Here is a 69,509-nt window from a genome sequence, read left to right on the forward strand (position 1 = left end):
AGAAGGACTGTGGCGAGGCTGAGGGCCCCGCCTGCGTGTGCCCTCCCGTGTACCCTCCTGTGTGCCCATGGAATATACCTCGGTTCCCCTGAGATCGACCACCAACTCAACAAAGCCCCAGGCTGGCTTCTAAGCAGACTCAGTTAAAAGAAACGGGGCCAATCGTCTGCAGGGTAGGGGGACCCCTGATCTTACAGAGGGGTGTGGGCCCAGCCCTAAGGGGAAGAATGGACACAGCACTGTTCGGGTGATGGTGCCCGGGAGTCCTTGGTGTGGAGAGAATCCTTGGCCCGGCTTCCTCCGGAAAAACAGCGCTTGCTGCCCGCTGTCTGCCCCATTCCTTCCCAGTCACCCATCAAGCGTCAGGCCATGGGCTGGATCAGGAGCAGGCCAGGGAAAGGGCCTGCTGTGGTTTATCTTCAAAAAGCGCAGGATCCGAGCGGGGCAGGGGTGGGGTGGGGCGGCTGGGGGCACACAGAGGCCTAAAGTACCGAGCCCAGGGGCAGGGGGTGCCAACCAAGGACCAGGCCGCTCCTTCCAGCCTCAGAGAGGGCGGGTGGGGGCTCCTCACTTGGGACAGCAGTGCAGATCCAGCAGGGCCTGGAGGCCAGGCAGGGCTCTGATACGGAGGCAGAGTAGGGTTTGCAGGCCGTAGGACCAGGAGGGGACGGATGGGCAGGGCAGGAGGGCGGCCGCTGGAGATGAGAGCCCTGGACGTGGCTTGCAGCTGCCCTGTGGGAGCACTTTCCCATAACAGGGGAACATGCTGGTGAGCTGGGACAGCCGGACAGCAGGAAGAGGACAGGAGGGAGGTGGAGTGGATTCACGCCTGAGTGAGAGATTCCCCAGGTCCCTGGCTGCGCTGTTGTGCCCATGAGGTTCGTTCTCAGGCTGAACTCGCTTGGTGTTCAGCTCTGGGTCCCACCTTGAGAGGAGGTGGCCTCCTCCGTGGTGTGAAATGAGGTGATGCTTGTGAGGGGGCTTCGTGAACACCGTGTGTGGAAGAAAGCAGGTGTCTTCCATGCGGTGCCTGAACCCTCCTGACTGAACCTCACGTAGGGAAGCTGGGCCGCAGGGGGGTGGCACAGTCGCAGTGGACTCCAAGTGGCCTTCACAAGCCCAAGCTAATAAGTCACTAGAGCGTATCGCCTCTTCCTCCTGACGTGGGGAGAGGGGGGCGGAGAGGCCAGGAGAAGTCGGGTCACGGAACGAGGCTCCAGCTGAAGCCAGGCCTCCTGACACTGCAGAGGAGGCAGAGGTGGGCGGGAGGGCAGAGAGGAGGTGCCAGGTGCCAGGGATCCAGAGGAAGCAGAGAAAGGAGAGGATGCCAGAGACCCGGCTTTGAATGTGCCACTGGCTCCTGGCTGGTGGCACCTGTTTTGGAGCACTCTGGTCAGTGTGGAGGCCACTGATTGAAGACCTCAAAGACTTGATGCTCTCTGTGGCACTTTGTCCCTGTGAGGTGGCAGGACAGCGGGGAGGACGCTGTCAGAGAAGCCGTGTCTTTGTTGAGGTGACGAGAGTGTGCTCACAGAGATGGAGAGTGTGGACTAAGGACTGGGTTCAAGTCCTGACACTGCCACTTGCTGGTTCCCAGACCTGGGCCGATTCCAGGTACGAGAGCTTTCTTGTACCTGTTTCCTCATCTGTAACATGGCGATAGTAGTAAGGCCTGTGGAGCAGGTGCCTTGCCAGGATTAAATGAGTCAAGGCATGAGAAGTGCTCAGGCGGCGCCTGCCGGGGCCGATGTCGTGTGGGCATTTGCTATGATTCCCTCACTCTGGCTCGGTGCTCGCTTCTTCTGGCAAAAGCCCTTGGGTGGCTCCCAGGTGGCATCTTCTGAAATGCAGTGCTGCATCCCAGTGACCACCATTGCGGGGACTTGCCTGGACCCTGGGCCCCGGCCCCTCTGTTTCTTTCTCATCTGCTCATCCCGCCGCCCTCTGTCGCAGAGCGATAAAGTCCCCTAATCCTAGAGAGAGACACAAAGTGTCCAAGAGACCACGGGTTCAAATCTTTGTTCGTGACAGCCCTAGACCTTGTCCTAGTCTAGGCCTTTGTGTTCCTAGTCCTGCTATGGAGACTGTGCCCTCAGAGACACTTGGCGTCAGAGGGGTGGTGGGGGCTTTGCAGGTCTAAACTGGGGGAGGCGGGGAGTCCTCCTGGGCAGCCAGCAGAGGTTCATGAGGTGTGACATCAAATGTCCTCACGTTAGTTTTGTAAAATACAGCAGCATGCTGGTGGGTGGGAAGCAGGGGGGGCCCCCCCGTCAGAGAATTCTTTCTTTGTCTTGGGGAGGAAGAAGCGGTTCCATCCAGTCAGAGGAGTTGTGGGGTCTTGGGGTAGAAGGGAGGGGCTGACGTGGGCTGAAGGAAGGGGGAGGGGCCAAGAGAAGAGGAAGCCAGCGGCAGTGGGGACGGGGTGAGGGGATTACTTCTCATCATCGCGACTCGGTTGGAGGAAGATGAAGATGGGCACTGGCCTAAGCCGTCGAGATGGATTTGCCTCTCCAACTGCACTGCTTCTGGGAGCCCCGGCAAGGCTCTTCTTGCCAAGGGCCCTCTCTGGTGTCTCTTGGAGCTCTGGCTCGGGGCTGGGGAGCCCCTCGGGGTCAGTACTCTCCGGGGCTCCTCTGAGATCGCAGGTCTGGGGTGGGGCCTGGGAACCTGCATCTTTAACAAGCTTGCTGGGCATTTCTGCTGCCTGGGGTCCACAGAACGCATTGGAGGAGCTGGTTCCGGGAGGCCCAGAGGCAAGCAGACCATTTCATGGAGGGCAGCGGGCAGCTCTGGGAAGGAACGGTGGGTCTCTATTCAACGTGGCCCTGATGACCTGACATATGTTGCACACCTGCTGTGTTTCATGCCCCGTGCCAGGCACCCCAGGGGCCGCAGGGCCACTCTCTCCTCAAGGAGCTTAGACGTAAGCCAGGAGATGGCACAGGACGGGATCCCTCAGACGGGACCCAGAATGGGATAAGTTCAGCCCGAGAGGGAGAGAAGAAGGCGGCCTCGGCCTCCAAGACAGGGCGCCGGGGGGTCAGGCTGAGACCTCTGGACAGAGGCTTGGGGAAGCTCCGACCTGCCCAAGGTCACACAGCTAGTCAGCAGCAAGATTATCCTTCAAACTCACTCCAGTGATCACGGAGGGTGTGGCCTGATGAAAAGTGATAGGACCTCCTCCTTGAATCAGGTCTGAGGAGTGTCCTTGACTTCTATTAGGGAGGAGATGGGCAGCGCTGAAGAGAGGAAGAGATTTTGGGGACACTATTATAAAGCCCGTCTACTGGGGTGTGTCTACTGCTGGAATGTCAAAGGTGGAGGATTTGACAGTATTACTAGAATTCTTTGACTCTCTCTCACCTGGTATAGATGAGTGCCCCACAGACCTTTGCCAAAAGACTTTCCTAACGGCATCTGGAAAGAGGTCCCTGTCCTGTTGTTTATTGGTGGCGAAGAGGGCAGGCCACCTGGGGCAAGTGGGGCCTGGTGGTGGCCTGTGCCTCTCAGGCAGATAGCAGCTTTCAGGTCTGTCCCTGAACCTGACGTCCACTTGTCCTCATGGGCTCACTGGGGTCTCTAGAAAACCAATGCCTGGCGCTTCTCCTGGGAGGAATGGACACCGCGGAGGCAGAGAGGGTGAGAGGGGGCGGCGTGGCTCCTCCCTCCTCCCCGAGGCCCCACACAGCTGGGGTTTGGTGGGTGTCTTGGGAGGGGGTGACAAGGTTTGCTCTCTGCCTCTTGCTCAACTTCCTGGCACACCTTGACCAGTCAGTGCCTGATTAGGATTGAGGGCAACGCACACCATGTTCTTACCATTTTGGGGACCTACAGTTTCACTGGGGACCACTGTGGTGATCCAGGCAGGAGTTTGGGGGTGCTCTCCCCACAGCAGCCAGAGGAATAAGCACTTCCTCAGTCTGGGTTGAAGGCCAAGAAATGGCCTCATCATCAGAAGATTCGGCTTTGTGGTTTGGTCTCGGCTGCTAACCTGAAGGGGAACCTGGGGCGGGTCATTGGACCTCGTGGGCTTAGTTTCTTTAAGTGAAAACATTTGACCACAGCGTGGTGATCCTACAGGGAAGTGTGAGCCCATTTTCCTTTTCCCAGAGAGAGTAGCCCACATGGAGATGTGCTCTGGGAGCCGGTTGGGAGGGGCTCTGGATACTGGCTTGGGTACAGATGGGAAGACAGGTGTCTTCCCAGAATCTCACCTTCTGACCAGGGGTCTAAAGAGAAAAAAGAAAAGGAGGAAAAGAATTTGCAGGTTTTATTCCTGACACCAATCCTGGGTGAGTGACCGCAGACACCAGCTTATGTCCCACACTCCCTGCCCAGGTCTGGCTTGGCGCCTTGGTGGGGAGCAGGCTGAGGAGATACTGGCAGTTCGGCAGGACCAGGCGTGGGGAGGGGCGGTGGGGTCATGAGCATAGACAGGAATATTGTCTAACTTTCCGTCCACCTCCCATTGTCCTTCTCAGATCTATCCTGAATGCCATTGCCAGGTTCATTTTAAAACACTCTCCCTATATAGACCCAAACCCTTCCAATTCTTTGCAAAAACAACCTGTTCTGGTCTATGATGCCTGACTTTGAAATTTTAAAACACTCTTTTCTAATTGGTCTGTCATTTTTCTGTCCTGTAATCCATAAAAGTCCCTTCCTGTGTATGAATCTCTCCAATTAAGCTGGGAGCCTGTCGATTCATTTCCTTGTTCAGTGTTAACAAAGACGTATGGAGTCGGCACTGGGGCTGGCAGTGTGTTGTGCGAACCCTTTCCTGTCCTCCAGGAGGGCCTCGTCTGAGGGGTTGAGAGATATGCAGGCAGAGAACCATCAGGCGGCATGACCAGTGCTAGCCCTGCTGGGCGGGCGCAGGGGGAGGAGGGGGAGGGATGCCGGGGGTTCGTGCACCTCCGGGGCGGTGGGGGGGGGGCGGGGGTGTCAGTGCCCAGCCACTGCAGGAAGGCAGGGGACTAACTGGGCTGCAGAGGCAGGCGAGCTCGGTCTTGGTGGGGAGAAGCCTCATCCTCCAGGGCGGGTCTGCCCTCTTGAGAAGCCCAGCTGCCTGAGGAGCGGGAGCGCCTGGAGGCACTTTTCATGGGTGACAGGCAGCAGTAGGGGTGGGGTGGTGCAGATTCCATTAGACAGATGGGGAAAACTGAGGCCCGGACAAAGGATATGCTGAGAAATGGCTTCTGGAAATGAGCGGGGCCCTGATCGGGCCCTGGGTGTATCTGGAGGTGAAATCTACCTTCTGGTGACTGCATCAGGTTACCTCCTCCTCTGTTCCTGAAAAAAGTGAGGGTCACAGCCTGTTAGGTGGGTATGAGTCCAGACCAGGCCTGGGCATGGGACAGGGCAACTGGACCCGGACAGCACACCTTGCAATTCTGTCAGTGCTGTCTCCATCCTACCGCTAAAGCTGGATTGTGATTTAGAAAGGTGACTTTAATGGAAAGTACCCTATGACTCTCCAGCTTTGTGTAATATTAAGAATAGCAATAAAATATATGAGTCTGAGCTTTTAAAACTACCATTAGAGGGGAGGTTCTGGGCAATGAAATTGAACAATGTTATGTGCATGTACGAATATATCACAAAGAGCCCCAGCGTTTGGTGTAATTATAATGTATCAATAAAAGGAAGAAAAGAAAAAGAAAACCTGCCCTCTAGAAGTGCAAACTGAGGTCTGTTGGAAACTCCCCGAGGAACAAGCTGGGAAATGTTCTCAAATGACCCCCAAATAGAAGACCCGAGAATTCCAAAAGGGATACCTTAGTACCTGCTGTCGTCTGATTCAACTTTGGAAAATACATTCTGAAAGCCAGGTGGTCAGTGGCTGGAGCAGGGATCTGAAATTGCTTGATCTGAAAGAGACAAAAAAATTGAGGGTGGTGTATGACTTGTGAGGATTTCAAGTGCCTTCAAGGCGTGAATGAACAGAACTTCTAAAATTCCTGGGGAAGGGTGCTAGCCCACCCAATAGTTTAGTTTCTTGATGACTATAATTATGTGTCCATAATGCTTGTTATAGGCAAGAAGAAAGGCCCCTGGGCCTGGAGTACATGATACCTTAGGTCTGTGTGCAGCCTTGGACTTGTCTTTAATAGCACAGGCCCTGGACACGCTGTGGATTGCTGACATCAGCTTCGGATGATTTTGCCCAGGATGTTCCTCTGATGCTGTGTCAATGAGAAGGGAAGCTTATCCCAGGGAGGCCATCTAAAAGCTGTCACTGAGCCCATGCTGTGGGGGCAGAAAAACAGAAAGTAAACGATGGATTTGAAGTTAGAGAACCCGGCTGGGCCACTGCAATTGTCAGGAGCTCAGTCCTCAGTTTCCTCATTTGTAAAATAAGACATTTGTAAAGCAACAGCTGCTTTGTGGTCATTTTATAATGAAATGCAAACACCCCCGGTGTGGTACTGGGATTTGGTGTGTGGCAGGGTAAAGATCAAGACTCAGAAGAAACACTGGATAGGGGCAGCCAGTTAATGAGCCCAACTAGGGGACGTCCCTGGGCCTCCTCGGGATTGACAAGAGTTGTGTGTGCCTCGTGCCAGGACGGGAGCTTTTGGTGGAGGTGATCTTGATTTGTACCTCTTGACACCAAGTGTATTAAACATTTTCTTTCTACCATGAGACTAGTTCTCCTTTCTTTTTGAAGTTGGTCCCTCTGTGCTCCTGCATGCTTCTGGTGGAAACTTTGTCACTGCTCTGAGTGTGTAGCCCTTTAGTCTCTCTCCCTGTCATCCTAGGGGTAGGGTGAGGGTGTCCCCCTTCTGGGTGTCACAGTCATTTGCAGGACATGTCAGCCTATGGGTGCTCTTAGGAGACGGGTCCAACCAGCAAGGAGGCGGCGGGGAGTCCCGCCTGGGAGGCAAACCACCCTGAGCTCCCAGGGTGCGCACACGGTCGGTCGCTGTGTCTGCTCCGGCCCTTCCTTGGAATCCCAGTCATTGCCCTCTGCACATGGAGGCTCCCGCCCCGGGCTCTGCAGGGCTCTGCGGTGAGTCAAGGAATGTCCGCACAGACAGTCTCCTGCTTCATCATTTCTGGGTCTCTGATTATCTTGTTGATTAAGACTCATCTCTTCACTTAGTTCAGCCTCGTCTCCTCCTTCAAAAAAAAAAAAAAACAAGACAGAAAACAACCTCCTCCTGCCCCAAACATGAATGGTCAAAGTCAAGAAATGCTTACAAAACGTCTTTTTCATGTTCAGCCCTTAACCTAACAATTCCTCGCCAGCCACGAAGCTTTCCCCCTGAACAGAGCCGTGTCTCATGCTCTTACCAACTTCTGCCTCTTGTGGATTGCTTCTAGATGTGTCCACGCACCCGCAAACACACCTCTGGCTTAACAGAGTTGGTTTATCGACTCATTGCAACAAAAGAGACTCGTGCCTCATGGGAACTGGGAGTCCTGGGAACTGTGTTAAGAAGGACTTTTTAGAGGATTTGGGCTGATGTAAGTGATCTGGGGGACTCCAAGATGTGTGGCTCTGCTCTGGATTGGATGCTGTCAGGAAGAGGCATTCATTCTATGAATGGCGTCTTGGGCCATTTTATCCAGAAGGCGGGAGGAATGAGCGAGGCTGCCACTATAATTGGCAAAGAAGCAGCTGTCACTTGTGTCATCCACAACAGAAGAATGTCAGGTCATTTATCTGATGGCTTGGAGAACACCAGAGGCCAGCTGAGGGGACCTGGTTGGGGCTGCTTCTCTTTCCCCCACTGCTCCCTTTTGGCCAAGGGCAAAGCCATCCTGCCACACAGGAACCTACATATGTGACCCTTCTCCACTGCCAGCGTGCTGCCCACGAAGAGGTTGTTCAGAGAATGCAGTCTGCTGGGACGAGAGTTCGTCTCCCCCGCCCTGGGTGGCAGTGTTTTCACCCGCGGGGACCAGGCCTGCACCTTGCTGGAGGCCAACTGCCACTGGGAGGCAGAGGCCAGGAGCAAAGCTTTTGGTGGCTCTTATAAAAGACCTTGAGGACAGCCTGGCTTATCAACTCCAGGCACAACTGGTCTTTAGAGTCCCAGGTGGCCTTCTTGTGCCTACTTAGAGACAGCTCCAGGTGCGCCCGCAGTGTTCACACGCGTGCAATGAGAAGGGTTTGCACAAAGTCCCCTTGGCTGGGTGAGAGGACATCCGGGCCATGGGATCATGCGAATAAAGGGCTGTGACTGCGGCTTGGGCCATTAAATGTAAACTGGTTGGTTTGGCTTCCTCAGTCAGAAACTGTAATTGGTGGCATCTAAGAGGGTCAGGGCTGAAGGGTCCCTTCTGTGGGAATTGTAGTGTGCATAATACACCCAAAGAGCAAGGTAGTTGTCCCCTGAGCAGTTCTTAGGTCGCCTGTGCTCATCTCTTTTTGGAAGTTTCTGGACATTCTCTGGGGGCATCCTGACCCTTCAGAGGGTGGTGATTGGGAACATCTGAAAGTCTCTAAAACCCTTCCTACAAACCAAGGACAAGTCAGTAGGTGTGTGTAAGCACATGTCCCCGCACAAGAAGGGGACGTGTGAGCCCAGTGTCCCAGGGGGCTCAGACTGTGTTGGGAATATCATTTCATTCCAACAGCATGAGTCAGTTCCGCCCCCCAAAGTGGGGCGCTCTCCCGAGGGGCATTTAAACAGTTCCTGTCGAGCAAGATGGAGTGTGTCTGGAGGCAACCAGCGGACTACGGTTCCCACTTGCCATGGGCCAAGTTTCGCTGCTGAGGTCACAAAGGACCTAAACAGGAACATCTTCCTGAAAAGAGGTCAAAGTCCAATTTTTAAAACCTGATAAGTTGGGATTCATTATAGGTGGGAAAAGTACACATCAGAAGCCTTCTAGAAGGAAAGCGACCTTCTACAATACTTAAAGGAACAGTTATTAAGCGTGTGTGGCCAGTCACATGCCACCAGGTTTAGTTATGGAGTGAGACAAAGCGCTGGAGGATTATTTCTTCGATGGGGCAGAAGTCTTCAGGGGGTCAAAATGGTGGATTAAGATAAGAGAGGTTGTGTTGAGAAATCCTTTAATTCATAGAAAGGGTCACAGTACAATGACAGAGAAGATTAATGGTAAAGAGGATGAGGAAAGGAGCCGAGGAACCCTAATCAATCTCGGTCTTCCCTGCAGTTGGCTTCTCCCTGAGAGCTCATGAGAAGCCCCAGTTTGAGGCTGTACCCCGGAATGGCTGTCCCGGGGTGGGTGGCGTCTGTCTAGAGCAACACCATGGTGCCCTCTTGCTGGGTTAGTTGTTAGCAGTGCTTGATAAGGGCTTGTGGGACTCCAGTCTGTTTTTGCCCAGCTATCAGACCCCGGAGCGCCTGCCCTCTGGGGGCAGGGGGGCCGCCAGCGCACCTCACACAGGCTGGGAGACCGGTGCTTCAGACATGGACCTGGTTCTCGGTCCAGGGCCTGAATGGCTCGGAAACGTCCATCTCCCCCCAACACACCTGTGGTTGAACAAAGTGGGGTTTCTGGGTTCTTTGTTGGGAAAGAGAATACCCATGTTGGGGACCGTGGGCCACCTGGACATGCCTTTCCTTTCTCATACATCTGCCTTGACCTAGGAGGACAGAGGCTATGTCTGATGTCCCTCCTTGTGACCAGTGTCACCCCTGGCACAGGGCTGGGGCCTCAGCAGTTGCCCTGTAAATCATCAGCTAGGGGAGGCCTGTCGCCTGGCAGAACCCAGGAATCAGGAATGGTCACCCCTTTCTCTCGAGGCCAAAGGGTATGAAGGGAAGGATGGAGCTAGAGTCCTCCGTGGAGGGGGCTTCAGGGGGGACAGACCTGGGAGCAGAGCCAAAGTGGGGTCCTCCTTGTGGAGGTTTGCAAAAATGCCAAGTCGAATTCTTTCTTCAGGACTGAACTGGGACCATGGTGACTGTGTGTGGAAGTCACTCAGAGAAGAAAGTGGACTCAGAGTGGCCTCCCTTTGGGGGAACTGAAGACATAAGACTGAGAATAATCACAATGGGCTCTGGCCTATTTTTCTTGGTCTCAGTACCCATCTTTCCTTCCTGGCCACCCAGAAGTGAAATGATGGTGACAAGGTAGGAACAAGAGGAGAGTGGCCAAGCCCTGGTCAGGATGAGCCAGGAGGGTGAAGGTCGGGACGAGGACAGGGGAGTGGGAGAAATGGGCCAGGGACCGGGGGGCTGATCCTTTATGATGTGGGAGGCCAAACCTGAGGGACACAGTCCCCTGGACTGAGCTGACCGCCCTCCCCGAGCCCTGGAAGCGCCCCCATGCTCGAGGGCTCTATTCTTTCCCAGGCCAGCCGCTCTTTCCTCTCCAACTTCTCTCTCTCTCTAAATCCATCTTCATTAGTAACTATAAATGTCAGAATCAGAGCCGTTAGAAGGCTGTTCCTAGATAAATAATGCTTTTCATATTTAATTTACGAGTAGTTCTGCAGCCTCTTTGGGGTGTGCTGGGTTAATTAAGAGCTGAATTAGATGGAACTGTGTCTCCCCAAGGAGAGTCAATTAAACCTTTTTCTGATTTTAAAAAAGAAGAAGAGAAAAGAGGGAGAGGGGCTTTGTGGGGACACCATCCCTTCATCCTGACCTTGAACTAGGGCTGGTTGGAGAGGAGCTTAGGACCCTCTAGTTCAGTCTTTCCTTCCTTTTCGGTTTGGAACCTCCTCCAGTCCCCGAGCCCCGTGGTCCCCATGGTCCACAGCCGGGCATTGGCTGTGGTCCACTGGCTTTTCTGGTTGGCTCTCCCCTGGAGCCAGAGAACTGGCCCGGACCTGGGCCAGCTGCCTTACGAGGATGTTAGGAGTTAAATGTCCCAGCCCCAGGCCAGGACAGTGGCTCTGAAATTCCACCCCCATTCCCAGCTTTCACCCTGAGTAGATGAGGGTTTCTTAGTATGTGAGTCCTGAGCACCTTGTGGGCACTGGATGACCCCTCTTCTAGTGGAAGAGCTTTTTCCTGCCCCCTGCCCTCCCCTGGGAAGGCTGTGGCAGCTGCTGCTGTGGTGGCTGGTGTGGGGGGAAGGCCCCTCCCTGTGGGGTTGCATGTCCCCCCTCCCCGTACCACACACCAGCGATCAGACAGCAGAGCTCTGTGGATTGGCCCACCCTCCTGCGCACATAGCATCCGAGATGCCCGAGGGGACCCGAGGGATAGGGCCCAGGTCCTGGAGGGTTGGTCCAGAGATGCGGCTGGAACCCTAGGCCACCACCACGCTCGAACGTGCACGTGTGCCCACACTCGTGCTCACACACCCCTTTCATGGGCTCCTGGATTCACACATGTTCTTGTGAATCACGCACCTCAGATCCGACAGCCCTCATGTGTTCCGAGGCCTGTGGTGACAGATGTGCTTCCTGGGTCACAAACTGACTCTGTTCTCTTGTTCACACAAACCCGTGCAGACAGGACTCTCCCGCACGCCTGGAGACCCTGTTACGTATGTGATTGTCACAGACTCTGCACACTTCCAGAGTAATAGGTACTGTCAGCACCCCCTGTCCCCAGACAAATCACCAAGTGCCAGACGCTCCCAGACTGTCTCCTGGCCTCCCTGGTACACGCTCACCCTCCTGGCAGGAGCCTCGGGTTGCGAGACAGCCTCTCTGCTGAGCATGGCTGTGCAGACACACGTGCCCACACTGCGCAGGGCTCAAGTTCACGTCCAGACGGCCCTGGCGCTGTGCAGAAAGGACGAGGCGTCTTCTCAGGGCTGTCAGCCTCCCGAGCAGTCGATTGTAGACTTTGCAGCAAATGAAAAATGAACTTCACTGTGAAAATCAAGAGAAGCCATGTGGAGAGGCCAGAGAAGGTGGCATTATGTGCAGGGCCGTGAGGCGTCCTCCACTCACAGGACTCTCAAGAGGATGCTGTTTGCTCCCTCATCTATCACAGTGGGCTTTGGGCATCCTGCACTTTCCAGCCCTGCTCCCTTCGAAGGTCCTGCAGCAAACGAGGGTGACCTGTGTCCCACATCCCTTGGCCTTTGCCGATCTCCATCCTCAGCACAGGCGCAGGGACTCTGGGTGGGGCTGGGGGCGTCTTGACCTTGTGAACTGATCTGGTTTCTGAATTTTGGCTCGCCTCCAGCTTCAAGGCCAGGTTCATACTTTTGGACAGACTTGGCTTCTGCAGCTGACCTCCAGGGCTCTCCAGGGGCTCAGTTTTGTCCTTCCCCTTCAACACCTGGAGGTATTGACACTTTGGGGACATGCGCTACCCAGAGCAGAGTTGGGACCTTCAGTTCCGACTTTGGGGCTGACAGGGCCCCTCAGAGGTCATTTCCGCAAGGCTCTCGTGTGCAGAGGAAGGGGGGGCTGACCAAGGCTGCACTGGGGGTCAGGGGCAGGTGGGACGAGGGGCATGTGGGACGAGGGGCAGGTGGGACCAGGCCCAGGGTCCCTGGCCATGGCCAGCTTGGCCCCTTGTCCCTCTACTCCAGGCCCAGCTCTCCTCGTCTCTGCTCTTCTTCCATTGCCTCATCTTTGTCTTGCTTGAAACCACAGATGGGCTCTTCGAGGCGCTGGAGGGGCGTGTGACATGGAATGGGACAGTTCCCAGGAGAGGCCGCTCCTGAGACTCTTGCCTTTGTGTAACTATGGGTTTTAAAGGAGACCCCTATGTTTCCTTTGATCCTTGCAGAGCCCTGGGAGATGGCAGGGTGGGCAGTGGAGGCTCTGTTGTCCAGATGAGGAGGCCAGTTGACTCCTGAAAGAGAGGAAGAACTAGACCTTCAGCCTTTTGCCTGACTTTCAGAGGGAAGCCCCTTTCTTCTGTCCCACTTGATCATTGAATTCCATATGAGGTTAATGCTACACTTGGAAACTAGATTATTTTGGGTTAATCTGCGTTATACAAAGCATGTTCTGTAAAATTGAGGTCCTGAGAAATCCGTTGTGATAAAAGTGTTCCTTGGTCAAATAAGATTGGGAAGTGCTGCCTGCTATCCCTCTCTCTTGAAGCTTCATCATGCATATTAGCTCATTAAAGGCTCTGAGAAGTCCTGCTCAGTTCTGCTTTTCCTAAACTTATTTGACCACAGAACCCTTTGTTCCTGGGAATACTGTTCTGTGGATACCCGATGCCAGACACCGAGCTAGTTTAGTTTCTGTGTTAATCTGGATTTTTCCCTCTCAGGTTTGGGTGGGGTCTGCTGCCATGTCCCCTCGTGGGCCGCTCTCCTCTCTCCTTTAGGCATCCCTAGTTTCCTTCCCCACCTCTCAAGGTCCGGGAGACCCTGTAGGAGTCTCCTCTGGAACAAGAGCAGGGAGGGCTTTTGGCAGCCGGACGGAGGCTCCTGGCAGCGCTCTGTAGGCTCAGTGGGCCAGGAGGCCGGTGGAGGTCAGACCAAGCGATCCTGGAGCGTGGAGGCGGGGAGCAGGGGAGGAGCTGCCTGGGTCCAGCCCGCCGGCCTTGGGTGGCCGTCCAGGGGCCTCTGTTCTCACTCACTGCTGTCCTGTTCCCCACACAGCTGCCTGGCCTCCCTGCGGGCACCCACCGCGTCAGCCCACTATTATCCATCACTCTCTCTAGAGCCGTCCCCTGTGCCTTAGGGGTCGTCCGCCTCCTCTCCCGGAGGAGCTCATCACCGTCACTGTGGCCTGGATTTCTCCCTGTCACGTCTTGCCTGGCCCTTGGGCCGCGGTGCTGAGAAGTCAGGCTCTCCCATGCCCCCCCTCCTTCGGCGCTCACCGGCCACCCCTCCAGGGAGGCGCCCTGCGGCTCTTCAGGCTTAGTTCAGTGCTGGATCTCTGAGGTGCCTGACCCCGGCAGCTATCAGAGGAGGTGGCCTGTGCCCTGCCCCTGCGAGGTGCTCTCAGGACCACTGATACCCTCTGCCCTCCAAGAGCAGGCGGGGACGGCTCTTCCATTCTTTGGAGACAAACAGCACCTGCCATAGCCCCTTGTGGATTCGTCAGCATCTACAGTCCCCCACCCTGGTTCAAAGGCTTCTTTAAGGAAATGTCTGCCGGGGTCCTTCCTGGGCGTCTAAAGTTGGTTTTTAGGAGGCAGGATCCCTTTCCTCTGATGACTCTGGCGGTCCCTCTGCCTTCTGTGTTGTCCGTGCACAACGGCCCGTCTTCCAGGACCTGGGTCTTGACCTTCACTGGACGGTGGATGTGAAATCAGACCGTTTGTCCTGAGAAAAGCCACTTTTGTCTGTCAGGTTATTAAGCCTCCTACAAGGGAGACGAGCCCCTTCCTCATAGGGAACCAGTGAGGGCAAATGCGGGGACAGACACGGAGGTGCTTTATGAACTTTAATAGGATAAATGCAGCTTGTGACCCCCCACCCGAGAATGGAGGAGCCCACCTTCCAGGAGTCCCTGTGAATGTAAGGATGTACTCACGCATCTCAGGCGTTCAGCAAAGAGAACTTTGCCTCACTCCTGCATGATCTGCTTCTCACTTGAGATCAGTTTCTAGAATGCACGGCCCATGCCACCGCAGCCTCTGGCCAAGGCAGCCTGGAGCTTCTGCGCCCTCCTCGCCTAAGAGTGCCCCAAGCCACACCCAGCTTCTGCCTCCCCGCACCAGGGGCCTGCCACATAGCCCACGACCTACATGCCTGACCCTGACCGTGACCTCCATAGTGGAGGACTGTGACCCCCGGCTGAATCCCACCTGCGTGTTGAATGAATGAATGGTCCATCTGGAAACGCCAGCTTGCTTTGTGCCTGGACACAGGACCCTTCCTAAACTGTCACCCCAGGGACTCCCGGTACAAGCGGGGGCTCTTCTTGGGGCCGCCATTTGGGAACCTGAGGGATGGTAGGCAACTGGCTTTCACATGGGCTTTCCAGCCACCCATACCACCAGGTCCCCCGGGGCCCTGTCGAGGACCCTGCTGCCTCCTTGGGATCCTGTCTCAGTGCTTAGGGGCCTGCACAGGGCAGCCAGCCTCCGCTGAGGTGGGCTGGGGTTTGGCCTGGGTGCAAGGGGGACCCGTGGGTGAGCTGGGTGAGAGGCCCACGGTGCCCGGGGGTGGAGCTGGGTCTGGCGTTGGCTCCAGATCTCTTCCTTCTGCCTGAAAGGTAGGGGTGAAGGGCCCTGGCAGCTGGGCCCAGGCTGGGTGGGGTTCTCTCATCCTATCACGGGTGGGAGGGGGGCTGGTGGTGGCCAGAGCTCAGGTTCTGGGTACCTTTCTCTGGGTCAGTTGGAGCAGCCCATCGGCAGGTCGCGTTGGCCTTGCTTTGTCTGATCACTTTCATGGTTCAGTTGGTGGCTGTTTTAGTGGCTGCTAGCTGTGAACCTGGCCTTGAATTAGGCTCTGGGCTCTCAGAGATGAATGAACTGAGGCCGGGGTCCCAAGGAGCTCCTGGTCGAGTGGGAGAGGCTCAGAATGGCACCGGGTGGCCGCGTTCCCAGGGCCGGGGCACCCAGGCATGGCAGCGCTGCCGGGGGAATGAGGCGTCGGAGCTGAGTAGCTTCCCCCTGGCAGATGGCGGGGGGCAGAGCTGGCCAGACGGGAGCCTGGCCCGGGTGCCCCTGGGAGGGCAGTGGGCAGCTTGACCAAGGGGCTGTGGCAGCTCAGGTCATCTGAGAGTCAGGACAGGGGCCAGGCCCCCATGAAAAGCCAGAGTGCTCAGGCAGTTTCAACAGGCTGCTGGGGCGCGGCGGGCCTCACAGATGGTGTGCTGAGACCCCGGGGCTACTGAGCGTGTCGAATGGGGCTCGGGCTGGGTTTGGCTTCCTAGGGGATCCTGGGCTCACTAAGAGCCCTTGAAGTCACCGTGCTGTCCCATGGTATGGGGAGGGGAGCAGATGAGGGCCAGGAGACAACCCTCCCTGCCTACGGAGAAGACCCTTAGAGCCCACCCCTGCCCACTGCAGGCCAGGCCAGGAGCAAAGGGGCCAGAGGATGGCAGAGGGAGTGGCAAGGCTGGCGCTGGCTCTGAGGGTCCTGGTTCCACCAGAGGGTCGGGACCGACAGCCTGCTCTGCATGCCCAGGTGTTTGCCCAGGTGTTTGCCCAGGTGTTTGCCCAGGTGTTTGCCCAGGTGTTTGCCCAGGTGTTTGCCTAGGTGTTCATTTATTTTTTCTCCCTCCCCATAAGACAACTCTGAAACAAGGGCCTTTGCCCATGGTGCCCTGGGTGACTTTGTGTCCTGCCTGGCTCTGATGGGCACTCTTAATTCCTTTCCAGTCCTCTTGTGTGCCCACCTGACGGCCCTCTGCTTGGTGCTGATAGGCCGCTTCTAATGCTCATCTGCTGCCTGCAGCTCTCCTGGGGGCTGGCCCTCTCCCTCTCTGCCCCCTCTACTCTGCACTTCGGGCTCCAAAGGCATCGCCAAGCAAAAGCTGGCATCCTCTTCCATGAGCCCAGATTTGTTGTCGTTGTGTGTGTGTGTGTGTGTGTGTGTGTGTTTTGCAAGTCTGAGCAGATGTATCAGTGGGTGAGAGGGCATCCAACATTGGCCAGGAGGCAGAGGCAGCTGGCAGAGGGGCCCTTTTGAAGTCGCCTCGGAGCCATGATACTAGCATTGCTCCCGAGAGCTGAGGTTTATTGAGGATCTACTGTGCTTGTCACCCTGTTAGATGCTTTATTGAGAACACTTACTTCCGTTACTCCTCTCAACAACCCAGTGAGGTATGTATGTGTGACTGCTGTCCCCATTTAAGATGGAGGCTCAGAAAGTAGGTGAGAAGAGCCAGCTGTTTCTATCTTGTTAGGGGATCTTCCCTAAATCCGGGCCTCCAGCCAGGACTGTGGGAACCAGACCTGGTGAGGAGGAGCCTGGCCCGGGAAGAGAGGGTCTCAGGACAAAGCGGCTTCTTCAGCAGGCCCGTGGCGCCACGGTCCCAGGCCCCGTCCGAAGGCTGGTCTTGTTAGAGGTGGTGCCAGCCCTGCTTCGCTCATGAAACTGGGTAGAGGAGGGTGGGGCACGAGGCTGCCGTTTCCCTGTTTCCGGGTGGCTGACTTAGGTCCCCGACTCCTGTGGTCGAGCAGGTGTCTGCACTGCAAAAGTGCCCTAGGGTCTCTTTTTCAGTGCCCCAGGGACCCAACTTTCTCTCTCTCTGCCCCAGGCCTGGGGCCCTTATCCCTCTCTCCACCCCCACACTCTGGCCAGCAGCCCCTGCTTGGCCATTCCCCATTTCTATGGCCTGAGCAGGAGGGCGGGGGCTGGGCACCTGGTACCCGGGTGTGTCTCTGTGGTTCCCACAGGTGGGCCAGCCCCCGCTGGTTGCTTGAGAGCTTGCCTCTCTCCCTTAGAGAGACCCTCCAGGACAGGCGTCTCTAGGCCTGCTTAGGAGAGTCTGCCAGGGGGAGTGGACCCAGTCTGGAGAGGGGCAGCTAGAACTCAGCCCAGCAAAGACTTTCTGTAGTGTCCAGATGAGCTGGTGGCACTAAGCCTGGGTCTCCCCTGCTTGGGGTCATAGTCCCCGCTCTACTCTCAGGCTCTGGGGGTGCTTAGGCCCAGGGCGAGCTTCGTAGAGGTGAGGCGCCTAATCACGCTTGATGAGAGGATGAATCCTAACAGGGACCTTTTGGTGACAGCATTTCTGGTGCAGATTTGGACAGGGGTGGGTGGGCATGGATGGGAGACGGGAGGGTGTAAGGCCTGGGGAGACTGTATTGCCCCAGAGAAGGGCCTACCCTCAGTTTGTGTGTTCAAGGAAAGATGCTGTGTGATGGGAAGGTTCTCAGCTACCCGGAGGCAGCTGACCTGGCCAGGTGAGCCAGGGAAGTGGGGAGGTACCTGCACCAGCCTGCCCTGGACCCTGCCCAGCCCTTGCTGACGGCCCCTCAGAGCTTTTGGGGTGCTATTCATCACCCACCTCCCTGCCTCTTCTGTGGTGGCAGGGCCTGGGCCACAGGCCTGGGATGTGTGGGGACCCTCCTTTCCAGGGGTCCTGGTATTTAGTTAGCCTCAGTTGCAGCCCTGTCCCTGTTGGGCCTGGTACCTTACTTTCCAGCCTGTGTGCACCCCGTGTCCCTCTTGGCACACTGGCATTGAGACGACAGGATGCGCTGTGCTGTCATGGCTCCTCACCTGCCCACCTCAGGCTTCTGCATGGATCTGGTCCTTGGTGTTGGCTGAGGGAGGCCTGCAGGGCCAGCAACTCTGCCTTCGTGAGCAAGGGTGGCCGGAACTTCCGCACGCCTTCAGAGGTACTGACCAGCCCTGAAGAGCCCCGGCCTGGCCAGCCCCACAGCTCCACAGATAGGAAGATGGAGCTTGGGGCTTCAGTGACATGTCCAAAGCCACCTGGTGTCCAGGTCAGGGAGGCCCACGTCCTCCAGCCTTGGGCTGCAATGTGCTGTGGCAGGTCCTGGCTGCAGGAGTGGGAAGTCGCGGGGTCCAGTGTGATAAGGCAGGTGATGGGAAGAGCTGCCGCTGCAGAGCCGACGCCTGTCCCTCAGCCTCCAGTGCCCGCCCCGTCTCGGCCGTCTTCCTTGCGGTAACTCGTGGACACCTGGGACGGGCTCCCAACCCATGAGCTGTTCTGCCTCTCAGCCCTGAGGCCTGAAACTGGATTTCTGAGCCATTTGGCCTCCTGGGGCCCTCCACGCCTCCTCCCTGGCGACCCTGATGCTGGAGAACCCAGGAGGGACCTGGCCCCCCGGCCAGGGCAGGGCCTGCCCCTCTGCCATCCCTCCCAGGAGGCTGTGTGGCACTTGGGGAGCTGTTAAACAGCTCTGCTCAGCTCAGGCTCCACAGGGCTGGCCTGGCACATTGTCCTCGTCACTGAAGAATCTCTATATTTTAATAAATAAAGCTCTGGCTGATGCTCCTTCTCCTGTGGTTTCTTTTTAAGACGGGCCTACACTGCTGTGGGTTCAGGGTTTAGGGTCCTTACGGTCATTCTGACAGCTGGCGGGGGGTGGGGGTCACTGTTTTCTTTCCATAGATGAGAAGATGGTGGAAGGAGATGCGCTGCCTGCCTGAAGCCCGAAGGCCAGGACATGGTGGCCTGAGATTTGAACCCAGGACTGTAAGCCCTGCAGGCTCGGCTGGTGCTCCCCAGGCTCATGTGGTCTCCTCTGAGTGCCTCCTCCCCTCTCCTTGGCTTTTCTGCCTGAAGAGCAGGTGGCCCTCTATAAGCCTCTAGGACCCTGGGATCTTCTTCGGGCCTAGACTTAAGCTGGGTTTATCTGCAGACACCTTGGAGGAGTATAGGGGGCAGACAGGTCAGGGTAGGGGCCACTGGGCAGGGTGGGGGCCTGGGGGGACCTCACAGAGCTCGAGGACCAGAGTGAGTTGTCCGCCGTCCTCCAGGACCGGCTCCATTCGGGTGCCCCCTGGCGTGCTGGGCTCTGAGGTCTGCGGCTTCTCTGCACCTCCAACCTGGGCCCAGCCCCTGCCCTCGGGCCACGTGGAGCCCAGCCATCCACTCTGCCCAGCTGGCAGCCACAGCAGATGCAGCCGGGCTGGGTTTGGGGCAGGGAGACAGGTTGGAAGAGCCGAGAGAGCCCGTTGCTGTGGAATGAAATGCGCCAGGCAGTTGGCATGATGGCTGGGAATCAGCACCCAGGCATTTGTGTCGTTGGTTTTAATTTCACTTAATTTTTGAATAAGGAATATGCTCCCGTGGGTTAAGGGAAGGCTGTATCTCTGGCCATGTGGCTCCTTTCCCTAGAGGCACCCTGATTTCCTGCTCCTCTCTGGAGATGATCTAGACACACAGGCAGACATGTAGAGATAGTATTTTAAAATATGTGTTTGCATACTATCTGCAGAACCAAGCTTTACACATTGCTCTTTTTCATTTAACAGATCTTGGAGACTTGTATTAGGACACCAAGATTGTCCTCATTTTTAAAATAAGGCTGGGTAGCATGCCATTCTGTGGCTGATGCATCATTTATATTTTTACTGAAACATAATTGAGAGCAAAATGTACAGCTCTTCAGTGGGCACACGGTGACCATCTGCCTATGGACACTCCATGTGATCACCACACACGTAGGAAGAGCTCCCCCCGCCTCAGAGACCCGCCCAGGCAACACCCCGGGAGGAAGCTCCCGTGACTGACTTCCACTGCCTACCTCGGTTCCTCATCTTTAAAATGGGAGCTCTGTAGAAACTGGCCTGTCACAGGCCTTGGCGAGGACAACGCACGAGCCCAGGACGGTGCCCGGCACACGGTAAGTACTCAGCAAAGATGTCAGTGTTCTTATAAACCAATCCCCGGTTGCCTCTGCTGGTCTCTTCCGTCAGCGCCAGTTTCTCTCTCATGAGTGGACAGGCGAGCACACGCTGCCTAGCCACAGAGACAGCCCCAGAGGGTCACTGTGTAAAGGCCAGACTGCTGAGTGAATGGCCCCATTGTCCCTGGGCTGAGTTCCCAGAGGCGGCAGGTGTGGTGTTGACCAGGCTGGGCTGTTTGGTGGGAGGTGACCATGGGCCCCTGACCAAGAGCTTGTCACACTTGGCAGTGACCCGCATTCCCTCTCCTTCCTCAGAGGGAAGAGGGGAAAGAGCCCCAGTTCAGCCCTGGGGCTGGGCAGGCGGAGCCCAGAGACACCTGTCCCCCTCCACACTGGCCCCTGGGTCCTAATGTCGGGGTCTGGGGCTGCCTGTGGAGGTGCTCCTGAGCTGGCACCTCACAGTCGAGAGGCTGGGCAGACCAGGTAGGACCTGGTGAGAGAAGGGACATGGACACTGGGCCCCTGCTTGGCCCTTCTCTCTCCTCAGCTGAGGTGCCATGGAACTCCCAGAGGCTGGCCTGCCCTCAGGCTACTCGGACTCCAGGCCCCTCCCAGGAGGCAGGTCCTGGTGGCAGACCGTGGTTGGGCGCCGCACCTCTGTGCGCTGCAGTCCGGGTCCAGCCGGCCTGCCCAGCTCTCTGGGATTCCTCAGAGGGCCCCGGGCAGCCCTGAATCTCTCTCCTGACCTTCCGGCCTCTGGTGCCTGCCTGTGGGCCAGCTCTGCCGGCTCCTGCCCTCCTCTCATCCCCTTGCTTGCAAGGGATGCGCCAGAGGGGTGTCCAGCCTTCTCAGCACCAGCCAGGGTCATGCAAAGTGTGGCCTGGGGCCGCAGGAGGCTGCAGGTGAGAGGTGAGGGAGCAGGAGGAGGGCGGGGTGGGTGGGGGTGGGGTATCAGACAAGAATCACGCTTTCCCAGGGCTTGAAGTATTTTTCTGTCACAGTTCAGAGGCCAGGCTGGAGTTTGTGGCTGTTTCGGGCCGCCCATGTCCCAGAGTCTGGGCCGGCGTCTGGTGGCCTTTTAGAGTCCCAGGGCATGCCATGGAGTTGCTCCCTGGGTCCAGACACTGTCCCTCCCACTCCATCCCTGCCAGTTTGGGCACCTGCCCACAGGGCTTGGGGCAGGGACAGTCTCAGGCATCTCCCTGTCCCTTGCCAGGTTCGGAGCTGGACCCTGGGCCTGCTCTGTGTGACCTGGTCCAGGACTGAGGCTCTGTGGGCAGCCGTAGCGGAGGGAGCCCAGGCTGCCAGCGCCCGTCTCCCAGGGCCGCCTCCTGCCATGGAAACCGGCTGCGGAGGCCTGGGAATCACCCGGGGGGGAATTTTAATTGCAGCCCACGAGCCTGTTCTGTTGTCCGCCCCCAACGCCCATCCAGCGCCTGGGAGATGCCGCTCTATCGCATTTTTATCTCAGATGCAGGGACTTGGGCCTGGTTTGCTCCAGGCCAGTCTGTGGCCTCAGGACTTGTAATGTGGGGAGGGGGGTGGGATCCTGCTCAAGCTGGACCCCCACTCTGCCTCCATGCAGGGAGGTGCTGGGAGGCCCGGAAGCACCAGGTCTGGGAGAGCGCACCCAGATGTCCCAGCCTGGGCCTCCGAGTTCTCAGGCCACAGGGCAGAGTGTGGCAAGGCCGCCCGCTGCTGGCCCTCCTTCCTCCGGGGAGGTGCGAACAGGCTCCTTCCTCAGGAGGAAGTGGACATCTGGCCTTCCCTGACCTCTCTTTCCTCCTGGGAACTTTGGGACTTGGCTGAGACTCACCTTGGCAAGATCCGGCTGGACCATGTGAGGGCAGAGGAAGAAGGTGGGGCCTGGAGAAGGGGACCCTCCTCCCTCCCCAGGAGGACCATTCCTGCTTTCCCACCTACCCGGCCCAGAGAGGTCAAGAGCCCTGGAGAGCCTGGGCCAGCCTGGGCAGCAGACACGGTGGGAGGGCCAGCAGCCTCCCACACCGTGGGAGGGTCTTGGCTACTTCGTCGCCCTTTACCCCCATCCACAGGGGTTGCTGGCACTCTACTTCGTACAGGGATTTTGTTCTGTGACCCAGGTAGGGAACCTGCTGCTGGGGTGGCTAGAAGGAGAGACAGGGTAAAGGGACTGACGCCTCCTCCCCGGCTGGCCCGGCCGTGGCTTGGACTTGGAGCCAGAGGTTAGAGGCGGCAGCTGCCAGCAGGACAAGCTGTTTGCAGTCTCTGGAGAATGCGTCACAGCATCTCCCCTGGTGTGTTGGGAAGACACCGCTCCCTCTGCTGCTGGCTGGGGGCCCTTCAAGTAGCTTCCTCTGCAATTTCTAGAGCGGGGGCAGAGAACATGACAGATGGCGGTGGTGACTGCAGGTGATGGGCTGTCTGGGAGCAGCACCATGTCCCTCCGAGGGATGCACAGAAGCCCTGTGGGTGGAGGAGTGAGGTAGCTTTTCAAGGGGCCTTGGCTGGAGGACCTGGAGGGGGAGGAAGCGGGCGGCGTGTCCATGTGGCCTTCTGAAACCATGAGCTGGCAAGGCCTGGCCATCTCTGGCTCAGAGAACGAGAGGGAAAATGGGCTGAGATGTTTCTGAGGACGCCTCAGTTCCCTCAAATACTTGTTTTATTTCAACCACAAAGAGATTCGTGTCCCTTAATTCATCCAGAATAAGAACCCATCTGGAACGGGGCACAGTTGGGGGGCAGGGGTGTGTAGAGACCTTCTGCTCAGGAAGCTGGGTACCAGCTGAAGGCTCAGCTTACCTCCTGTGAGGTCCTGGGTAAGTCACTTCGTCTCTCTGGGCCTCAGTGTCCTTATCCCTTTTATTTTGTGGTTCCGGGGATTGAACTCAGCGGCACTCTACCACTGAGCTACATCTCCAGATCTTTTAGGAATTATATTTTGAGACAGGGTCTCACTACATTTCCCAGGCTTGTGATCCTCCTGCCTCAGACTCAGCAGTAGCTGGGATTATTCATACCTGGGAGGAGAAAGATCTCCTGAGCCTAGTTGCCCATGCCCAGACTTTTCTTTTGCTACCAGGGAATAAACTCAGGGGTGCTCTGCCACTGAGCTGCATCCTCAGCCCTTTTTATTTTGGGACAAGTATTTGCTAAGTCACTGAGGCTGGCCTTGGACTTGTGATTCTTCTGCCTTACCCTCTAGCATTGCTGGGATTACAGGAAGCACCGCTGCACCCGGTTCTGCCCAGGCTCTTGCCTGGAACTTTCTCTGCAGGTACTGGGGGCTCTTGGGCCTGAAGTCCAGCCACAGCCAGGAGCTGTTGTGAGCCTTGTCAGCATCCCCCGTGAGACACGGGACATTGAGGATCGCGGAAGCAGATCTTAAATCAAAGCCTGAGCCATCAATCTCCAAGAACAGACTGAAATAACAAGGTGGGTGGCACAGACCGCCACCACACAGACAGCCGAAAGATATTAAAAAGTCAGGCTCTCAGGCCCCCAAATCCCTTAACAAATTTCCAAGTACCTGGGGGATCTGCATGCTGGGGGTGAAGAAGGATGTCTCAGTTTAGAGATTCCCAGCAGGGCCCGGGGACTCTATTTCGTCTGGGCAGCTGTTCCTTCCAGTAGGCGCCCCACTTGGGTCAGGATACTGGAAAGTGGCTGGAGGGGAGTGGCCAGGCACGTGGAGCCAGCCAGCTGGGGTACGCCATGGCCTACCAGTTCTGCAAACCTGGGAAAGCTGCTTAGCCCCTCAGGCTCTCGGTTTCTTCATCTGTTAAGTGGGAACGGCAATACCCACTACATAGGGTTGTTTTGAAGGTTAAACAAAATAACCCACTCAATGAGAGCAGCACAGGGCGTGGCACATGGAGAGACCTTAGCCTTTACTATTAATCTTCCCCTACACCCCTAATACCGCCCCTGCCGGTTACTCTCCCAGCTCCCTGTTCTTTCCCATTATGTCCCATCCACCCCTCCAGCTGCAGTTCACGCCCTCCTCCTTCAGGAAGCTCTTCCTGAGTGGCCCCTTCCTCCGACTTCCAAGGTTAGGTGTTTTTGTATTCAATCACATTTTCAGTGACTGTTCTCTGCTGCTTCACTGAGTGGGGCCCACACTCCCAGAGCACAAGGACTTTGCTTCTGTTTTCTCTCCCCTCACCTCCCTCTACAGCACCTGCCCTAGTGTGGTACACCCAGTAGGTGCTTAAAAAACGTGTATGCTTATCATGTGGGAGATCCCAGGAAACTGGAACAGAATCCCAGTGTTCCTGAGACTGGATCTTTTGTCTATTTTTAGAGTTTCAATGTTCTTTAAAAAAAAAGGGTCCCCAATTCCAGTCCATCTTTACATTGCAGCCACTCGGATCTTTTCATGTCAGCCAGATGCACGTTTCCCTCCTCTCCACCCGAAATACACCAGAATTTGAAAAATGAGGCGCTGGATCTGAGAGTGCGAGATAGAGAAAGCTCTCTAAACCCTGACTATTCTTGTCAGGCTGAAAACTTGGGGAGGGATTAGCGCTGGGTGAAAGGGAGGTTCTTACAGCTGAGCCTGGGGCTGTTACGGCCAGGATTTCTATGGAAGGACTGACATCAAGAGCTGCTTCTGGAAGGTCAGCACTCTGGTTAGGCATCAGGAACACTGCCACTCCAGGAGGGGGGGGTGGTTGGTAGGGGGCAGCTGATCTGTTCACCTTGAAGTCAGGATGAGGGCTGGCCCCGCTGCCCTGGCTGCAGTGGCTGGACGCAGGCAGGCCGAGCCCAGCTGCACTGCTGCAGTCAGACACGTGGGGAGGGGCTATTAGCCGCTCCACGGGACTAGGCTGCCTGGTTCCCTGGCACTGGTGGGGGGAGGAGTTCATAATCATGAGTTTGCGATTGTGGCCAAGTTAACAGTTTATTGGTGTGGTGGGACACCCCGGGCAAGGACCTTCATGCCATCTGGTACTGATGCATTGAGTCCCTGGTCCTCCAGAGAAGCACAGACGTCATGAGTCCCTATTGGTGAGCAAGTGATGTTTGTTCCTAGATACGCCAACGAGTCAATAGCAATGTTGTGCAATTATTAAGCACTCAATGTGCTAGACATTGTGCTGGGCGCTTTACATCCATTTTACCATCTGGTGTTCATGGTAGCCCCATGAGGTGAGAACCATCTTCTGATTGAGGAAACCGAGGCACGAAAGACCATCTCACTCACAAAAAGTCCCATGGCAGACTCCTCCAGCCTGGGAGGGAGCGGTGCTAGGCTGCTGTGGTGGGCCTGTGAGACCCGGGGGAGACTACCTCACATCCCTGGTTTTCAGCCTTCCCTGCACAGGAGTGACAGTCCATAGCTGGAAATAGGATTCAGGGAGAGTTCTGAGATGATGGAGGTGGAAATTGTTCTCTGCCTCACAGGATGGTCTCTTGGTTAGCACTGAGGAGCCTCAGAGGTTCAGCCAGCCAAGCCACTTGCCCATTCTTCAGATGGGGAAACAGGCCCAGGGGGTGGCCAGCCTGGGACTGTTGACAGACATGTGGCTGAGCTGCGATTCGATTCCCTGCCTGCCTCCCCAGCCCCTGATGATGAGATGTTTCTCTGCCTGTTTACATTGCTTCTCCTCCACTCCCAGAGGTCGGGTGTCTGTTTGTCTTGTCACTCGCCAGTCCTTGATGCCCGTGTGGGCCCAACCTGCAGGCGATGCTCAGACAATATTTGTGCAGAGGAGGAGGGACCACAGAGCTCGGCTGCCACTGGTCTCCCTCACATGGGGCAGCAGTGGCTCCAGGAGAGCTCGCAGTAGACTGGTAGGCAGGGGACCCACAGAAGTGGAAGACACCTGCCAGCAAATGTCCCACTCTGCCACCCACCTCTTGACCCTGCCAAACGGAACAGATGGAGCCAGGGAAGGACAGATGATGGAAAAGGGGTTGTGCCACTGAAAGGTGGTTGGTTGCGGTTCTGGGTTCTGGAGTGTCTGTGTTGGCCAGGGACTCGGGAGAGGACCTAGGGGCCCTGGGCGGGGTTGGGCTCCAGTCGGACTTTGGGGCTGGGGACGCTCAGGCAGCAGGCTTTGTCGGAGTAGAAATGAGCACCCTCCTGGGTGGGGTGGTAGGGGGAGAACGGGGCAGAGGTGCCAGGGCAGCAGCCCGCGCTGCCCGCCGTTCTCGAAGCTCTGGGGGTGGGGTGGGCGTGGCTGCCCGGCCCGCGGGTGGGGGTTGGCCCGGCTGCCGAGGGTGTCCCGAGCGCTCGGCTGGAGGGGGCGGGCGCGCCGAAGGGGTGGGGACGAGAAGGGGCGGGCGGCTCCGGGGGCGGGCGGCTCTGGGGGTGGAGCCGGGACCGCAGCGCCCGCCGATCGCCCGGCGCTGAAGCCGCCGCCGCCGCCGCCGCCGCTGCCGCGGCTGCTCTGGGCTCGGGAACGCGAGGCAGCCAGGCGCTCGGGGAGACTCCGGCGCCTGCGGCTGCTGCTCTCCTCCGGCGCCCGCGGCTGCGGCGCTCGGGGTCCGGGCCCCGGCCCTGCGCCCTCGGCCCCCTGCCCGGCTCGCGGCCCCGCGCCTAGCCCGGGAGAACGCCCTGCGCCTCTCGAGCCGCCCTGGGCTCGCGCCCCCGGGCCATGAAGAGGGGCCCGTGAGGGGCGCGCGGAGGCGGAGGAAGAGGAGGGAGGAGGGAGGCCGAGGAGGAGGGCGCTGGAGGCGGAGGATGCCGCCGCCGCCGCCGCCGCCACCCGCGGGCCCCCGGCGAGCCTGACTCCGGAGCGGAGGATGGAGCCGGCGCTGGGCGCTGCAGCGGCTCTCGGCGCGCCCCCGACCAGGTATCGGCAGGGCCCCGCGGCCCCGGGGCGGGCGGGAGCGCACAGTCCGCCGCAGCAGCCAGGAGAGGCGCGGGCGCGGTGGGAGACGCCCCTCGGCTAGGGGACAGTCGCTACCGGCGGTGCGCGGAGGGGGTGGCGCGGGACGGCAGCGTGTTGGGAGCAGGAAGGGGCTTCCGGGGCTGGTGGCGGGTGAGCGGTGAGCGCCGAGATCACCCCAGCCCTCCTCGGCCACATCTGGGGAGGACAGCAAACTTGAGACTCGGGCGGGCCCCCGAGGCGTCCGGATCCCTCCTGCTGCACTCGGGGGCTGCTCCAGGCTCAGGGTCCCACACTCTGCCCTCCTCGCGGCTGCCCGGACTCCTCGAGACCCTGAGGTCCCCACGTCTGCTGTAACTTTCCAAACCAGAGCTGCACCCGGAGGCAGGGGCTGCCTCCAGCTTCCTGTTCCTAGCCTTGGCCCTGCGCCCTGCACCCGCAGCCCACCACCGTGCTGTGTGCGATGCGATGGGCCCTTTATGGGGCCCTAGCCGCGCGGTGGTGCAGAGTCCCAATAGCCCTCCCGCTCTTCCCTGGGTAGGGCTTTTCTCTGGGTAGGGGCCGGTGAGCTGCTCCTCCCAGGCTCCAGGGACTTGGTGCTTGCCTTCACAGTGCAGAGCTGCGCTGGCCAAGATGCCAGGGGTGAAAAGGCCAAGCTACCTGAAGAGGCTGAGACCCTAGAGTCCTTCTAAGGTGGCACCTTGGCCTGACTCCAGATGCCACAGTGTGCCTGCTCCAGGCCTGCCCTTTCTCAAGATAAGGTTCCTCAGCTCTGGCGCTGATTTCTTTGGATGGACCTAAAAACTGCTTCTAAGCAGGAGGCTCCTAGGAGGGCTGCCTCTGGGGTCTGGGTTCCACGTGGGCTTGGGCCACTGACAGGGAGGTAGAGGCCTGGGCAGAGGAGGTGGCTGCCCAGTGAAGAGCAGAAATTCTGCCCAGCATCTTTTGGAGGGCTGTTGGGAGCAGGGGCAGAGGGGACCTAGGATTCCTGACTGGGAGCAGAGCTGCTTTAGCAAGCCAAGGGCCAGTAGGCAGGTGGGCCGAGTACCAGGTAGCTGTCTTCAGGGGCTCCTTAACCTCTCTGGGGGTGCTGGGTGGCTCAGGCAAGACCTCACCTGGGCAGGCAGTGCCCCTGCTCCAGCCTCAGCACCACGTCACACACAGGGATCAGGATGACCCTGTTTCTCTCTCAAAGTGCTTTCACCGTCATGACTCACTCGCTGGATTCACCAGGGAGGTATCAAGCTTCTAGCCAGGTCTGTTCTCCTCCCTCCTGGGTCTTCAGGGAGCTGCTGGGGAAAGGAGGAGGCGGGCTTGCCCTTGGGGCTGAGACCCTGCAGGCCTGGAGCCTGGAGCTGCAAACTTTCACTGCCTGCCTGGTCTTTGGTGGGCGAGGGCCAAGGCCAGGCCACAGTGACCGGGAGGGGAGGGGACCGGTGTGTGCAAGTGTGAGGAAGCCTTTGCTGATTGTCCTCCCAGCCCTGCCGGGGCTTTGAAATCACTGTCCCCTTCCCCCTTCACTCAACACCCAGCCTCCTCATCTCCAAGCAGAGATGCTAGGGGAGGATCCCAGCTCCATTGCCCTCTTTCTGCAATACTTGGGATGCTCCGAACTGGCGCTTCCTTGGCATCCAGGGGAAGTCACGCTCCTCTCCACCCTGGCCCCCCAGCCTTCTCTGACACAGAAGGCATCTAGGTCCCTCTTGGACCCCTTTCCCCACAGCACCCTAGCTCCAGAGGAAGCGTGGTGCTGAGGGGCTCATTAGGCGTGTGTGTCAGCCTGCACCAGAAGAGGGGCACATCTGGGTTCCACTGAGTGCAGGGGTGCTCAGGTGCCAAGCGATCCGTGAGGACCTGTGTGTGCCCCCCAGGTCCCTCTTGCCCCTGACCTGTCCACCCCCCCACTGTGGGTCTCCCTTTACTTTCCCAACTCCACTCTGCATTGGTAGGGAGGGAGTGTTTGATATTCATAATCTGGTTCAGAGAAGGTCCCGAAGCCCTGAGTCACTGTATGGTTTCCATGGAAACAGACTTGTTCGGAGGACTCGCTGTAGCGCGGCAGTGGTTGGGGGAGAAGGGAAACATATAGTAAAACCAGGCTCCACAAGTGTGGTGGCAGTTGGACCAGCTCCCTTCTGTGGGCAAGACCAGGGTGGGTTGGCCTCCCTAGAGGAGGGGCTGCCTGTCCCCACCCACGCCCCAGGGCCCCCTCCAGAGCCGCCCAGCCGACAGGCTGCTGCTCCTCCTGTGAGCCTTCTGCCAAGCCTGATGGCTACTCTCTGTGCCTCAGTGTCCTCCTCTCTAAGGGGGACTGTACGAGCCCTAGCTCTGGGGTGGTGAAGGTCAGATGCATTAAGAAGTGGAACCCACCCAGGACAGTACCTAGTGGAGGCCATTGTTATTGTAGGTCCGGGGATCACTTCCCGGATCCTTCCCGTGTCCCGGCGGTGATCATGTCATCCCCTGGGCTGTGGAGACCCGCCCTGAGAGCCAGTCACCCCTTTCTCCCCACACAGCAGTGCCTAGGGCTGGCGCGGTGCTCGGTGGCCCTGGATCTTGTTCAGACCCCACCTGTCCAGGAAGGAGCCTTGTGGGAACCAACTCTCCAGGTCCAGATGGACAGGTGCTTTCTACTTGAGCCCCTGGGGGAGGAGGGTGGTGTCCCCTGGTGTTGGGGCAGAAGGAAAGGGACAAAAGAGGCCCAGACAGAGACTGGGCCCTCTCTGACACAGCAAGGGGGCTGGGTGGGGCAGACCACCTTCTCGCGCTCTTTCCAGGCTGGTTCATCTAGCTGGAGGAGCATCCCCTTCCTGATGGTCACCCAAAGAGGAACCAGGGACTCCCCAGCAAGGCCTGAGGGTTGGATCTCTATTTCTCACATGCTACCACCATGCTCTGTGGTCGGGCAGGTGCCGGCTGCAGCGGTGGGGCAGGGAGGTTTTCCCCAGCAGCATGAGGGGCCCAGCCAGTCTCTCCCCAGTCCCCATCTCTCAGGCAGCCCCCCGTTGGCCTGCAGACTCCACCTCCTGCACTGTGGGCTTCAGCTCCAAGCTCCAGCTCGCTCCATCCCCACCCAGCTGTCAGGGAGGCAGAGCACCCTGGGCATCAGCTGGCCCTGGCCCTTCCTCTGTGAACCAGAGGAGACACTGAGATTCCTGGTTGTTGCCTGTTTGGGCAGATCTAAGCTAGCTGCGGCCTCTCCCAGCTCCACACTGGCCCTGGGTGGCCCCTCTCTCTTCCTGGGCTCTCCGAGTGGCTCCGGCTGCCACCCAGCACCCCCCTGCCAGCCCTCAGCTTCCTGCCCAGGTTCTGCCCCCAGGTCTCTCTGGACCGCTTTGCTGTCCTCACTGGTGTCCACGACACCTTCCAATTTAATATCCTCTGCAAATTTCATTAACGGACTGTTTACTCCCCTCTCAGGATCATTAATGAAGATGTTAGATAAGATGTGATCCAGCGCTCGCTCAGCGCCCTGCCCCCACTCCCGGACTCGCCTTCCAGCCCCCTCCCCCGGGACCCGCTTCCCCACCCAGGACCCTCGGGACCCACCCCCTCCTTCTTTCAGGACCCATGACGAGTGCTTAAGGCCAGATCTGTTTGAATTAATTTGGTGGGATTACTCGAGGCGCTGTATCAAATGCTTTGCTAAAAATCAAGATATATTACCCTGCCTGCATTTCCCTCATCTACCAGTCTTGTAATTCTATCAAGAAAGCTATCAAGTTTGTCAGGCATGATTTGTTCTTTATAAATCCCCACGGTGCCGCGTGGGGCACAGGGTTCCCGAGTTTTCTAAATGTTTAGAGATCCCTTCTTTGTGTTTGCTTCTTGATTAGAGCTGGGAGCCCGTGGGCTGGGAGCAGGGGAAGGCTGTGTCCTTTGCGGGAATGGGGCGGGCGGCCGTTCCGGTCCCTTCTCTGGAGCCCGTGGTGTGGAGTTTTTAGGAGCGCTCCCTCAGTCCTGCAGGCACCAGGCGCCCCCGGCTGGGCCCCGGGGAAGGCTGGTGTGTGGGGGTCTCTGATGCTTCCTCCAAGGATTCTGCGAGGGAGAGGAAATGACAGCGTCCGCTGCACTGCCGTTCTGAGTGGTTGCTGCGCCCCGTCACTTTGCTGCGAGCTTTCTGTGCTCCATCTCCTGTGAGTCCTGGGAGCCGGGGTGGCCAGCTCAGGGGCTCAGGGGCTCCGGGTCTGGTGCCCGCTCCGTCTGCTGCACCCCTAGCCTTTCCCACTCGGGGTCAGGAGAGCCGAGTGGGTGTTCTGAGCGTCTCAGGAGGTGAGTGAGGACCTCAGGGTGGCATCCCCGTTCCTGGGTTCTGCTCTCGCCCCTGGCCCGTCTGAGCTGTCACTTAACCCTCCTATGCAGGCGCTGCAGCCAGAGGACCCGAGGCTTCAGGCTTCGAGGGTCCACGGAGGGGAGGTGTGACAGTCCTTCGCAGGTGCCAGGCTCTGGGATAGCGGCTGCCAGTTTATATTACTATGGGTGTCCCCATTGATGTCGGCAGAGGTGATCACCCTGCTGGCCTCAAGCCTGATGGGTGGAGCCTTGTCACCCAGGAGACAGAGGGGCCACAGGATGAGCCTGCCGGCAGCCTGGTGCAGGCATGTCCTGGGGACCAGCCTGGGCTGGTGGCAGGGTCGGGACCGAGGGAGCAGGGAGCCAGTGCTCCGATCCAGACTGCGTCGGGCTGGTGGTCATAAGACATGCGCCCGCGCCCTCTTGGCTGGGGAGCTGGCCTTCCTGGCCTCCCTGGCGGAGAGTCTTTGAACCTCTCTCTCCTGCCTGGCCAGAGCCTGAGGCCTGAGTGGGGAGCAGGGTGTGTCTGGGCGGCTGCTCCTCGGCGGCTGCGCCTCTGACCACGTTTGTTTGTGAGAGTCCCGAGCTTCAGCTGGGCAGTGGCGAGATGGCACAGACCCATCCACGTGCCAGGGAGGGCCACCAGCTGACCCCCAGGGACATGGTCCTTGGAGACGGCAGCAGCTGTTGGGTGAGCTGGCTCTGGGTTGGGGGGGAGTGCCCAGGTCGAGAGGGCACCAGTGTGTCCTGGGGCCTTGGTGGCTCCCTTGGTCTTGGCTGTCCCTGCCCTCTCCTCTAGCATCCCAGGGTCGGGGGACACTCTCGCTCTCAGGCAAGTCCTCGGGCTGAGGTGGAAGCAGGGCCCTGCTCCTGCGGGGACAGGCTCAGGCTCCTCCTCGGGGGAGCTGGTCATGGCACCTGGCAGGCGGTGAGCAGCCCTCAGTGGGAGCCAGGCCTGGGGACATCTCTGGGTGTTGGCACTGTAGCTCCCCTAGCCCCTCAGGCTCAGGTGGGTTCCTGTGTCCCAGCCTCCCCACCCCCAGCCCTCACCCCGCCGGGCCAGGTGAGCCTCCTGCAGGTGAGTGGACTCCGGGGATGCGGGACAGATGGCCCCTTCCCTGGCGGCCGGCCGCAGCTGGCTCTGGCTCCTGTGGATGTTTTCCCGTCCCCGAGGCTGGGCGGCCGGGCAGCCCTGGTGTCCAGGGGGTGGGGCCTCGGTACTATTCCGACTCTGGCTGTGGCTGCTGGGTGGGTGGCAGTGGGGGGGACAGGAAACCAGGGCCTTTCCGCTGGCCCAGTGTTGGGGCAGAGCCCCACCTACCACAGGCCGGCCTGGGACGGGGACTGGCCTCTGACTCATCCCTCCCCAGGAGCTGGGCACACACTGGGGCCTTGTCCTGGGGCTCGGAGGTCAGTCACTCTCCCCCCCTGCTGGGAAAACCCTTCTCCAGGTCGGCCTTGGGACCCTGGTGCCCAGCCGGCCCGTGGCGGAAGGGCAGGACAGTGAGGTGCCCTCTGTTCCAGGGCCAGTGGGCGAGGTCTCTGCAGGCAGGACAGCCACACACGCGGGGCCGCCCCGGCCGTGGTGCATCTTTTGCCCTCTGCTCTCACGATTCCGGGCCAGTGCTGCCCATCATGGGGCATCAGCCCCCAAGACTTCCCCTCACCACGGCCCCCGCTTCACGGCCCTGCGCCCAGCGTCGTGTGGGTCTCACAGCGGGACAACGGAGTCCTGCAGAGGTTCCGGTCCCAGCTGAAGTCTAGCTAGAAAGCCACAGCAGCGAGACCTGGCCCCACTCTCAAGCAGGCTTGCGATGCCCAGGGGTGTCCCCAAGGACATCACCTGTGGACATGGGAGTGGCCCGCCCTGGGGACACAGAGCTCACAGCGCTCTGCTAATGGTGTAGAGTGGAAGACCCGCGGCTCTGTGGGCCAGCGTGCTGGGGACGGGTTGTGGGGCCCCCGGTAGGCCTGCTGAGGACTGGACGCGGCACAGAGAAGGCCCCTCACAGCGCTGCAGCTGAGGTGGGCGTGGCTCCAGGGATCAGCACTGGAGGCCCAGTACCCCGGGCAACAGGGGCCGAGGCCGGGCTCCGTTGGATTCCCTCTAGAAGGTCATGCGGGCTGAAGTACATGTTGGCATAGTGCCCACATTGAGGGTGCCCGAGGACTCAGTCCCATCAAACTTACCCTTGGGTTTTATTAGGTAGGCGATCTTGAGGCTGTGCCTCCTGGTGGTATATAGCTCTCTGGAGACCGACCATGAGCGGAATCAGGCTGGATTCAGTATGAGTCGGGAATAGCCAGATGTTTCTTGACACATGCTTTAATCTTTATCTCACGGATCTAGCAAACATGTAAATGAGGCATTTCCCTTTTCCCATCAACTGCCAGGAAGCTCTGGCCCCTATATGTAGCCCACAAGTCATTTGGTCCTTCCTTCCTTCCTTCCTTCCTTCCTTCCTTCCTTCCTTCCTTCCTTCCTTCCTTCCTTCCCTTCCTTCCCTTCCTTCCCTTCCTTCTTTCTTTTCTTCTTTTCTTTCTTGCAGTGCTAGGGATGGAACTCAGGGTCTCAAGTGCTCTACCACTGAGCTCCGTCCCCAGCTGCTGTCACTTGGCTCTTTGTATGCTGCCCTTATTCCAGGTTCTTTCAGACTTTCAACACCCTTGTTTATCTCCCGTGCCTCATTTTGTCACCTCATTTTCCTCTGGGAGGAGAAAACCTTGCTGTTCTATGTGTTTTTAGCCCTAACTAAACAAACATCGACCTCGGAGCCGCACTGCTGGCTACTGCAGGCCTGGGATTGAGCGCTGCCCCTCCCTCCGGCTCCCCCTGCCTGGTTCCTGGCACCCCAGAGCCTCGGGAATCCCTCCACCCAGCTCCTGAGTCTGGGCAGAAGGGGGCGGGTAGCTTCTTTCCTCTCTGCTCCCCCCTGGATTTGGTGACATGTTTTGGGGAGGAGCTGGGAAGGGTGTCATGTCCAGGGAAGCCTCAGCTGCCCCCACAGCCCTCGGGCCCCCTGGAGTCCTGCTCTAACCCAGGAGACTCCAGCCACTGCTGTCCCTGGTCCCCCCATCCCCCACCCCCAGAGGGAGAGCCCAATGCTAGGGACAGGTGGTGGCCTCAACCAGGTGCCTTGGAAATGGGGGAGGGGAGGACAACTGGCAGTACCCTGGGCAGGAGAGCAGGCACCAGGAGGTGGTGCCAGGGCTAGGTTTTAGTGTCCCACCCTGTCACCAGTCTCTTCTTCAGCTCTTGCATTGGGTGACTTCACTTTGTCCCCAAGGTTAATACGTTGAGCCAAAAGCTTGGTGTGAATGTGCCCCCTTCCATCGTCTGACTGTCCCTCCCTCCGGGGCACCTACCGTTCAGTGTTTGGGCCTAGGTACAAGTGTCCCCCACCCAGCCCCCGAAGGTCCGAGCTGGTGGTGGGTCCTGCACCGTGTCTTCTGGCCAGAGCTTTCCTGACCCTACGCTGGGCCATGTCCTCACGTCACCTAAGCCCATCTGTGGGGCCTGCTTGCTACAGTCAGTTGAAGAGAAGACCCCAGGGCAGCGGCTGGCTCTGAGGAAGGAGCCAGGCCTCTGGGAAGGGCGAGCCCCGGGTCTGGGCTGCAGGAGGCCCGGGGAACTTCCAGTAGGGTGCAAAACTGTGGGTGCAGATGGTGTTTCCTGGGATGAGGGATCGCATTTTTAAGGGGCCAGTGGCCCAGGGAAGGTGGGGAGCAGTGCTTTGGTGCCCGGAGCGGGAAGGGAGGCCACAGGTCTGTCGAGGGCTCTGGTTCTTGGGGACAGATCAGGCTGAGGGAGTGGGGACAGACGCAGCTCGGGGTTCTTCTGGGAGGTGACTGGACTCTTCCCCTGCTGACGGGCGATCCCTGTCTGCTGTGATGGTGGCCCTGCCTGGCCCTGGGAATGCAGTGGGGGCCTTCTGAGCTGACAGAAGCCCACGGTCAGGGCCGGGAGTCCTCTGGTCACTGGGCTTCTGGAAAAACCCAGGCACAGAGGGGCCAGGGAGCCAAGGTCACTCAGCAGCCAGGGAAAGGCAGAGGCTGTGTGATGCTCCTGCGGGTGACATTGAGTTCAGTGTCCCTTCCCTGCGGGGGTGGTGGGGGATGAGGTAGCGCGGCCTGTCCAGGCTTGCCTCTGGGAGTGCATCTGAGGAAGAGGGGCTGCATCGGGCAGGGACATGCCTCGGTCACACCTCTCCGCCTCCTGCAACATCACCTCCCCTGGTGGCACCTCACCTCAGGCTGCAGCCAGCCCCCAGGAAGGCAGGCCACAGCAGGGCCCCAGTTAAAGTGCAGGGCTAGGAGGCTGCACTTCGGGACTTGGCCACTAGAGGGCAGCAGGAAGGCCACTGCGGGACTCTGCATAGTTCCTGGCAGGGAGGGGGTCTGGAAAGGAGGGTTGGTGTAGAGGTCGGTCTCACTGTCAGTCCCTGTGGGCTGCAGGGTGATTCCCCAAGAAGCAGATGTTAGTGAGGATACTTTTAACGGCTTCATTGGGTGTAACCCTACGCCAGGCACAGCACTAACTCATTGGTCCCACAACAGCCTTCTCATAAGTATCTCCATTTTGCAGGTGAGAAAACAGAGGCACAGAGAGGTTAAGGAATCTATCCACATTCCCACAGCTGGTAAGTGCCTGAGCTGGGACATGGAGCTGGTCCCAGAACCCAGCTCCCAACCACGAACCATTACATTTGAATGTCCGACACTGACGAAATTCTTTAAGTCGTTCAATTCTTCTGATTGGTTGGAAGGTGGTCACACCTTCTCTATAGATGGGGACACTGAGGCTCACGGCAGCTGGTGAATCGCCCACATGTCCAGACCCACTGAGGGGCAGACCTAGGCCGACCTGGCTCCTGGCGAGCCCTGAGCTCCCGATTAGCCTTGTGATGTGCAGTCCTCCCCTCCCCCTGCCCCCCCCTTGGAATTCGGCTGACTTTGAAGTCTGAGCTTTCTCCTGGGCGTGGGGGTCACCCCCTCCTTTGCCTTAACAAAAGGAACAGATTCTGGGCTCCTCTGCCTAGGCTTTGGCCAGCTGGAGCCCATGCCAGAGGCTGCTGGAGCCCAGGAAGGAGCCCTGAGCTCACAATGTGGCCTGGAGGACGAGAGCGTTGAGGGCTCTTTCAGTGGCCAATGCTCCCTTGGGAACCACAGGACCTGGCCCCGGGTCCCCTGGTTTCCAGGGCAGATGCCTGCAGCATACCAAGGAGGCTTGGCCAGCACGGGGCTGGCTCTGCCAGGCTGGCAGGGGAGCCGGGCACTTCCAGGAGGGCCTGGCTCCCCACCTTCCATTCCCATGCCCTGGCTTTGCCCTCCCTGGGAGGCTGGGCATGGCCTGTGACTGGGACACTCCCCTCCGGTGCCCAGCACTGGCCTTCAGCTCTCTGGTGGGGTGTGGAGATGTGGGGCAAGATGGCGAGATGCTGCTCTGGGAAGACCCTCTGGGATACGTTCTGTCTTTGGCACTGGAACCCTAGGTTTGCGGAAGAGTCTCAAAGGGGGTGAAGTATGGGGGGCATCAGGGAGTGGATCCAGGGGTGGATTTGAACGTGGACTTCAGAGCATGGCCTGCCCCTTCCGAGGTGTGAACTTGGGGAAGTTATTTCACCCTGAGGGGCCGCAGCTTCCTTCTCTATAAAGTGGGTTGTGCTGGGGTCAGCCTGGCCTGTGGGGAGAGTGCAGCTTGGGAGGGCCGTCACGGATGCCCACAAGTGCTGGCCCTGCCTGGTGCCGTCTCCCCTGTCCTCCCTGGAACGGTGCCTGGCCGCCCTGGAGAGCTGGCAGATGTCTGTGGAACGGCTCTGCCGCTGAAGAGCGGGCCCTCAGTGACCCAGGACTCAGTGACCCAGCACTCAGTGACCCAGCCGCCCGCGCTCCTGCTGGTGCCCCTCCCTGCCTGTCGCATCGTGTCTGGGGTTACTTGGGCCGAGGACCCCCGGGCCTGGCACCTCAGCGGGCCCACTGCCATCTCAGCCCAGGCTCTGCCCCCTCCAAGGCAACCGACTGCTGTGGCTCCTCTTCTTTCTTGGGACACAAAGCCGGTGGTGGAGAGCCCAGCGCACTGGCCTAAGCCTGACCCGAGGGACTCAGGCCTCTGCTATTGCTTAATGGCTGAGATGGCTTTTCCTTAGTCTTTGAGACTTAATTTCTCCATCCGAACAATGGGAACAGGGACCCTCCCCTCCCAGGGGGTTTGTGAGGAATCACCGGGATCAGAAGGTGGACGTGCTTGGCAGCTCTGGGAAATGAGCATGCGCTTGCCCTGCTCCCAAAGGAGTCTCGCCGAACAGCAGGGTGTGGCTGGGGGGATATTTGCACTGAGTCCACCCGTCACCGTGGACAGATGAAGGACAGTCAGACAGTAATGGAAAGAATGTGCTCAGAGCCTCGCAGTCAATCTGCTCCCCCTTCTAGAGCCCAGCCCCTCTCGTGCCAGTCCACAAATGGGCTGGGGACATTAATCAAATGCGTGTTTGAAGGCCAAGTGTGTTTAAGCTGGAGGAACAGGAAGTCAAGCCTCCCAAGAGGGACAAGGGGGGGTGTGCTGGGAGACCTCCGGGCGTGAGCTCGCACCTGTTCTGTGGGCTGACACTGCACCTGCCGGGCACAGGGCCTCGCGCTTCCCAGGTGCTCCATAGATGCTAACTGAGGGATCCCCGGGTTTTGGTGTTCTCACTCGGACTTGGGTCAGGGTCCGGAACGCCGCCTAGTCCAGTTCTGCTTTGAGTTTCAGAGGCTGCTCCTCTCCGTGTGGTGGAAGATCACCCCTTCCTGGCGTCCCCCAGAGCTGCCATTTGATGCAGAGGCCTGAGGCGAACCCCTGCCCGCACCCCTCCCTGCCAAATTCCAGGAGCCAGTTGAATTTCAAAAGGTCAGACTTGTCTGTTGATTTCAAGCCCAGAACCAATCCGGGGTGTGCTGGGGCTCAGTCCGTGAGGCCGACAGCTCACCAGCACCCTGTCCCCCAGGGCCCTGGTGTGAGCAGAGGGTAGTGGGTGGGTGAGGTAGGTGAAGGGGTGGGGTGCCGGGGTCCGGACCCCAGGATTAGATGGCACTGGTTGGCTGAGACCCTGGTATCAATGATAAATATAGGGGAAAAGCAGGGCCTTTATTGCCTGACTGGGGGCAGACTGTGGGACATAAGGCACAGGAGAGGGGGACACTGGGAGCCCAACCCCATCCTCAGAATGCCTGCCCTCTCTCTTTCTGTAGTCCGCTGGCCACAGGACTGGTGCGCAGGCTTGGACCTCTGACCACAGCCAGCTGAGCCTGGGAACACGGGCAGCCGCGGACTGCCCAGCCTGGAGCAGCCGTCTTTGGTAAGTGTTGGGCCCCCCCCCCCTCACTGGCTCCAGAAGCCCCAGCACTCTCTCTGGGGCTGGGGGCTGAGCTGGCCTCCCTGGGGGCACCTGCAAGATGCTTGGGGCGGCCTGGGCCCTTTCTGCTTCCCGTGGCTCCTTCCGGTTCCCCTTCTGTGAACAGAGAGGCTAAGGGGCTAAGGGTAGAGGCTCTCGGTGACCAGCGTGGAGGAGCCAGGCCTGTCTCCTCGGGCTAAGATCTTCTCGGCAGTACACTCTGGTAGTGAGGATCACCTGGGCCCATGGCCACGAGCAGACCCCAGATCCTGGAGAGGGCTGTTTCTCAGCAGCTCTGGGACCCCTCCCTCTGTTTCAGGCCAGTTGACTCGAGGGCACTTTAGGAGCCCAGAAATCCACATCTGGAGATGGCTGGGCACCTGTGTCCGAAGTTGGAGGGATGTGGGCACAGCTGTCCACACTCCTGTCTCCCCTAGCATGGACAAGCTGCTGGAGAGCAAAGCACAGAGAAAGGACGCCCACTGGGGGAGAGGGCACCAGCTCATGGGGCTGGGGAACCATGTCGGTGGCCAGGCAATGCCAGCAGGGTGTCAGGAGTGGCAGGGTGTGGCCTGAGGCCTCCCTAAGTGTAGGGGTTGGGCCCCTTCAAGGAGCTCAGAGTTCAAGGTAGGAGGCTTCCGCAGCCATCTCTGGGTTGGATCTTGGGCTCCAGGTTGGGTAGATCCCTGAAGGTCCCACGGGTCCCTCACAGAATGGCAAAGCCTAGCTGCTTGGGCCATAGGGCTAAGGATGTGTGTGTGAGAGAGGGAGGGGGAAGAGGGAGATGGATGTCCCTGGGCCCCTGGAGGCCCCTGGCTACGGGAGGTGCCTGACCAGGCCGTCTTTGCTCCCAGACCCCGACCCTCGGAGAAGCAGCCCCATGAAGGTGGCCAGCCATGCAATGTTCCTGGAAGGCCGTCCTCCTCCTCGCGCTGGCCTCCATAGCCATCCAGTACACCGCCATCCGCACCTTCACCGCCAAGTCCTTCCACACCTGCCCCGGGCTGGCCGAGGCGGGGCTGGCCGAGCGGCTGTGCGAGGAGGGTCCCACCTTCACCTATAACCTCTCCCGAAAGACCCACATCCTCATCCTAGCCACCACGCGCAGCGGCTCCTCCTTCGTGGGCCAGCTCTTCAACCAGCACCTGGACGTCTTCTACCTGTTCGAGCCCCTCTACCACGTCCAGAACACGCTCATCCCGCGCTTCACCCAGGGCAAGAGCCCCGCAGACAGGAGGGTCATGCTGGGTGCCAGCCGGGACCTCCTGAGGAGCCTCTACGACTGCGACCTCTACTTCCTGGAGAACTACATCAAGCCGCCCCCGGTCAACCACACCACCGACCGGATCTTCCGCCGCGGGGCCAGCAGGGTCCTCTGCTCCCGTCCCGTGTGCGACCCTCCGGGGGCTCCCGACCTGGTCCTGGAAGAGGGGGACTGCGTGCGCAAGTGCGGCCTGCTGAACCTGACCGTGGCCGCCGAGGCCTGTCGCGAGCGCAGCCACGTGGCCATCAAGACTGTGCGCGTGCCCGAGGTGAACGACCTGCGGGCTCTGGTGGAAGACCCCCGGTTGAACCTCAAGGTCATCCAGCTGGTCCGCGACCCTCGGGGGATTCTAGCGTCACGGAGCGAGACCTTCCGCGACACGTACCGGCTGTGGCGGCTCTGGTACGGCACGGGCAGGAAGCCCTACAACCTGGATGTCACGCAGCTGACCACCGTGTGCGAGGACTTCTCCAATTCCGTGTCCACCGGCCTCATGCGGCCCTCCTGGCTCAAGGGCAAGTACATGCTGGTGCGCTACGAGGACCTGGCCAGGAACCCCATGAAGAAGACCGAGGAGATCTACGGGTTCCTGGGGATCCCCCTGGACGGCCACGTGGCCCGCTGGATCCAGAACAACACGCGGGGCGACCCCACCTTGGGCAAGCACAAATACGGCACCGTGCGCAACTCGGCGGCCACCGCCGAGAAGTGGCGCTTCCGCCTCTCGTATGACATTGTGGCCTTCGCCCAGAACGCCTGTCAGCACGTGCTGGCCCAGCTGGGCTACAAGAAGGCCGCCTCGGAGGAGGAGCTCAAGAACCCCGCCATCAGCCTGGTGGAGGAGCGGGACTTCCGCCCCTTCTCGTGACACGGCGTGACACGGCGCGGGGCGCGGGCGCCGGGTCTGATAAAGGGACCATTTTAACTGTTGCCTTATTCCCCACCCCCACCCGTCTTCGTGTCCTTCCCGCCCCCTGCCCACCCGCCCCCTTCTGCCTTTTTGTCTCCGATATTTGCACTACGCGTCTGGGACGGGAACCGGGCAGAGGGCGCACGTCAAGTGGGGCCCGCCCCCCCATTCCGACACTCGGAGGTTGGGTCTCCCGGGGACGGGGACGATGTTTACAGCACCCCGCGCACACATTCACGCACGCACATGGGCCCACCAGGAGAGGCACCCCAACACACGACTTCTCAAGGTTTTTGGAATGAATGAGTGGTTGGGGGATGGTAGTTTTTGCACTGTTTTACTTCTACCAGGTAAGAGGATAAAAACGAAAGGACCCCTCTCTCGAACTTCGGAAAGGGGTCTGTCCCTCCCGATCCCTGCTTCCTGGCCCTGGCCCTCTTCCTCCCATAGAACAGAGAACCCCCCTCCTGCCCGCCCTTGCCTGTCGGTGAGCAGGTTTTACTGTGAGGTGAACGTGGACGTCGTTTATTTTTTCCAGTCTGTGGTGATGCTGTCTGTCTGTCTGAGTCTTGTAGCTGCCCCTGGACCAGTGATGGCTGATGAATCTTTTAAGTTTCTGATTGATCTTGGGGTCCATTGTGATATTTCTTTGTGCCAAAAAAAAAAAAAAAGAGTGAATCAAGTTTGCTAAATGAACATTGAAATGCTTTATCTGTGTTTTCTGTAAATAAAAGTGTGCAGTAATAGCTGGGCCTGACCGTGGGGTCTTGTGATTGGCTGAGAGCAGCTGGGCCGGGTCTGGGTGTTCCTGGCTTTGGGGAGAAGATTGGTATTAAGTGACAAGTCTTCCTTTTAGGACTCTTGTTATGCTTTACCCTGATTCCACTGAGTTCCGGGTGTCATTCCCTTTCTGTACCTCAGAGCCAGACATGACCAAAATGTGCAACAAGTGGCATGGCTTGGTGGGAGAGAGGTGAGCACGGGGTTCCCGGACCCTGTGCCAGATGTTCCCCCTTTGGTGGGTGGGTCTGGGGCCAAGGTCGCTGGGCAAGGGGAATGATCAACTGGTGGGGTGGCTCTGGGCAGTGGCTGCTTGGTATTTAACAACAGGGGCAGGGTCACTGGTCTCTACAAAGTGGAATGTCTGCTGTGCTTACGTCTTAGCAATCTAGCAAGTTCCTCCAGCAGAATCCTCAGCTCTTACTGCAAGAAAGTAGCTGATCTCTGGGGGAGGCTGGAGGTCGGTTTTCCTGGTTGGGACAGTGGGAGTTCCTGGTGACCAGGTGGCTCCAGGGGTCCTGGGCAGACACAAGAAGGGCTTCCTGGGCTGGGGATGTGGCTCAAGCGGTAGCATGCTCGCCTGGCATGTGTGGGCCCGGGTTCGATCCTCAGCACCACGTACAAACAAAGATGTTGTGTCCACCGAGAACTAAAAAATAAATATTAAAATTCTCTCTCTCTCTCTCTCTCTCAAAAAAAAAAAAAAAAGAAGGGCTTCCTGAGGATTCTTGGTCCTGAGCTATAGCATATGGACCAGGAAGAAACCAGCTAAAGCAGAAGCCTTGACTAATAGGGGCTTAATCAAAATTAGGCCATTTCTTTCTTCTTTTTTTTTTTTTAAGGTGGTAAAGTGCACATGATATAGTTTGCCTCTGCAACTGTTTGTAAGTGTGGAGTTCATTAAATCCATGCAGAATGCTGTGCTCCCTTCACTTCTTCTGCCCCATGAGGCTTTTTACCACATAAAGCTGAAGTTCTGGATCCACTAAGCAATGACTCCATTTCCCTTCTCCTCAGCTCCAGGCAACTGTTTCACTGTCTGTCTCCAGGATTTTGACTCCGAGTATTTCATACGAGGGGAATCAGACAGTGTTGGTCTTTTGGGGCCTGGTTTCTTTCACTTAGCACAGTGTCCACTAGCTTTATCCATGTTGTAGCATATGTGAGGATTTCCTGTTGGGAGTCTCCCTGAGAACTCCCCAGGCCTTTCAAACATGGCAGTGGGCAAATTGCCATTGGACAGCTAGAACTCCCCGGGCCTTTCAGATAAGGAGCCCCTAATGCAACATGGCGGCAGGCAAGTTGCCAGTGGGCGGATGACAAGTTGTTTTGAAAATTTTCTAATTGGTCCTCCTGTCTTCCGCGATCGTGGACAGCTCGTGCCCCCCATGAATCTTATGCAGGGTGGACGTGCGTGCACCGTAGGTGATGATCTGACCTTTACTATGATTGGCCCCGGGAGCTTCCTGGTTTAAGATAACTGACTCTCGCTTTCTATATAAGCTAGAACCAGCTTGCAGTAAAGTGCTTCATCTTTGTCACTGCTATCTGTGTGTGTGCATTTTAATCTCCGACGACGAACCTTGGCCTTTCATTTCCCCTCCTTTTTAAGGCTGAATAATACTCCAGTGTGTACACCACATTTTGCGTATTCATTCATCCTGTGATGGATGGTTGGGATGCTCCCATGCTTTAGCATGGCTATTGTGAATGGGATAGTTTTAAAAATTTCTCTGTCAGTTGATTTATTACTCATGTATAAGAACAAAATCAATTTATGGGTGTTAATTTTATATGCTGCTACTTTGCTGAATTCATTTATGAGTTCTAGAAGTTTTATGGTGGAGTTTTTTGGGTCTTCTAAATATAGAATCATGTCATCAGCAAATAGGCATAGTTGGAGCTCTTCTTTTCCTATTCGTGTCCCTTTAATTTCTTTCTTTTGCCTGATTGCTCTGACTAGTTTCATGGACTGTGTTGAATAGGAGTGGTGAAAGAGGGAACCTCTGTCTGTTTCAGTTTTTAGAGGGAATGCTTCTAATGTTTCTCCATTTAGAATGATGTTGGCCTTGGGTTGAGCAGAGGTAGCTTTTACAATGTTGAGGTGCATTCCTAGTATCCCTAGTTTTCCTAGTGTTTTGAACATGAATGGAAGCTGTGCTTTGTCAAATGCCTTTTTTGCATCTATCGAGATAATCCTGTGATTCTTGTCTTTAAGTCTATTGATGTGATGAATTGAACCAACCTTGCATCCCTGTGATGACCCCCATTTGATCGTAGTGCATTATCATTTTAATATGTTCTTGTGTGTAATTTGTCAGTATGTGGTTAAGAATTTTTGCATCTATGTTCATCAGGGATATTGGTCTGAAGTTTTCTTTCCTTAATGTGTCTTCATCTGGTTTTCATAATCAGGGTGATACTAGCTTCATGGAGTGGGTTTGGAAGGGTTCCCTCCTTTTCTATTTAATGGAGTAACTTGAGGAGGATTGGGGTTAGTTCTTCTTTGAAGGTCTGGTGGAACTCCGCTGAGAATCTCTCTGGTTCTGGGCTTTTCCTTTTCAGTAGGCTTTTGATGGCATCTTCAATTTTATTGCTTGAAATTGATCTGTTTAAATTTGCTCTGTCCTCCTGATTCAATTTGGGTAGGTCAGATGTCTCCAGAAATCTGTTGATAGCTTCAAGATTTTCTAATTTATTGGAGTATAAGATTTCAAAACAGTTTCTGATCATCAACTGTATTTCAGTAGTGTCCATAGTGACATTTCCTTTTTAATCACAGATTTTGGTGACTTAAGTTTTTTTCCTCTTTTTTGTTTCTTGGTTAGCTTGGCTAAGGGTTTATCGTTTTATTTATTTTTTTCAAAGAATCAATTTTTTTAAAAGAATATTTATTTTTTAGTTGTAGTTGGACACAACACCTTTATTTCACTTATTTATTTTTATGTGGTGCTGAGGATTGAACCAGGGTCTCACACGTGCGAGGTGAGCACTCTACCACTGAGCCACAACCCCAGCCCAAGAACCAATTTTTTAATGTAGTTTTTTTTAAAAAAGATTACTAGTGTAACTATTTATTTATTTATTTTTTGGTGCTGGGGATTGAACCCAGGGCCTTGTGCATGCAAGTACTCTACCAACTGAGCTCTATCCCCAGCCCCCTACTTTTTGTTTTATTGATTTTTTTGAAAATTTTTTTGTTTCAATTTCATTGATTTAAGCTCCAATTTTAATTATTTCCTGTCTTCTACTGCTTTGATGTTGACTTGTTCTTGTTTTTCTAGTGTTTTGAGACAAAATGTTGGGTTATTTATTTGGTGACTTTCTATTCTTTTAGTGAATGAGCTCAATGCAATGAACTTTCCTCTTAGAACTGCCTTCATAGTGTCCCAGAGATTTGGTAAGTTGTGTTGTGATTTTCATTTGCCTCTAAGTATTTTTTTTTACTAATCCCTGATGTCTTCTGCTATCCATTGGTCATTATTTAGTCCAGATGTTAGAGTAACTTCTATTTTTTATTTTGTCATTGATTTTTAATTTCATCCATTATGATATGATAGAATGCAAGGTATCATCATTTTTGTTGTGTTTGCTAAGAGTTGCTTTGCTAAGTTGTATTTGCTAAGATATGGTCTATTTTAGAGAAGGATCTGTGTGCCACTGAGAAAAAAGTGTATTCATTGATGGATGAATATTCTATATATGTCTGTGAAGTCTAAATAATTATTTATTTTTTTAGTTCTATAGATTCTTTATTTAGTTTTTGTCTGGAGGATCTATCCAGTTGTGAAAGAGTTAAAGTTAAAGAGTTAAAGTATTATTGTGTTGTGGTCTATTTGATTCTTGAAAGAGAGTAGGGTTTGTTGGATGTACATAGTGCTCTATTATTTGGGGCAGAAATAGTTATGATTGCTATGTCTTGGTTGATGTACGGTTCCCTTAAGCACTATGAAAGGACCTTCTTTGTCCCTTCTGATTAACTTTGGCTTGCACTTCACTTTATCTGATATTAGGATAGAAACACTTCTTGTTTATGAGATCCATGTGAATAATATGTTTTATTCCAATCCTTTTACCTTTAGTCTGTGGATGTCTTTGCCTATGAGGTGAGTCTCTTAGAGACTGCATATTGTTGGGTCTTGTTTTTTAATCTAATCTGCCAGTCGATATCTTTTGATTGATGAGTTTAGGCCATTTACATTTAATGTTACTATTGAGAAATGATTTTTATTCCCTTTATTTCTGGTTTTTAATTCGAATTACTTTCTTCTTTGATTGAGAATTCCTCTAGTGTATTTCTTCATTTTGCTGGTTTTCACTTTTATTTTTCATTTCATATACATGAAATATCTTATTGAATATTCTGTAGTGTAGGCTTTCTAGTTGTGAATTCTTTAACTTTTGTTTATCATGGAAGGTTTTATTTCATCATCAATTCTGAAGCTTAGTTTTGCTGGGTATAGTGTTCTTGGCCAGCATCCATTTTCTTTCAGAGCTTGGTATACATTATGCCAAGACCTCCTAGCTTTTAGGGCTTGGGATGAGAAATCAGCAGAGATGTGGATATGTTTCCCTCTAAATGTTACTTGTCATTTTTCTCTTTCAGGCTTTAAAATTCTGCCCTTATTCTGCATGTTAGTCATTTTCATAATTATGTTCCTTGTTGTAGATTTGTTGTAATTTTGTATACTTGGGGTCCTGTACACCTCCTGTATTTAATTTTCCATTTCATTCTTAAGGTTTGGGAAATTTTATGATATTATTTCATTGAAAAGATTATGAATTCCTTTGGTTTGTATCTCTGACCCTTCATCTCTCCCAATAAATCTTATATTTGTTCTTTTCATGTTGTACCACAATTCTTGTTCATGGTTTCTTCATATTTTTTCTCCATGGTCAACTTTGTCTTCAAGATTATATATTTTGTCTTCATTGCCTGAAACTCTGTCTTCCGAGTGGTCTAGTCTTTCCATTGAATTTTCCATTTGGTTTATTAATTTCTGCATTTTGAGGATTTCTGCTTGTCCCCTCCACCTCCGAATCTCTGACTGTTTACTGAAGGAATCTTTCACTTCCTGTATTTTCTCACTGATTTTCCTCCTTTATCTTGCCCATCATTCTTCTCTGACATTTCTTCCCTTGTGGTGTTGATGGATTCTGTTATTTAAGTATTTTGGTTTGTTTGAGGTGATTTGTTCCCTTGCTTTTTCATGTTGTTTGTGTGTATGGATCTGAGGCAGGAGAGTTTCTACCCTGTGGGCTTACAGTGCCCCTGAAGGATTCTAGTACTTCACTGTTTAGGGGGAGACAAACAATAAGAGCCAATGCAGACAGTCTGCAGCATTGAACCAAACAGCTCCTGCGATGACATCACAGTAAACAGAAATGATGTGATCACTCATTGCCCACAGTAGAAGCAGTACGTTGGCAAGAGGCTTACAGTTTTGAGTGGCGGACAGGGAGAGAACAGAAGTGGTGTAGGTAGATGTGATGAATATGAGGGAGGAGAAGAGAAAGCTGAAGTAAAAAATTAAAGAGTGAAAGAACAAGAGAGATTGGCTGTTAGCAGAAGAACAGAGAAAGAAAAGCAAGAGAAACAGATAAGCGAGGGAAAAATATACAAAATAAATTAAAAAAATAAAAAATATAAAACAAAACCAAAATATCAAACATCAAAATACTGATCCATGAAAAATAACTGCCTTTAAAAAATGCTAGAAATGAGAAAAAAGAGACAAATGTGAAGATGGCTAAGTGTCCATGAACCATCCAGGTAACAAATAAACAGAGAAAAGAAAAAAGAAAAAAAACTTGATGAAAAGTTAAAGGGGCTTTTTCCATTGGAGTTCAAAAGTTCTCAGCGTCCCCTCTGGGCAGTGTTGGTGGGTCCCTCAGGGTGGGGTCACTAGAGTGTCACCGAGAGGAAATCCTGTGGGCGGAGCTCCTGGGGGTGGGGCTGGGCTCAGGCAGGCTCCAGGCTCTTTGTGGAATCGCCATTAGGTCTGAAGAGTCTAAATCTGGGCACCTCAGGGTCCAGCAGAGCCGGCCCCTGCTGGGCTGCACCACAGGGATCTCCCTGGCTTCCACTTGTGTGGTCAGCTCTTAGTCCCCTCTGTCACCTGGGGATCCCGTGCTTACTGGTCTCTCAGGTTCAGTCTCTCCTGCTTCCACTCGTTGGAATCCCTGGCCAGATGCCTCAGTCCTGGACGGCCCTGCGAGCGGCTGGCTTGGCAGGGGACAGCCACGGGTTTCCATGACCCGTGTTCCCCTGTGTCAGCCCCTCTCCACCTTTGATTCCCCTGGTGACGTAGGCACCCTCTCTGTTGTGTGGTGTGGGTTTGCCAGGCATTGGTTCCCCAGCTGCCAGCCCCTGCACCACAGCCACCAAGTGGTCCCTTCCTGGTCCTCTGTGGGCAGCCAGGAGAGACGCAGCTTCTCTCCTGCACAGGGTACCGGGCGGTGACCCTTCAGGTTAGCTGGGAAGTGTCTGTGATCTCTCAACTCTCCGTTCCCAGCCACACCTCAGGCCTTCTTCACGTGGTCCTTGAATTCCCTTGTCCCTCCGCTTGGCTCACAGGAGGACCGCTGTGGCTAGAGCCGCCATTGGTGGGTGTGGTGGTGGAAATGGGCATGTCTTCCTGATTTTCTTTGGTCCCACCTCCTGAGTCCCAGTAAAGCCCCCACCCACCCTCCCCACCCACCTTGCTGAGAAGCTGCTGGTCCACCGTCTTGGTTTCACACCACAGAGCAGCCAGGAAAGGGATCCCTGTTCCGCCACCTTGGAAAGCCCCTCCATCTTATTTTGCTGGTCGATGTCTCATGGGCTTGAAGCCTTGAGCTGGTTGTTTTCTCTCCTCCTCATCAGGGGCACGTTGCTCGGGGCCGTGGCAGGAACCCCGACTCTTCCATGTCGTCGCTGCTCCTTTCTAAAGGGTCTTTGGAGTCTGGTCAGAAATGGAGGCCAGAGGATGGAAGGAGAACAGTGGAACAGAGCGGGTCCGTGTGTGAGCAGAGCTCCAGAGTCACGGACATCACTCCACTCCCGTCCTGTGCACGTCACCTGGTCCACGTGGCTGCGGGGAGGCTGAGACACATCCTCCCTTTTGTGGGTGGCTCTGCCTGTTGGGGTGTCTGGCCGTCGCTGGCCTGTGGCCAGGAAGTCGACCCCTTACTGGTCCATGGCCTCCCTCCGCGCCCCTGGCTGGCTGTCCTAACACCCAGGGAAGGCCTGCTCCCAGGGAGGCCACAGCTGCCGGCCCTGCCCGGGGACAGTCAGTGACATGGCCGTGTTGGTCTCCTACGAAGCTCCCTCTTCACTCTCTCCCCAGAGGCCTCTCTCCTCTGGGTGGGTGTGTTCATGTCACCCCTGGGAGGCCCTGAGATACCGGCCTAGGTGCACAAACTTCATCCTTCCTGTGTGTCCACTCATGTGCGGGCACTGCGCGTGACCTTCAGGGATCCCAGGCCAGTGGACACAAACCGGCAGAAAGATGGCCGCAGCGTGGGCAGCCCACAGGTCGGGCCACAGGGCAGGCAGGCCCAGCTTGCTCTCAGAAGCCACAAGGCTGCTACCCTGAGCCTCAGGCTTTCCCTGGGCCTCCAGGCCTCATCCCATGTGTCCTTGGGGCTTAGAGAAGTCAGAAAGGGCTCCCCGAAGGGTCCTGGGGGCAGGAAGTGGCTCCCTGGAGAGGGGTGAGAAGGTGGCTCCTAGCTGAGGGGAGGAAGGGACAGAGGCACAGAGCTGGGAGGCCTGGGGCACTTCCTTCCTTCGCAGGCTATGGACAGGGACGGTGGGGTGGGCCAGCTCCCAGCCAGCCCTGGGCCTCTCAGGCTGGAGACTCTGCGGGTCACCAGGAAGGCTGGACCTTAAGGAATGTATTTTGATGACCAAACCCACAAGACAGAGTCAGACCCGGAGGCTCTCCTGCTTTCAGAATAAGGTCAGACTTTTAGAGAGCGCTTCAGAGCCCCTGAGTCCTTGTCCCGCCTGCCTCAGCCTTGTCCTGGGCTCAGTCCCTCCCCTCTTCACTCTCTGCTTGCGCTCTCTCTCTCTCTCTCTCTCTCCCCCTCCCTCCCTCCCTCTCTCCCTCCCTCCCTCTCCCCCTCTTCCTCTGTATATATGCCTGGCTTTGATTAATGGGACAAGATAAAGTGCAGAGGTGGGGAAGAGGCTGCCTGTTAGGAGCCTCAGGTGCCCTCGAAGAACCCCCAGGGCAGCCTGCTGGGGAGTGAAGACCCACCAGCGCAGAACCAAGGAGCCCCGGGCAGTGGTCAGCCACAGTTGGGGTCAGAAGGTTGGAGGCACCTGGCTGAGCCCATCTAAGCTTCACCTTCAACACTGTGGGTTAAAAACATGGTTGTCATTTGAAGTCACCAAATTGTGGAGGGACTTGTTATGCAGCAAAAGCTAACAGATACGCTGTTTTCTGCTCTGTGGCAGGGTCTTTGCACCACTGTTCCTTATTCTGTGGTTGTTTCTGTTCCCCTCTCTGCCTAGATAACGATTATTTATTCTTTGGATCTCAAATTAATTATCAGTACTCCCTTGGGTTTTCCGATTAGTTCAGTCATCCTGATAATAGGCCCTGCCTTCTGTGGCTGATTAGATATCGTCTATATCCCGATGATAGGCCCTCACGGCACCAGGCACATCTCCTTTTTATTTGTTTACCACAGTTGTAATCACATCATTTATGGCAGGACCTGGCACACAATAGGTGCCCAATAAATGCTGGCTGAGTGACCACAAGAATGAAGGACACAGGTGTCTCTGTCTGATGACCGGCTGTCTGGTCTGGGGCCTTCAGTGGGAGGCCAGGCCTCCAGCAGATCTGAATGAGCGCGGGTCACTGTGGCCCTCACAGGCTGTTTCTGTCCCGTTAGGGGTGACCAGGCTGACCAGGAGGCCCCGTCCCTCCCCAGGGTTATCCATTCTAATTCTTCACCCCAACCCTATCATCTCTGTCCCGAGGTCGTCACTCCCTGGCCACTTGTGACCCCTCCCAAGGCTGACCCCTGGCAGGAGAACCGCAGCCCAGACTCGGGTCGGGACCTCCCAGAGTGTGGCCCTGTGAGTCACCCCCAGCTGCTGCTTCCTGCTGACCCACAGGCCCTCTTTCTAGGCAGGAAAGGGGGGTCACAGCACCACGTCGTGGGGCCTGGCCAGCCTCCTGGGTCCTGAGGAGCGAGGGAGGAAGCCCCTGGCGTGGTCTGCAGCCCCGGCGGCTCTCACGCTGGCCCTGGGCTGCTCCTGTCTTCTTTCCTCCTGGACGACTTCCTCTGTTTGTGAGTCCCCACCTGCACACTCTTGTTTTCTTCCTTGCTAACAACAAACACGTCCCTGGGTCCTGGGGAGCTTGCCGGCCCGTTTCCTGTCAGCTCCCAGGGCATTGTCCAGGGACACACTGCCCTCTGAGGGGGCCTGCTGCCGGGGAGGACCAGGTGTGGGGGAGCAGCTTCCCGGCTCAGGGAGAGGCACCGGGCACCAGTGTCCTGAGGGCTGGGGACAGGTGGGGACCAAGTCCTGGCGGGCAAGTAGCCAGGGTCAGGCCCAGCAGGGAGCCTGGCTGAGCGGCCGCTGGGTGGGCCCTGCAGCTGTGTGTAGGCCCAGCTGGGGACTACTCCAAGGTGGGGGTCTGGCTGGCCTGGGAGCTGCAGTCTGCCCCCAGGGTACACAGAACCATCCCGGGGTGCCCCAGCACCAGGGCCCCATGGAAACACTGCCTGCCCTCCCTGTAGACCCCTCGCAGAGGGGGCTGTTCTAGGCACTGCCAGCTCCTGGTGACTCGGATTGGACAGTTCTTATTCCCCTCGGGAACTACTGTCGTCAATACTCTGGTTCTAGGTCCCGTCCCATCACTGCCACTGGCTGGCCCTGTGACCTTGGGGAAGCGCTGAAGCTTTTCGGCCTCCGCGTCCTCATCTGCACAGAGGTGATCCTGTGGCACCTGCCTCAGGGGGCTGCTGGGAAGACCCCACATGTGCTTGGCCAGATCTCCGTCCACACCCCTTCACCCACAGTGCCTTGCACAGAGCCTGGGGCATAACAGTCGCTCAATGAACCGCTGAATGGGTGCAGTTTTGGTGAGGGCTTCTAAGGGAACCGAGGTGCCCAGTGTCACCCTTGGACCAAGTGGCCAGTGACCCATGACGTCCCCTATCGGTGAAGGGCTAGGGCTGAGGCTGATGAGTGGGAGAGAAGCAGGGGCCAGCCAGAAAGGCCCACGGGATGATTGCTAAGCACAGGGACAAGCTGGCCCAGTCACAGTGTGGTCCCCGAGGCTCCAGGCACCTTGGAGGAGTGACCCTCAGAGTTGACCCGCCTCCTGCCACCCTGTTCTCAAGACGCCTGACTTCCCTGAGAAACGGTTCTGGGTGGCGCCAGGTCAGCTGCTGGGCACCCGCCAGGTGGGCCCTCTGAGGCACCTTCATCTGTGTCCTTTTTATGTCCACAAGGGACCATTGCTGGGCTCTCCGTCCTGCGCGTCTCCTCTCCTCTAGGGCCCAGGGGACCCCGTTGAGGGCACCCTGCGGAGATGAAGGGGGTAGAGTTTCCTTACACTGGCCTTTCCAGCCTCCTGGACTGGGCCTGGGAACAGCCAGCCGGCCACCCCAGCCCTGGGTCCCCCTCTGGACGCTGCAGCTGTGCTGAAGGCCACCGTGTCCCCTTCCTAGGTCATGCTCAGCCTTCTGCTGCCCGGGCCTCCGTGGGCTTTGGGAACCGGGGTGTGGCTTCTGAGACGGGAGCTTTTGCACCGAGGGTCACAGGAGGCATTTAGAAACGTCCAGAGAGAGGAAGACGGTGACCTGGGTGATGGAGACTCAAATTGAGATCTGGTTCTGCTGCCTCTTGCTGGAGCGTCACAGTGGTCCCCGAGCCTCCATGTCCCAGCTCTGAGGTGACTGGGGAGGGTGGGCTGCATGTGTCCATCCCTGAGCCAGATGTGTTGAGCACCATCTCTGGAGACTTCAGAAGTCTGCTTATCCCTTCCATCACTGAGGAAGTGTGTTCGAGATCTCACATGATGAGAGTGGGTCATCGATCTCCTCTAGAGTTCTGGGTTTTGTTTTTTTTTTTTTTTTTTTTTTGCTTTGCAATTTGAGGCTGTAAATGTAGGTCACACAGATCTAAAGTTGTTGTACGTGACTTGTGAATGGAGCCTTCTGTCATTATGAAGTGTTCCTGTTCCTGTATGCTCTAGTTTGGATCATTGTTTTTTTTTTTTTTTTTTGTGGAACTGGGGATTGTACTACTGAGCTACATCTTCGGCCACCTTTTTATTTCATTTAATTTTTTAGGGGGATACTAGGGGTTGAACTCAGGGGCACTCAACCACCGAGCCCCCTCCCCAGCCCTATTTTGTATTTTATATACACAGCGTCTGGCTGAGTTGCTTAGCACCTCTCTCATGTTGAGGCTGGCTTTGAACTTTCAATCCTCCTGCCTCAGGCTCCCAGGTGGCTGGGTTACAGGCATGTGCCTCCATGCCCAACCCTTTTTATTTTTATTTTGAGACAGGTTTTCCTGCCTCAGCCTCCTGAGCTGCTGGAATGATAGGTGTGCACCACTGTTCCTGGCTACAGTTTGGATCTTAATCATCCCTCCAAGGCCCATGTGTCTGGGGTGTAGTACCCAGGGGTGGTGCTATTAGGAGGTGGTGGACACCTCAAGAGGCAAGGCGTAGTGTGAGGTCCTTAGGTCTCTGGGGTGTGTCCTCCAGAGACTTTGGGATTCCAGTATCTCCCTTGCTCCTTTTTGCTCCCTGGACATGAGTTTTTTCTCTGCCTCTCACTCCATCATGATGTGCCACCACAGGCCCAAAGCCACGGGGCCCATTGAACATGGATTGAACCTTCTGAAACTGTGAGCCTAAATGAACCTTTTCTCTTTATAAGTTCATTATCTCAGGTTAAAATGGTATAACCACAGAAAGCTGACTAGCACACTGTAGTATGCTTTTGCCTTAAAGTCTATTTTGTCTAATGCCAGGATGGCAATACCAGCCTTTTTGGGTTAGAGTTTGTGTGATTTATTATTTTATTTTTTAGTCCATTTCTGTAATTTGCAATTTCTTCATTTTCCTTTCTGGTATTGGGATCCAGAGGTGCTTAACCACTGAGCCACATCCCCAGCCAGGTTTTTTTGTTTGTTTGTTTGTTTGTTTGTTTGTTTTAAGACAGAGTGTTGCTAAATTTCTTAGGCCCTCACTAAATTGCTGAGGCTGGCTTTGAACTTGCAATCCTCCTGCCTCAGCCTCCTGAGCTGCTGGGATTACAGGTGTTCACCACTGCAACAGGCTCATATCTTGCAATTTTTGATATATATGAATTTGTAGCTACCATCTATAGAGTTTTCTATTTGTCTCACCCATTACGTATTTTTTTAACTTGTATTTTATATGTATTATTTATTTTCTTCTTTCGCTTTTTGATTCAGCATGTATTTTATATTACATTTTCTTATCTACATGAATTAGAAAATTATAAATCTTTTTGTATTCCTTTATTGAGAACCTTAAAGATTACAAATTCTTTCCTTTTCTCTTTATTGTGAAGCTAGAGATGGAATCCAGGGCCTTGCAATGTTAGGCTAGTGCTAGGCCCCTGAGCCACATCCTTTTTAAAATTTCATTTTGAGGCAGGTTCCTGCTAAGTTGCCCAGGCTGGCCTTGAACTTACTGTCCTCCTATCTCAGCCTCCTAAGGAGCTGGCATGACAGGCACTTGCCTGGCTACAAATTCCTTTCTCAGTTCATCCAAGCCTAAAATCAATTAGCATCCTTACTCTTCTCTGGATAAACACACTTAATAATCCACTTTAACTCCCTTCACCTTTTAAACTCCTCTGTTGTCGTGGTGGTGAATCTCTAAATCTGATGTGTTAGATGAGGTCTTTCATTATTTTGAAGCAATCAACTTCATTGGGGTGTGATCTGCACACAATATCCACTCATTTTTAAGTCTATCTTTGGATGAATTTCCATCAATGCATGGTTACATTTGGCCACTCCTGCCATCAAGATACAAAATATCTCTACAAATGTCCCCAAGACTCCTGGGTCCCCTCAGACATTCTCATTTCCCCATTTGGCCACTTTATTTTAGGTCTGCCTGGTCTAGGATTTCATATAAGTGGAGTCCCAGCATGTGGAGGCTCCTGTGTGTGGCTCCCTCCACGTCGACAGCCTCTCGGGTTACAGGGTGAACCTGGTGTGTGTGGGGGGGCTCTTCCTTCTCAGTTTGGAGCACTCTTCACTCCTCTGTGTTGATCCAGATTTCCACCCGGGGTCCCCTGCCTTCCACCGGGAGAGCTTTATTTAACATTTCTTGAAGTGCAAGCAAGGGGTGGTAAATTCTCTCGGGTTCTGTTGGTCTGAACGTCTTTATTTTTGCCTTCATCTTTTGGGAAAGATATTTGCTACTGGGTTCAGAATTCCAAGTGGATAGTTCTTCTTTCAGCACTTAAAAGTGTTTGGCTTCATTGTATTCTGACTTTTGCTTTTAATGAGAATTCTGCCGTGATTCTTCTCTTTTCCCCTCTGCACACATAATATGTCTTTTCATTGGCTGCGCTTAAGATTTTCTCGGTATCACTAGTTTTTAGCAATTTTTCTTATCATGTGCTCTGCATGGTCTTTCTTTCCCCTGTTTGGGATTCACTGATTTCTTTTGTACTTGTGGGTTTATGATTTTTATCAAAATTGGAAAGGGTCTAGCTACTTTGTCTTCAAATGTTTTCTTTTTTTCTGATCTCCCCTCGCCCCCCTACCCCAGATTAGGATTCTGCCTATCTGCTTTGACGTGGCTTTACAGGTGGCTGATACTCCGTTCATTTTTCCCAGCCTCTTTGTGTTAAATTTGGATACCTTATGTTTTCCGGTTGACTGATATTTTCTTCTGCAACATCTAATCTGATGTTAATCTGTTAATTCCAATCAGTTTTTTTTTTTTTTTAATTTAGTTTGTATTTTCCCATCTCTGTTTCTGGGGTCTTTTTATCTTATATCTTTCCTTTTATTCACATTGTGTTCATGTTTTCCTTTATATCTTTGAGCCATTTATGATGACTCATTCTATCATCTCTGTCATCTCTGGGTCTCTTTTTTGATTAACTCTTCTTTCTCCTGATTATGAGTCTTATTTATCTGTCTCGTTTGTCTGTCTGGTAGTCTTTTTGGGGAAGGGGAAGCGGGGATTGAAGTCAAGGGCACTCCACCACTGAGCCCCATCACCAGCCCTATTGTGTGTTTTATTTAGAGACAGGGTCTCACTGAGTTGTTTAGCGCCTCGTTTTTGCTGAGGCTGGCTCTGAACTCGTGATCCTCCTGCCTCAGCCTCCAGAGCTGCTGGGATCCCAGGTGTGCGCCACCGTGTCTGGCTGTCTGATACATTTTGATTAATGCTGGATGCATCAGCCAGGGGCCAGCAAAAAAAGAGACCACATTAGTAATTTGAACAGGGATAATTTAATGTAATGAATTATTAACTAGATGTGGTTAGATGCTGAAAGGGAGTAAAAGAAGACTCTAAGGAATTCAGAAAAAAAAAAAATGCAGAATGCCCTACTCTCTCTGGGCCTGAGGGGTTAGTACACAGAGGAGAATTAAGAAACCGGAACAGGCATCTCTCCCAAAGCTGCTCCCCCGGGCGTAGATTCCAATCTCCTCGGAGAGAATGTGGACTCAGTGATAACACTCCACCTGCCTTTGGAGAAGAATTTTGCCAGAGGTCAAGGGCCAGAGCTTTCCCTAGCAGCCGAGTACTGGACACATGCACGGTTCACAGGCAGATGCTGGTGGGCCGTGGCTGGTCTACTCCTTAAATTTTTCCATTTATTTATTTATTTTTAGTTGTCAGTGAATCTTTTGTTCTATGTATTTTTGTGTGGCGCTGAGGATGGCACCCAGAGCCTCACACATGCCAGGCAAGCGCTCCACCACTGAGCCCCAGCCCCAGCCCGGGATTGACTTTTTGAGTGGCCAATAAGCTGGGGTTGGGGGGAGCATTGCCCACAAGTCTGCAGGAAGTGGTGTGCTGGGTTTCTGAGAACTTGTTGGATAGCTGAGAAGATAAAACACACCGGAACCAGGAAGAGAAACTTCTGCCTTGGCCATAGCCGAGCAGTGACCTCTTCCCTCTGCAGGACTCTAAAGACCACATCTAACACAACATCCTCATTGATGAGGGAGACACGTTTACAGGATCCTGCTCCAGTATCGCAGGACTTGCATTCAGAGCTCAGAGGCCATAAGCTGACATGGATGGCACACAATTTCCACTGTTGACCGCAGGATCGGGGTGGATTCCTTTATATGGTGTTGAGCTTTGTTCTCACACAAATTTAAGTTGCTTGGGGTTCTTCTGATCTTTCTAAGGCTTAGCTTCCAATATGTTGCGAGGGGTTCAAAACCGAGCTGATTCAGGGCCACTATTGTGTTGTGACCCTTCTCAGGACTCCATCCCAGGTCCTGTGTATCGGGAGGTCTTGCTCCTCTGAACGGTGGGCACGTGAGCTACTCTGCTCCCTGCACGTGCTCCTGGAATTGTTTAGCTTACGGCTTCCCAAAGCTCCTTTCCTGACCGTGTGGGATTTCACCTCGTGCATGTGTAGGTCACCGCTCCCCCAAAGACTCAAGTGGGTTCCTCCGAAGCTTGCTCCGTCTCTCTCCCCATCTCCCTTTTCCTCTGGAAGTTGACCTCAGAAGTTTTAGCTGCTCTGGTTTTGCCCAAACTCTGATATCGTCTGCTCGGCTCAGTGAGACCCCGGCTCTGTGTTACCCACCCTGCCCCGCCGCCCCTTGCACTTTGGAAAATGAGCTCGAATAGACCCAAGGTTGCCTCATTTGTCTCCCTTCTCTCAGAGACCACAGCCCTGGGCCGCCCATTCTCCAACCTGTGAAAATGCTGCTGTTACATTGTTACTGTTTTGTTCTGAATTGCTCGTGGCCATGGAACAACATCTACAGCACTTTTATGCTTCAAGAGCAAACGGAGAGTTCCCTTCTCATGTTTTCTGATTCTATATTTTAAAAAAGATGTATCGATTTAGATTATTTATGATATTCTCTTGATAGGATCATCTTCATGTGATTTAACCCACTATATATCTGATTAAATTTATCCACATAGTTACTACTTTATTTCTTCTTCAACTTCAAACCTTTTTTCTGAGAGTCCTTCTTTTCCCTTCAGAGAACACTTTGCACAAGATCCAGAAATGGCAGACTACCAGTATTTACATACCTGTAGAGGTCTTGTTCCTTCAAGATGCTCCTCTGGGCATGGGAATCTGGGTGACATTTGTTTCTTAGCCCATGGAAGATCCATTCCATTTTCTTCTGGTTTCTGTGTCTACTGATGGGAATCAGCAATCATTCCAGCAATTCTCCTTTTGACATATCATTATTTCCTCTTTGGCTGTTGTAGTTGTAAGATGATAATTTTTATATATTACAATAATATAATCACTTTTATTTAATCTGTTGGGATTCACTGGACTTTTGAATTTGTGGGTTGATGTTCTTTAACAGTTCTGTAGTGCTCAGCTATTAGTTTTTAAAATATTGTCTTTTACTCCTGGAATTATAGTCCCACATATATTACAGCTCCTTCATCCTTTTCTTCTTCTTTTTTAAAAATTTTCTTTTAATTTTCCTATATCTTTTCTTTTTTACTCAAATCCAGAAAATTTTTTTCTTATCTTCCAGTTTACTGATTCCTTCTTTATCTGTGTCTAATCTGCAGATAAGTTTGCTCATCCAGTATTTAATTGTGGATGTTTTCCATTTCTAGAAGTTCTTTTTTTTCCCCTTTTCATGCCCACTTAGAGATTCTTTACTATTTCTTTTCCCTTGCCATATTTTCAAACTTATTTTTTATTTCTTTAAAAGCAGCATGCATGATTATTTTACAATTTACTTGGTAAGTCTGGTACCCAAAGCCCTCGCATCTCTGTGCTGTGAGCTGCTTCTGCTGCTTCTCAGTCATCATGCCTTGTTTCCTGGGTTGGGTCGCTTTGTACCTTGGAAACCTATTTTCCTTGGATTTCTACTGAGAGAAATTTATAGCTAGGATTGCTGAAAGTTCTTCCAAGGAATGAATGAACACACACACACACACACACACACATCTTCCTCCCTCCCTCTGTTCTTCTCTCTCCCTCCCTCCCTCCCTTTCTCTCTCTCCCTCCCTCCCTCCCTCTTCCTTCTGCCAGGCCACTAGGACACCATCTGGTGACAACCACTCTACGTTGTTACATTCTTGCAAACTTGTGTAAGGGGCGGCAGATTGTTGCAAATTCTGAGTCGTCCCTTTTCCTGTTTTCCACTTGGTGCTTCTTACTTTTAGGACAATCGGTTTTTCTTGCAGTCCCCACGAAGGAGGGGGGTTTCGGTATCTTGCCTTTGCCCTAAACCTGAGAGTGAAACCTTGGAAGTCTTCACCATTTGCTGGGAGAACCTCCTGTTGGACTCTCCACCTTGGGAAACCTGGGCTTGGCTGACTCCCCTTTGCCTCTTGACATGAGGAAACCCTAGCTCTGTCTTGGGGGTTCAGTGATGACCTCTGACAACACTGGGGGCTTTCCCCTTCCTTAGCCGCGGATCTTGCTGTGAGCGCGATTTCCTTGCTTGACCCCTCACCAGACGTTGAAGAACTTGCCTTTTAATCGTTTTGTCCTGACTTTTCAGTTGTTTTCAACAGAAGGGTCAGTCCATGATGAGGTCACTGTGTATTACCAAAAACAGGACAGAGGTCCCACTGGGTGTCCTTCCTCGTTACCTGTCGGTAGTCCAGCGAGCCAACACACCTGCCCTCAGCTCTGGATGCATGAAATGGCTGTCACCCCGGGAACACCAGGGGACCAGGTGCTTGGTCGGATGAGTGGCCACTTTTGAAAACCTGAAATGACCTATGCCAGGGTCCAGCTCATGTCAACCCCTGTCTTGACCTGAGGTGGCCTCGGGGCACAATGACAAGTCTGTCCCTTGGTGACTCTTGCCCTATGAAGAAAGCAACTCTTCTTCTCCGTGAGTCTTTGGGGGTGGACGGTTTTCAAGGGGGAGTCTGAGGCCCTCCCCTGCTTTTTCCTGGTTCTTCTGGGGCTGCTGGCTACCAATCTCTCCTCACAGTGATGCCATTGTCCTTGATCCCCTCGCTGCTGGGAGCCAAGGCTCTGCTCCAAGTGCGGCCCGAGGAGCCGCAGCATCTGCCCCACCTGGGAGCTTGGGACTGCGGGACGTGGGCTCCAGTTTTTAAAACTGAAATTTATGTCTTAACAGATGAATAAAAAGTGAACACATGTTGATGGGGCCCCGTGACATTTTGATACCTGTGGACCTTGTGTGATGTTGAACCAGGTTCGACACATCCATCTGCTCCACCACTGATCATTTCTCTCTGGGGAAAACATTCGAGATCCTTTCTTCTGGCTTCTTGAAATGGACGGTGGGTGATGGTTACCTGCAGTCACCACAGCTCACCTACCCTCTTCTTCCCGGTCCTGCTACTCGGGACTCAGGATCAGCTGTGGCATGGGTGGTCAGATCCCCAGCTTATTCACATGCACGCGAGTTTGGGAAGCACTGCTCTGGCTGCGAGCTGTGAACAGCCGAGGTGGGTGGAGGTGAAGGCGCTACGGGTGGAGGTGAAGGTGTTACAGGTGGAAGGAGGCATTTCTTCCCTAGCCTTCATGTGGCCATCAGGACGGCCCTCTTGTTTTGATTTGCCTGGGATCTTCTATTTTAGCACTGAAAGGATTACATTCCTGGACGTGGCTCAGTTCCAGGCCAATGGACATGGTCGGTCACCTTACCAGACGGGCCCCGAGGGTGCCCTGAGATCCCAGAGGGCTTGGATGATGACATGCCTCATCGGGCACCCTCTCTGTCCAGCACGGCTAAGGAAGTGTCTTGCCACCGGGACACCCGCCTTGGACTGATGGCTGTGGTTTTAACAAAACGCTTCAGCCTGGGTCCTTGGAAAGAATAGAGGTTTGTTTGGTTATGAAGATCGAGGCTGGGTGGCTCCCTCCCGTGAAGTCCCGCTGGGCTGGTGGGGACTCTCTGCAGAGACCCAGGGCAGCTCATGGAAAAAGACAGGACCCGGATTCACTCTGGAATGACCACTAGGTCATGGAACGCGCCCATCCATTCACGGGGACAGAGTCCTTATGACCCAGTCACCTTTTCCAAGGTTCACCTGGCCCCACCTCTTAATATCTCACGTAGGGACTAAATTTCAACCTGAGTTGTGGTGACATTCAAGCCACAGTCACACTTGTGTCAGCAATTGGCTTCCTGGTGCCATGTTCCCCATCACGGGACCCCGGTCAAACACGGAGTTCATCAGGCAGAAAGGGGTGTCACAAACGGATGACAGGGAAAGGTGTGGGGTCCCCAGGTGGGGAAGCCCTAGGACAAGGCGATTCCCAGTCTTCACACAATCTGGCACCTGACGTCCATTTGCAGGTGACGTGCCCTTTTAGGGGCACCGTGTTGGTGGCGGGGAGAGGGCTCCAACAGTCCATCGCCCTCTGAAATTAAAACTTCATCGTCACTTTGAAACACTTGATGTCACACGTTTGATTGTACTCCCAGTCCCCGCACATTGTCACCAGAAATGTTGACATGAGATTTGTCCAAGAGGGAAAAGGCTGGGCTGGCAGGGTCTTCTAATATAATTTCAAGGGTTATACATTTTGAACGATTATAAAACGGTCTGAACATTTTTTTTATCATGTATTTGTGCGAACAAAAACTTCCTATCGATAGTGACTTCCAAGAATTTGAAGAGATCATCATTAAAAAGTCCCGATCGAGAATCGACCAGTTCACTCAGAAAGCCCAATATTAAAAAAAAAAAAAAAAAAGAAAAAAGAAAAATTCTGTGTTCATGGAAGAAAGCTCAAGTCTCTCATTAAAATTTTTTGAAAAGATTTTATTGGGATGTTTTATACATGCTCAATATTTCATATTCTCGCTATACTTTTGCACTTATTTTTCTAATCAAAATGATGCAAAGGAAACGTGATGCGGTTTCTTTGTCCTGTCTCCCATGGGTGCTGCTGACGCCCCTCCGGCTGACTGCAGCACGTTTTGCACCTTGGATTGTTTTTTTTTTGCTGTGAACCAAGGCAGGAAGTCCCTGGGAAGCCCGGCTCTGTCCTCCTGGGCGCACCACTTCTCTGAGCCAATCGGAACCCCTCTTTTCACTGGGGGAGAGAACAAACTGGAGCACCACGCCCTGCGTGGATCTCCCTCCCCACCCCCCTACTCTCCTGGCTCTGAAAATCTCGGCAGCCTCCAGCGGTTGCTATGGCAACCCTAGAGCAGGGAGGAGCGGGGATGGGCTAGGGATGGGCTAGGGATGGGCTTCAAAGCTGCCTCTTCTTTCTGGGGCAAAATTAAGTGGAGAGGGGAGGTGGATGGGATCTCTCAGCGCTGATCCAGCCTCCCTGGGACGCTGGCTGGAGATACGCCCTGGCCTGGGCCCCCCGCCCCAGTGCCTGGGTCCCACATTTTCCCAGAAAGCCTCAGGGTCTCTCCAAGAGGATGATTCATCATAAAAGGCCATGCGCTGACCACGACTGGTTTCAACTGGCCTTTACTTTAGTGTCCCAGGGACCTATCTTGCCTCATGCTGGCAGCCTGAGCTCCAGGGTTCACAGGACCCGGGTTGGTGGCATGGACCCTGTGCCCAGGCTCTGGGGTCAGACGGATGTGGGTTCAGGTCTTGCCTCGGCCACTCATCACCTGTGGGATCCTGGGTAAGTCATTTGACCACACTGAGGTTTCGAGTGGCACAGATTTGATGGGATTGTTAAACCCAGTTCGCACAGTCACAATCTGGGGGCCGATACTCAGCCAGGCTTCCAGCCCAGCACCTTCCTGTTAATTGAGTCCCCGTGTGCTCAATTAACGAGAAGGCTCTTACTATCTCCCCTCATCTTAAGTTGTTTCTTTTCTTTTTTCAAAAATTTCACAGCCAAATCCCATCTGGGGTCCAGGTGGCTGTGAATCCCTTTAGTCCTTTACATAAACCCGATTCTCTAGGAGAAAAAGCCCCCCAAGTAGGAAAAAATAAGAACACAACAACAACCACAACAAATCAACTTTGAGCACGTAGATCAATAACTTGGATTATTATGAGAGTCATTGATAAATGAAACCACTAGGTATTACCTAAGAGAGTCTATTACAGAAAATAGCACCGAAGCCTGATCTCCAGAGCCACCTTTTAAAGTCGTCTCTGCAGGTCAGAGGCGTCTGAGGATCGGGTCTCTGGTTACTCTTATCTCGTGCTGTGGCTGGAGGGGAATTTAAGTTAGCGCTATCTTGGTAGTCGACTGATAATTAATAACCAGTCGATGACCAATCACACTGATATTTCAGTTTTTGCTGGGGGCGAGCTGGGTTCTCTAGAAAGCAGGCTCTGAGATGCATTGGCTGTGCAGGATGTTTATCAGGGAGTGTCCGTGGGACAGAGGGGGAAGGCAGCTGGACTGCACGGGGGTCTGCAGCCAGCCCTGGCTCACCAGTTTGTGCTGTGACTGGGCCAAGATGGCTGGGCCTCTGGCCCGCCCACCTCTTGGGTCGGTCCTTGGAGGCAGGCCACTCTGGGCTGGGTGTGGCCTCTGGTGGTGGCTCTCTGCAGCTGATGGGGTCCTCCCCGCAGCAGGAGCACAAAGTCCTTTCTCACAGGACGGCACATTTGCATGTCCATCATGAAAGGTACGCCGAGGCTGGGATGGCCCGGGAGCCTTGCTTGGTCACTCTGGGCGTGACAGTGCTGCTCGGCGTGTTCACAGAACCCCTAAGTTTAGAGCTGACACTTATTTCATTGATTTGCAAAGCCAAGTTGAGCTGAGTCCCTCAGCGAGTTACTGACGGTCTCTGAGCCAGCGGATGCCCCTTCTTCAGCTCCCGGCTCAGGGTCGCATCCTCCAAGACTCCTGGAGTCCACAGGCTGGACCGGAAGCTCCTGCAGGTACCCGGGCTCGCCCTCCATCTGCTGCCTGTGTCATGTCCGAGGCCTGGTTACTTTCCACAGTCCCCACTGGACTGTGGGTTTTTCTAGTGCTACAACAATGAGTGGTCTTCTGTGGGGTGCCAGGGGCTGGGCTTGGCGTGAGAGCCCAGTGGTGGACACTTGTTGGATACACTCAGAGTGCATTGAGCATGTATTTTGTGCCAGGGACCGTGGGGGGGGGCTTTATGTGCATTTGCTCATTTAACCCGGTGACAGAGCCCTGGTCGCCAGGACACTTAGGAACAGGTGAAGGAGCAGGCTGACTGGAGGCCCTGGAAGCGTGCCCCCGGGAGGTCAGGCCTGTCATGGAAGAGGAACCTGAGGGTCTCCCTCTCCCTGGGCCTCTCAGGTCCAAGCCTCCAGCATTCTCAGGTTGCCTCAGGAAACAGAGCTGCGTTAAGCCCCTGCTCAGATCCTGACAGTCACATCCTGGTTCCTGCAAAGAGACGCCGACGAGCTTCTCTTCCTTCCTCGGGCCACTCTGGGCCCCTTCTCTGCGCCTGACGTGCTCTGGAGAGACTTCCTTTCATTTTTATGATTTCACAAAACTTCCACGATGTTATGTGCATGTGCTCTGATTTGTGTAAATAGTGTCGTGCTAAAGACCCAATTCTGTTTTTCCTCCTAGCGCACGGCCTCCCACATCCATCCCGGTCACTGGACGGGTCCCTGGGCTGTGTCTGCACCTGGGTGGCTTCTCGGTCTCCCCTTCCTGCTCCCCCTCCAACTCACCCTGAAAGGGCGCGTCATTCCTTATCTGTCTGCACAAGCGTTTCTCTTGGATCTGTATCCAGAGGGGAGTTCCTGATAGTGGCGCACACGCCTGCTTAATTTGACTAAACAGGGACACTTTCCACTCTGAAAGGGCCCTGGACTCTCCAAGCCCTGGGGCTCACTGCACTAGGAAACCCCCAATCTTATTTTATTTATTTATTTATCTTCTTTGTGTCATTAGTTCTCCCCCTGCCCCCAATTTTATGATGCTAGGACATAATTGGAAAAATAAATTCAAAGCACTTTGCCACAGAACCTCATCTTGACATTCGTCTCTCTCCAGGGAAGCTCAGGGCTCACCCTGCTAAGCCTGGGCAGAGGTGGGCTCCTCCTCAGATGGCCCAGTGTCAGAGCCCCACGGGGACTTGGTGTGTTCTGTGTGTTGTGAGGAAGTACACGGGCACAGAGCTGGCCTGACGTCTTCCATCTCCCAGTATCTCAGGACTGTCACTTGGTCCCAGCAGATGAGACTTACCTGACAGACTTTCCTATGCTACCCTGGCAGCCCCTCCCTGAAAGCCAGGGCAGGGGCAGGAGAGGACAGTCTCAGTCAGTGTGGGCTGCTGTAACAAAACACCCACCAACGGGATGGCTCATAAACCACAGAAATCTATTTCCCACGGTTCCTGAGGCTGGAAGCCCAACATCAGGGTGGCGAGGGCTGACTTCCAAGTTGCAGACTGTCCCCCTTCTTGTGTCCTTGTGTGACAAAAGAGGGTAAGAGTGCTTTCTGGGGTCCCTTTTATGAGAACACTAATCCCATGCATGAGGGACCCACTTTCATGACTGTAAGGCCCCATGTCCAGATTGTCCCCTGGGGGTTAGATTGCAACTTGTGCATTTTGTGGGGACCCAGACGCTGAGTCTGTAACAGGGACCCTTGGCTCCCCCAGTGTTGGGCACCAGTGTTGCTCAGACCTCTGTGATTAAGAATCTGAGGTCACACAATGGTTTGGACACTCTCCAAACCATTGTGTGACCTCAGACAAAAGCCACAGGTGTCCAGGGAGTCTTCAACCCAGGACTTTAAGAGAGGAAAGTGCATTCACTTCACATCTTCCTGTTGCCAGTTGGAGCATCAGGGCGGGACTCCGGCCTGTGCAGCCTATTTCCTAGATCTACAGGGGGGCACCCCTGGGTGGTGCCCGCGCCAGCATCCACTTCCCAAGGCAGGAAGGGCTGGGAGGCTCTGAGGCCAAACAGCCCTGGGTAGCAGCTGGGCCCTGCTGCTTCCTGGCCCTGGCCATGGCTCGGCAAGCCTCAGTTTCCTCATCTGCAAGATGCGGACGGTATCACCCAGCTTATAAGGTGCTCTGAAGGTCGGAAGCCAATGGTTGTAGAGCCCTGTGGCCAGGGCCTGGCCGCCACAGAATTCAATAGATGGGAATTTCAAAAGCAGCTCAGGGGGATTCTGGGATGCAGGAGAGATTAAAGAAACAACAACCCAGCAATCAATAAATACTTACTTGGGCCCACCATGGGCAGGCACCCTGCCAAGCGCCACAGTGCTCGGGGCTGAGTCCAGCTTGCTTTGACGGAGGCTGCTTGAGGGACTCGGGGACCCAGGGAGGAGGCAGGGAGAGAAGTTGGGCCTGGAGCTGTCAGGTTCCCCAGGCTCCTGCACCACAGGGGACCCAAGTGCTTCTTTGCCAAGCAGCAGTGTCGGAACCCACCGTGGCTCGCTTCAGCAGAAGAAAGGATTTGTCCCACTCTCTAAGGACAGGAGACTCAGACAGGAGGCAGGGCTTCAGGGACAAATGACCCAGTCACTCCCCAGAGTCAGCTTGACAGGGAGATTCTTGCGCCCCCCCCCCCCCCCAGCTGCCATCAAGCTGGAAGCCAGCAGCAAACTTGCTGAATGTGGCTCCTGCACTGACATTGACCTTGTCACCCTTTTTTTTTTTTTGATACCAGGGACTGAACTCAGGGGCGCTCCACCACCAAGCCCCATCCTCAGCCCTTTTTTGTATGTATTTAGAGACAGGGTCTCACTGAGCTGCTTAGGGCCTCTCTTGTTGAGGCTGGCTTTTGTGATTCTCCTGCCTCAGCCTCCAGAGTGGCTGGGATCACAGGCATATGCCACCACACCTGGTGACCTTGTGACTCATAATCATGGCCACACCCTGCAAACAGATGCCTGCGTCTGCTCCCTCGTGGGGTCCAGGTCTGCAGGGGAGACTCTCAGGCAGGTTTGGGTGGCACAGCCAGGTCACATGCCTGTGTCTAGCTGCCAGGGAGCCTGGGAGTTGACCTTTGAACTCTCTTTGGGGGAGGGGGTGGGCAGAGCTCCTCATGAGGGATGAGCAGCAGTGGACATGGCAGATGTCCCCAGGCTCCTGCTCAAAGCACCATGCGGGGGACAGGGGGACATGCAAGGGGGTCAGGCTCAGCTCTTAAAGGTGCCCCCACCAGTGGGTTACACAGATATGTCATAAGTGACTCTGCAGGTGAACGCAGGGGCTCGCAGGGACACGGGCCACGTACCATCCCCTGCACATGGGAATCTAGTTGCTGTGGCTGCTGGCACCTGAGACCAGGCACTGTGAGACCTTCTTTCCAGGAGTGACAGGTGACAGTGGAAAGGGTAAGGCCAGAGTTCCTGGAATCAAGTGCCAGACCTTCCACTGATTTTGGATTCCCTGGCTTCTCTGAGCCTCTGTGTCTTCCTGTGTACAAAGGGGACAGTGCCACCTGCCACACGATGTTCACAATGAAGCATGAAAACTGCCCGCTACACAGATGTCCAGGAGGAGGAGGCCACTTCACAGTGATTGGCAGGAGCTTGGTGACAGAGCCTTCCTGTGCTGGCCCCGGGTGCCTTGCTTTTGAGAGGTGGGGGAGGGGCTGGGCTCTTCCCCGGAGGCCGATGGAAGTGCTCCTGTTTTTGCTGACAGTGGCATCCTGGGGACTAACAGAACAAGCTCATTTGTCAGGTTCCAATCACTAAATAAAACATCGAGACAGCCCTTCCGCCACGAGGTGACACCCCTGCCCCAACAGCAGTTCGCTATCCCAGGCCCCCCTTCAAAGCTTGGCGGAGGGCTGGCCTGGGGCTCGGGACCACAGGTGGAAGGGGAGCCCCATCCTGCAGCTGGGGACACCCTGCTCTGGCTCCCTCGGTGGGAACAGGAGGGCAGGGTGTGGCACCGTCCAGAGGGGCCAGTACTTGGTGGGTCCCGGGCAGGAAGGCCTTCTGGGGCGTGGAGCCGAGCAGGAGGCAGGGTTGGAGCAGGCAGAGGCCACGCGTGACCCTTGCTCTCTGGTCTCCGGGGTTCCTATGAGGTGCCAGTCTTCGGTTCTGCCCCCTCTCAGCTCACCTAATGTGACAGGAGGCTGGGGGGCAACCTGGGTGTCCCCCAGAGGAGTCTGGGGAAACTGAGTCAAGCCCTCTGGCCCTCCCCCCAGCTCCACCTGCACACTGGGGCTGCTCCTCGAGTTGACCCGGAGGTGTGTCCCAGAGTCCCCTCCAGGGGAGACAGTAGTCCAGAGGGGGCAGTTTGGCATAGGAGGAAGAGGAAAGGACTTGGAATCAAGTGGACTTGCTTTTGACCTCTGGATCCTTGTGGTCCCTTTGGAATGGTTGGGGGAAGCGAGGGGTGGTCCCTTCTGGAGGATGGGCATCTTAACCTTATCTCGTGGGGTTTCTGAAGACAGAATGTGGTGGCCCAGTGCCTCTGGCTGGCCGACCCTCCTGTCGCCTGGGTCCACCTGTGTATCCTCCTGTCCGGGTCGCTCCCTCGCTCCCAGACACAGAGAGTCACCAAAGAGTTTTCTGAGCCAACCCACAGGTGGAAAGCATTGGCTTATGATGCCAAATTTTAAATGTTCTGGAAAAAATAAAACATGGGACCGCGGAACCCGATGAAGGGTACAGGTGATGCGTGGCAGGTGCTGTGGAGGGAGGAGCGTGCGCAGGAGAAAGGAAAGAAAAGAAATTTGGAGCATTCAATCTCAAAAAATTGAATGAGGATTTAAAAGAGAATAGCATCTAAGGACTTAAAATGGCAGGTTCAAGGACAAAAGACAGAGTGGGCCTGGGAATTTCTCTTTTACAAGTAAAACAGCAGCAGATGCCTTCAAGCTGGATTAAACCAAAGGGCTTTCCCAAAGTCTAGGGGTAAGCTTGTTTCAGGAATGGTTTGATTCAGGAGCTCAAATGATGTCAGAGGACAAAATCCCAGGAGTCCGTGCTGCCTCCATTCTCACATGGCAGCCCTTATGATAGCCAGGCAGGTGGCGGTCAGAGTGTAGACTTAGGTGCTCCAAGTTCAAGGCCAGTGAGAGTCCTGGAAAACATCTCATTGGCTGAACCGAGTCACGTGACTGTTCTTGAACTAATGGCTGAGGTCAGGGAATACAGTTCTCTGATCGATCAGGTTAGTATTACAGGCCCACCAGTGGGGTTGGGGACAGGCAAGGCCAGCACCTGCCTTTTCTTGACTGACAGTGGGGAGGGGTGGCTGTCCAGGAAGAAAATCAGGCGCCGTTACTACAAATCAGACGACAAAATATTTACAAAGTGATTAAAAAAGAAAAAAAAGAGGCAACGTCCACTTTGGTGGATGTGCGCAGTCAATGCCAGGAGACCACAAGGCCAAATGAGCCCAGCCATCCTAAAACATCAGGATACAGAAAGGGATTTCAGTGCATTGTACTGCAAAAAAGAAAATCAGAAATACAAGACCTACTGCTTGGGTTAAAATGGTTTATTAAAAAAAAAAAAATCCCCAACTGATGACTTAAAGAATTTCTATTCACTTACAAGTGCAGGACTCTTTGTTTCTAGTTTTATTCTAGTTATATCATGGTCGCTGTCCTTGAAGAGAGTCTGCCCTCTTGCTATTTGGGATAAAATGATTTTGAGGAGGCTTTGATTGGGGGCTCAGTGTATGATCAGTTTTTAGGCCCTGCACAGACACTGGGCAAAGGCTGGTCTCTGTGGGACGGGAGTTCCATATCGACCCCCCAGCTGTCAGTGATGGAGGGAGCCGCTCTCCTGAAGCGGCTCTCTGGATCTTCGTGGAGAGAGAGGGGTATGTAAAGTCTTCCACTGTAATTGAGTTTCTGTCAATTTCTCTTCACACTTCGAAGAGTTTCTGCTGAATATATTTCCCTGCCATGGTCTCCTGGACATTAAGGTTCACGGGGCAGACGATGGGTTCATTATGATCACGGTTTTTATCAGCACCCAGTGACACCCCTG

General features: G+C 55.0%; 1 protein-coding gene across 3 annotated transcripts; it reads left to right on the top strand.

Annotated features, from left to right (window-relative positions):
• Nucleotides 1-22,369: 22,369 nt before the first annotated feature.
• Nucleotides 22,370-40,724, top strand: Chst1 (carbohydrate sulfotransferase 1). Of its 3 annotated transcripts, none has more exons than XM_026399164.2 (6): nt 22,370-22,539; nt 23,260-23,489; nt 35,769-35,823; nt 37,926-38,069; nt 38,411-38,517; nt 39,408-40,724. In XM_026399164.2, exon 6 carries the CDS (start codon nt 39,450-39,452, stop codon nt 40,683-40,685), a length of 1,236 nt encoding a protein of 411 aa, XP_026254949.1. In that variant the 5' UTR covers nt 22,370-22,539; nt 23,260-23,489; nt 35,769-35,823; nt 37,926-38,069; nt 38,411-38,517; nt 39,408-39,449; the 3' UTR covers nt 40,686-40,724. The 3 variants fall into 3 exon arrangements, with proteins under 3 accessions (XP_026254949.1, XP_026254950.1, XP_026254951.1); XM_026399165.2 differs by having other exon boundaries at nt 37,932-38,069; XM_026399166.2 differs by lacking the exons at nt 22,370-22,539; nt 23,260-23,489 and adding an exon at nt 26,685-26,854.
• Nucleotides 40,725-69,509: the final 28,785 nt, after the last annotated feature.

This window comes from Urocitellus parryii, chromosome 4 (genome assembly GCF_045843805.1).
Source record: "Urocitellus parryii isolate mUroPar1 chromosome 4, mUroPar1.hap1, whole genome shotgun sequence".
In the NCBI taxonomy this organism is placed as follows: Eukaryota; Metazoa; Chordata; class Mammalia; order Rodentia; family Sciuridae; genus Urocitellus; species Urocitellus parryii.

What these genes read in the sequence shown, in the direction of transcription:
- Chst1 (XM_026399164.2), top strand. Translation starts at nt 39,450, where the DNA reads ATGCAATGTTCCTGGAAGGCCGTCCTCCTCCTCGCGCTGGCCTCCATA.